Consider the following 72,089-nt stretch of genomic DNA (forward strand, 5'->3'; position numbering starts at 1 on the left):
CGGCATTTCATTACCAATCCTATGGCTTCATGCTCTTGTGATTATCAACGCCATATGCTAACTATCAACACTATCACTACTAATTACTCAATTATTCGACCCGTTTGGCTCATCTATGGAATCCTCCATTATAATGACTACCAAACGATTCCTAGTTGATTCTTAACCTATTAATTTAAGTAGTGAACGTCGTCACCTTAATCAACAGAACTTTTATTCTAAAACATAACTGTACATGTTCAAATATCAATTTACTTAATATAACGAGTCGAGTTACATACCTTCAAATCACACCCTTCAATCTTGCGTCAACACCGGCTTGTTCGCTCGAGGCTCCGGCTTCCTTTCCTATAGAGTTCAATCACTTTACATTTAGAACTCTTTATTTCACATATAACACATAGTTTACCATCTAGTGAGATTATGCGTTTTTGTTCATATTTCAACATTTAATCTTCTATTAGGCATTTTCACAAACACTTTAAGGGCAGAATTTTATAGCTTTTATAATCAAGTTCATGGCTTGTTACTTAGCCAATGTTAACATCACATAAGCATGTTCATATCAATTTTTATCATTATCAGCATCTGAATTTACTTCCTAGAGCTCAAATTACACTAGAACAACAATCAATTTCTAATGTTCAACATGTTCTTACAAAACCCACTTATCACCTTCAACGGTGATTATGAATTCACAAGGATTGGGTATAATTTCAACAAGTAAATGACTAGGGTTTTACTCCTTGACACAATATCATTCATATCTCATCCAAACAACATTCATGCAAGATCAATTTCGAATTTCTTAGGTTTATCCAGATATTCAACAAGAGATTTTTTTATAAAATTCACATACCTTATGACCCCCTTGCAATGCAGATCACTAATTTTAGCTTGGATTTTTGGAACTGATTTTGACCTTTAATTTGTTGGATTTGTCAAGAACTAGGGTTTGTGGGGTTTCTCCTGATCGCCCCTGTGCTTCAATCGACCCAGACCCACACACTTGTGTGTGTGTGGGGGTTTTTAATTTTTGTTTATATATTTTATGTTTCAATTTTAACAAGTTTGGCCTCTCTACTAACATTAGTTTGTATTTTTAGTGTTTTTAACACACTTATAAGTCAATACTGGACTTTTGTCTAACTAGGTTATTTTTAATCCTAGTTAGTTCACTTATTTATTTACCGACCTTTTATTTAAAATAAAGGATTTACATTTTCGGGGTGTTACATAACGGGGCGGGTGTAATGTGATAAAAGCATGGTGGATACGCCGCTGGTACTTCCTATATATAAGTGCTTTTAACACATTACATGTCGTTGCGTTATCTAGATCACTTGGACGAATTGTTTTCAAAACGAAGTTACACTACAAGGTTTTCTTAACGATATAAACCATACAATGTTTACCTTCAACGACGATTTACTACTTTGTTTACAAAGACAAATGTTTTCAGTTAAGATTCATGGCTACAATGGTTTTGGTTTACACATATATATCAACTTGTAAAAGTTGATAGAAACATATTACAATATCAAACTCTTTTGTTTTCAAGGTATACACTCGTCAACTTTCGTAGTTGGACGAGGTATTGCAATATGAACTCAAGGCCATGAATCTGACACACTCACAAAACCTATGTACTCGTCGACATTTTTATGCTGACGTATTTTCACATATGTTTCAGGTACCATAGTTGATGATATTTGATGATGATTATGATGCATGCTCACATAGGGATGGACGAGGCCTTAGTGACTTAATAACAATGAAGGACAATATGTTCATGTTTTGTTTTTAATATTCGAGACAATGTAATAAACTTAATTCAATAAAACGAAACTTCAATCCATGTGTTGTGAAACAATGATTCTATTACGACACTCCCCGCCGTTTCCGCCGCGATTTGTTGTTTTAACGCAGTCGGGGTGTGACACATACCCTATGTACCCGGGTTCGGATAAGGTTTTATAATACCCGGGTATTATAATACCCTATTTCCGGGTTCGGGTAGGGTTCAGGTATGGCTCGGGTAGGGTTTGGGTATGGGTTGGGTATTGAAAAACCCGCATTGGGTATTTATAAAACCCGACTAGGTGTTTGAAACCCTGGTTAGCGAAATAAGCAACAGAATGTGTGTAACGAATTTTGTGGGCATTTTTTTCCAACCTTTTGTTATTTTTTTGTTAAATATGAACGTATTTGAGTGTGTAAACGTAAGGAAATAAGTAAAAAGCTTCCAATATCATTAAAAAACCCCGGTATTTTAAAACCTGATCCGGGTATTTTAAAACCCGGTTCCGGGTATTCTATTAACTCAGGTATACTTAAAAACCGGGTACGAAAAAAACCCGGTTACGGGTTCAGGTTTTGATGACATTATGCATACCCGGTCCCTACCCTACGGGTAGGGTCGGGTCCGGGTTTTAAAAACCCGATTATTACAATACCCGGGTTCCGGGTTATTTTTTAGGGTTTGGGTCCGAGTTTGGGTTTTTTGTGCACCACTAAAGGGGAGATCAAAATGATCAACTGGGTAGATTGACTGAATTTTGACATTATTCCTATATTGTAAGTTTTGTTTCTTTGTTGTATTCTCTTCTTTTGTTACTTTATCCAACCCCTGGCTAGGCTTTATTCATAATAAAGGGGAAAATTACCAAAATGGTCAAGGACCAAAATGATTTGCGAAAATAGTCAGCTCATGCCCCTTTAGAACGGGGCATCATGTGTGGGATGAGTCTTTCAAGCAAGGCATCATGCATGGGATGCGTCCAGAGAATTTCTGAAGCCTCCGACGAGTTTTCCGGCGAGTTGCAGGTTTCCGGAAATGAAATCTGAAGACACTGTTAAACAAGAAAACGAACTAGAATAATGGAAGAGAATTACCATTACTACAAGATGATCGTCTTCAACCGGAAGTTCAAGATCACCGAACGTAAGCCACCGCTAGATGTCACCGAAGCCTTCAGTTCCTTCATCGATGGAGACTCCCAGATGTCGCTGGATCACTTTCGACGGTTTTTAATCGAGTTTCAGCGACAAGAACATACCACAATCAACGACTCTAAGCGGTTAATGAAGCTAGTTCTTCACCGATTCCGACCTAACTTTACTCTCTACTCTTCACCCTTGATGATTTCTTCAAATAGTTCTTCATTGATGACCTTAACGGCCCCATCCCATTCACCAAGAAACCTGCACAATCTTTCCGTCGGCCCGACTTCAGATTTCATCGCCGGAAACCTGCAACTTGCCGAAAAAATTGTCGGACGCTTCAGAAATTCTCCGGATGCATCCCGTGCATGATGCCTCGCTCCAAGGACGCATCCCGTGGCCATGTGTCCATTTTTTATTGGGTTTCGCTTGAAAGACTTATCCCACACATGATGCCCTATTTCAAGGGGGCATGAGCTCGCTATTTTTGCAAGTCATTATTGGTCTTTGGCCATTTTGGTAATTTTCCCACAATATTCCTTGTTTGTTTAACTAAAATAAAATGTGCTTTAGTTGCTTATTACTTGTTTAATACTAATCCCAAGTCCAATATATTCCATTCAATTCCAAAATAACCTATCTAATTTGGATTACTAAATTAAAAAGGCACTTATAAGACAAGTGGTTTTTCAAGTCTTACTAATACTATGAAGGTAGCTTGGTGGCTAGTTAATTAAAGCCACAAAATATTAAATTGAATTCATCAATCGTTGCCTTTATAAATTATAACAATGGTTATTATCTTTTTACTAGTGGGGAGCCCGCGCGTTGCGGCGGGTCGACAATTTACAATGGTATACATTTGGGTGTAAAGACAAATACTTAAAACATCAAGTAAACATATGATTTTTGTGATTTTCTATTTAAAAGTAGTTATAGTGGTTAATCTAACATGACATTTTCTTTAACTTATGCTTTAAAAAAGTTCCTTCATCCAGATTATAACTGTCAATCTTATAAAAACATAATATTTTAGCTTGTTATTAAATTACTGGTATTGTATGGATAAAAGGGCCCAGTTAAGTGATTCTTTTCAACCATTAAACAAATTATGATAATCATTGAGAAATACAAAGAAAGCGACTATAACAAGAGGCTTGATTTCACAATCTTATTCAGGAAATTAAAGCATTAATTCCATCATTCTGGATCACATCAAAATGTGAAGAATTATTATGCTCCTACAACACGAGTCACGCGGTTACAAAAAGAAGCAACAGATGATCAGAGCTGGTGTAACAAATCAAAAACCATGTGATGTGTTACGATTGATGCTTTTGAAATTAACAAATATAAATAAAAATGTAAAAGTAGTGTTTGGGTTCATAAGTATATAACTATATATAGTTGTATTATAGCTAAAAAAATATAAAATAACACAATATAAAAAGAAAAATATTGGCATTATTAGGATTTTGTTAAACAGTAATAAATTAATTGAAACAAGGCAATTAGAAGCCACCATAAACATAAGAAAAAAGAAAAACACAGGTTCAAGTTCCTTTGAAATTTAGTAGAATCCATTGACAGGCAACACTAAAAGAAATCAATCTCTAAGTAGTTACCGGAAGGTTTCACATCTACCACCACCATTTCCGACGCCGGTTTCGGTACATCCGGCGGAGTAGCGCAGCGGATCAGCGCCCAGTTCACACTCTGAAAAAACGGGTGCTGTTTGATCTTAGTTGCCCCTCGTTTATACGCCAGTCGATGTTGCGGCTCTTTCAAAAGTAACCCCGTGATCAAATCCCTCGCCGCAAAACTAACCGAAGGCGATCGGGAAATCTCAACGGTTGCCCGACAACGTTAAACAAAGTGGCCCGGTTACCGTTCCCCTTGAACGGAGTTTTCCCGAACAAAAGCTCGTAAAGAAATATCCCGAACGTCCACCAGTCAACCGCGCTGCCATGACCTTCGCCTTTGATCATCTCCGGAGCTAAATACTCGTGGGTCCTGACAAACGATATTGACCTGGCACTCGTGGGCTCCGCAATGAGCTCAGGCAGAGGTGAGACTTGATTCCGTATTTCGGTTTTCGGTTTTGGTTTTGGTTTCGGTTTCGGTTTCTTTTCTTTTTTCGGTTTGCTCATGAACCGACGGTTGGTTTCAGAAAACTTTGACCATATAAAACCATAAATAATTATAAATACCAATTATTCAACTACAAACTGAGTGGTTCATGATGTCAAAGTCAAGAGTCGAAACTCACCAGAATGTAAAAATCGCCTTGCCGTCCCTTGTAGTGAACCCGCGGAACCCCATAACAACCATTCAATGAGCCAGTGGCGGAGCTTGACCAAAAGTTTCGAGGGGGCGTAAAGTGATGGGACCCAAAATTTTTTTCCCTATCGTTATGTTTTGGGTCGGGTCGGGTTGGCTATTCGATTCAAGTCGGGTTAAATAATAATAGTTCCAAATAAAACAAAGTGTATATTTACCAAACTACCCATCATTTATATACAAAGTTTATAAATATTTAGGATATACAATTTAGGAAAAATAATCGAGGGGGCGATCCTATATAATTTTAAAATTTTCGGACGAAAAATCAGAACTTATACACTTCTAACCGAAACATTGGGGTGGGCGGGTGCACCCCCGGGCACCCATAATACTCCGCCACTGCAATGAGCTGTGGTAACGGAAATCTATAATTAGATCATAATGTCGAAACTTGAGGTTCATAACCTCATTCAATGAGCTGTGGTAACGGAATCCCATAACAACCATTCAATGAACCTGTGACTAAATAACTGTTGACCCATTCCAAACTATCCACAGCTGACCCGTGACCCATGAACAACCCGATTAGACCTACACCCTTAATATATTATGCAAATATAAAGCTTAGGAAAAAAAATATTATACCTTGTTATGAACTTCAGCGACCAGGTCATCATACGTGCCGTTATAGGGAATAAAGACATAAGTCCATCAAACCCACATGCTCTTCGAAGCTTATGGTCTGGTCACAATCCAGCTCCTGTAAATCTATAACAAAAACAAAAGCTATATACAGCTAAAAGCTTTGCATGTCCATGAAACCCACATCCTCCTTTTTATAACTTCTCATAGGACCACTATTCCACCCTCAATATGCTCATCTTTTACACCATTCTCTGAACATGACCGAGTCGATTCGACCCAAAACATAGTTTGTCCAAAAGTTCTTGATTTTTTACAACTTTATAGTGTATGAGACACGAATAATAAAGTTATATCCCCCATCTTTTACACCATTCTTTGAACTTGGGTCGGACGGGTCGAACCATTACGCTGTTTGTACAAATCTTTTGGATTTATTTAGTGACTTAATAATGTGTGAGACATGATTAAGAAGTTATATTTCATCTTCAGTATGCTCATCTATTACACAATTCTTTGAACATGGGTCGGTTGGACAGGGCCAAAAACGATACAGATTATAAACCCAGCCAAATTTGATAATAAAAAAATCAAACTATAAAACTGAAACTATACCATCTTTATTTTTATTTGACCAGTTTGAGATAAAACACAACCCATTCACAAGTACCCAATGTTTTTTAGATTTAAAAAGTCATGACTTTTAGTCACCTGTAAAAAAAATCCCTAAAATCCACAACCATTCCATACATCTGAACACAATCCAAACATAACATAACAAACCTCCTGAAACAAAAAAGCGGTTGCGTCTGAGGGCACGCCACGAACCAGGATGATCATGTTCATCAAACCCCCATCCGGTAATCCCATAGCTGAATCACACCACTGTGAAGACTCGCCAAGATCCACAACCTCTTGCTGTCGAAACTCAAACCTTTCACTCGATCACTCTTCGTCTCAAGCTTCGTCAACATCTTGTTCAACCGTTTTTTAACCTAATTAATCAATCAAACAATTAAACAGATCATGTAACTCACAATTCAAATGTATAATCGTGTGATCCGTAAACCTAGAGTGATTGTTACCTTTAAATCTGAGATTTGAATGCCCTAATTTGGAGAATTGACTGATTGATTTGGGATTTATATGCAGTAGGGTTGGGTTGTGATCAGACGGCATTTGTGTGTGTAAACTGACTATAATGATTGCCGAGAAGTCAAACCGGTGAAGCATTAAACACCATAACCTTTTGATTCCATATTCAACTAGTTTTTTACCCGCGCCGCGCGTTGCGGCGACGACATCAAGTCACACGCGTGACGATGATGACATTCATGTGTGGCACGCCACGCGTGACGTGTGAATTCACCTTTGAATGAAATAAACCAAAAAATACCTTGAAGTGACACCTGCGATCCCATCCTAGCTTTGCAAGCTGATTCAATACACAATAATACAAACTAAAGTTAATTTGAAAAGCCCAAAAAAATAACAAACAAAGGAATAAAAACAACTAATCGACTACTAATTTCAAATTATGTTGGCATGATTTAGCAACTAATAACCAAGTCAGTAATAGATTGGTATAATCAGTTTACATCTATCAATTCTACAAATCTGAAACATAATTAAATAACTTACATTTGGTGGAGTTTTGTGGTTCCTTTAGAGCATTTCACCTAGAGGAAAACAAACCCAAAACAGATTACAAACCTACTGGTTGCCATGTGATATTAGGCGACCATCTCCTAGCATCATAGCATGAGTATATTGCCCAATCACTTTGTCAAAGCAAAGTAAATCACACGAAGAGGCATTCAATGTAACATAAAAAATGTGGATATCATATTTCTCACTAAAATGTAACATAAAAATTTTAATCAAAGTGTCAAAGATCACATGGCACAAATATTTCAAGAATCAAATGCATTCGCTAAAGGATCCAGCATTAGAACAAAAAAAAAATGTCTAAAATTAGGATTACATTTTTATTTATCTTTTGAATGTCTACCAAAGCACTTTATTGTAAACCAAAAAGACATACTACACCTCTATCGGCAAGAAGCTAAAAGGAGGGACACAGTACAACAAAAACTACCAGTGAAACATATTACAAATCAAAAAGGAATACCAGTAAATGAACACCCCTTTTGCAAAGTGATTCCCTTGAAGCCTTGACCACTTCGTCACCCACCAAAACGTTATTTCTTTTATGTCCTCCACTACCTTGAACACCGATGTTTTTGTTCTGTTGATGACTTTTTCGTTCCGATGAATCCATAACCTTCATACCGTCTTTAGGATTTTGAGAGTCCGGCCCCCACCGCGTTTTCGTTCATGCTCCGCTTCTGATCGTCATCACGTACAACTAACTGTAATTAATACTGTTGTGGTTGCTCGAGAGCCGAGGACAAATCATGAAGCCTACAAAATGCAAGATGATACCTTATAAACTTCCATTATATAAAAACACCAAAGAGATCCAAAAACACCAAGAACAGCATAAATATAAACCTCTAGTAGCATGAATATATTGGCTGCAGACTGAGGTCCAGCTGGTTAGTCCTCTTGAGTGTTTGACCGAGTCAACCAAAACCCAAAAATTCAGAGCTTGACCCAAACATCTCTAGATCCGACCCGAACCCACTGACTTTGATCCAAAGCTGACCATCCAAGGCTTGACCAGATCTGACCCGAACAAACCCATGGGTGAACCGAAACTCCTGAACCGCGGCTGACCTTGATCCTTAACCTGACCCGAGCTCGAAACAACCACACAAATCAACGCACCATCAGTCCCTTTCAACCTCTCATCTTCAAAATAATACCACTATCATCATCATCGGACAACAAAACCGACAGGAAGCGAAAAGATATAAAAAAAGGAAACGGGGTTTACCGTGAAGCTGTCAGGAGAAACAAAACCGCCGCCACCATCATCTTCTCTGGCGGGTCGCCAGAAAATCATTCCGAACCGCCGCCGGCCACCGACGTATACGGCGGTGCTGCCGCCACCCTTCTTTCTCTCTCGTCCATATGCCTCTCTCTCTCTCTTCTCAGCCTTGTCGCCGCTCGAACAACGTCGGCTCTCCTCTTTCTCTCTGATCTCTCTCACTTCTGGGTCCAAACGTCACTCACCACCACCCGATGGTGGCGGTCGGCTCTGCAACTGACAGGGGGGTGGTGTTCGGCTGGTGGGTGTCGTCGGGAATCCAAGAGCCGGAGATGTGGGAGTGAGGGAGTGGAGCGGCTGTGTTGGCAGGAGATCAGGTAGGCTTTGTTTGAGATGTAGTGAAAGGGGTAACATTGTACTTTGTTTGAAAGGGGTAAGATTGTACTTTCACCTGTGCACCGACATTGTTCTTTCATATTATATAAATGTGCAGGCGCTTGATGTTCAACAACGTGATGAGTTGTGGTTGAAAGAGAACGATTCAGGTGAAGAGGAGGATAAAATGAGAAGAAAAATATAAGAATATAGGTTTTATTTAAGACTATTAGTCTGCCATCTTAAAAAAATCTTAAAAAAGATATGTTAAATTACCTTTGTGTCCATTGGAAATGTATTATATAGATATATAGATATACATAGATTTTTACAAAGCGCATGTATTAGAAAAAATAAAAAAAAAGGTTCATCTTTTTAAAGTTTTTTAGCCTCAAAATTTATACGGTTAGGATATAATAGGACGTTTATTTGGAGAGGAAACCTAGAAAGTAATCTTGATCATTTATTTATTTAATCAACGGCTAAAATTAAATAAATGAAATTGGAGGAAAAAATTGGAGGCGTGTGAGTTTGTTAGGGGCATTCTAGTCAATCCAGGCAATAGTTTCTCTCTTCCAATTCCCCCTCATTTTTTAAACGTTAATAACTCTTTCATACGACATTATTTTTTTATAAAAATTGCACCAAAAAAACGAGCGTTTTTTTATCTTTAAAACGAGTATACTATTGCTATATTTTTGAATTTTTTTTGAAAACCCAGTTGCGTAAAACGCAATGGAAAAAACCCAGTTGCGTAAAACGCAATGGAAAATAAAACCTAAAAAATGACATTTTTCTAAAATGCAATGCACTAAAAACACAAAGAAATGTCTTTTTTGTAAAACGCAATGGCCAGAAAACACAAAAAATGTCTTATTCTAAAACGCAATAGCCTAAAAACACAAAAGAATGTGTACTTTGTAAAACGCAATGGACTGAAAACACATAAAAATGTGTTTTACCTAAAATGCAAAGCACCAAAAACACAAAGAAATGTCTTATTTCTAAAACGAAATGGTCAGAAAACACTTAAAAATGTCTTTTTCTAAAACGCAATGGACTGAAAACACCTAAAAATGTGTTTTACCTAAAACGCAATAACTAAAAACACTTCAAAAATGTGTTTTTCTAAAACGCAATAGCCAAAAAAACACATAAAAATGTCTTATTTCTAAAACGCAATCGCCTAAAAACACAAAAAAGAGTGTATTTTCTAAAACGCAATGGACTGAAAACACATAAAAATGTGTTTAACTAAAACACAATGAACTAAAACACTTCAAAAATGTGTGTTTTTTTTTTCTAAAACGCAATGGCCAGAAAACACATAAAACTCTCTTATTTATAAAACGCAATGGACACATAAAACTCTCTTATTTCTAAAATGCAATGGATACATAAAATTGTCTGTGAATTGTCTGAACCAGAGAGTAGCAAATCAAAAACTGTCTACGAATTACTTTCTTCGAAATGAGGCAATTTCTGGAAAATTAAATTTTCTGATGCATTTTTATTAAAGCAATTTAATCGAAAAAAACCCAGATCGTAAAAATGCAATTCAAAAAAATCTTACATAGATCGAAGCCGATTTCTTCAGATTTCTTCATCGATTGACGAAATTTGAATGTTAGAAACACTTATCAGCGATCGAATCGAACGAATCGAGTTATTTGCTTCAAAATCACATGAAAAAAATGAGATATTTTATGAAATTAAATTGCGTTTCTTTAAAAAAGTTAAAGAACACGTTGATCGGGTGTTTGAATCATTGATTGGTGATGAAAATCGCACTATAATGTTGTGATTATTAAGATAGAAAGTGAAGAAATGGTTGAAGATGGTGAGTTTTGAAGTTATTGGGGAGAAGAAGGAAGAAGAAAGGATATGATTGACGAAAAATACTATTACTCTTTATTTTAAATTTTGACACATGTCATAATCCTATTGCTTGCTATTCTTTCTAGCCAAAATAAACTTTTTGATCCTCACCCTTCATTTATAATTTATTTGTGACTTAATTGCCAACTTTGAAAGGTTAATATATACATTTATAAAGAGAGGTAGTTTGAGTTGATGTTATGACGTGTTCTACCAAATTTATAAACTTTTGAAAAGGTCAATTATTCGTTTTATTAGATTTTAAAATGATTGAACAAGTGTGATAATAATAAATCATTTCACTCAATAGAATATGACTAGACTATATATATGGTTCGGATTCTTGTATCCATACCATAAAGATTCCGAGATTCTTCTTTCGTTTCAAACTTTGTGTCAATATTTTACATGAAAAATAGAAGTTATGATACCTTATAAGTGGTTGATCATTACAATTAATTACTATTATAGGATTTTATAGTTAGGACTATATTATTACAAAACTATATTATATGTGGGTTATTAGTTTATTACTTATTATAATCCAATTTACATGTTTAACATAACTCTAATATTCACCTAACCTTATTACATGGAGTCAGTATAACCCGGTTGTGAAACTATGGTTGATATATTAATGGAAGTATGGAACTCGCTTCCTTATAAAAAAACCAGACAATATATATCATGTAATAAAACCTGGCCTGCAGTCCAATAACCACGACTTTAACTAGTAACTAGAACCCGATTATATATGGAACCACACTTATCATTGTTATTACTTTTATATTTAACATATATGGATCAATTTATACTTTAGCATTTTTATATTTTTTCTTTTTTCAACGGGAAAAGCAAAAAAAATATATTATCAAGTATTAACAGAGTAAAAGACAATATAATTTTATCTATATATATTAAACATGTAAACAAGGTAGTCATTTCCTAAAATAGAAATGATTCGTTTATCCAATCAGGTAAGGCTATAGGGTGTGGTCATGACCCTCATGACCACCATGACCATCCATGTTAGTACCATGTAACTTATCTTTAATCCACCATTCAAAACCACTACCCTAAGGGTATAGTTATGACCCAAACAATTAGCCTCTTATTTATTATCTTTGTCTAAACAAAAAGGAAATGATTTGTTGAAAAATGGAAAGGAGGACCATGGTTGCCATGGTTTAATTCATGCACACCATGGTGGATCAATCAAGGGGGTGGTGTAGCCTTCCATTCATGTTCCTAGGTGGCAAATCATGTCCCAACCATGATCCCCACACCCTATAGCCTAATAGGCTGGCTCAAATAGAAATGGCACTACAAAGAATCCGTGTTTTAGTGGCGAAGAAGCTCGCCACTAGTGATCCATAAAATTGCCGCTAATGATTTTAGTATGATAAAACACACGCCCTTGGATCTATCATTATATGAATCGTCAGATTACGCCCTTGGACGCACGATCTGGATTCACATTATTAGCAACGACATTAGCTATGCTGTCGCTATTGATGTCGCCGCTTATGCGGCTGTTTCTTGTAATGTGGTTCATTATTTCTAACCAGTTTTTATTAGTTTTTCCATAAATAAAAGAGTAAATTTCAAAGTTCGTCCTTTATGTATGTCTAATATATCAAAGTATGTCCTTTATCTTTAATAAGCTCAGAAAACATCCTTAATGTTTGAAAAACCAATCAGGTTATGTCCTTTACCCTAAACCTAGTTTGTTTTCCCAGTTAAATCAGGTCACGTGAGAAGCACATGAGGGTATATTGGTCTTTACCTTAATACTAGAAAAATAAAATTATAAAAAATTCAAATCTTCATAATCTGCACATTATATCTTCAAAACTGCACATTATATCTTCAAAACTTCAAACAAAACCCAGATCTTCAAAACACAAAGAAAAAAAATATTCAAAACTTATCCTAAATCCAATCTCACAAAACAAAAATGCAGATGTAAGATCCTGATACCTCATTTTCTTCACATACAAACACACATACATATGATACACCCCTCTGCCTTACCCTCTACCTCTCAATTTCCTTTGGCAGACGACAAGAGGTGAGGAGTTCCGACCGGCTCCCCTCTCCGACAACACCCACCAGCAGACGAACCACCCTCTTCCCTCTGCTCCGTCAATTTCAGACAAGAGGTGAGGAGTTCCGACGGCGCCGCTGCTCATGGCGGCGGCTGTGGGTTGCGACGCTAATCAGGAGGCGGAGCCGCTTTCCCGACAAGAACACCGGTAAGATTTTGACTCCTAAGTTCATCATCTCAGATCCTTTAGATCCCCAAATCTTTTTGTTTTTCTTTTTTTTGGCTGTTTCGTGTTGTTCAGGAGGGGTCGGTGAAGGTGGATGATGTTGATGTTGAAGACAGATGATGATGATGGTGGTGGTAAAACACCGTTTCCGGCGGCTTCAGTCCGGCCGGCAAGTGAAGGCAGTGGTGTGGTCAGTTTCGGGTTAACAACAGTCGTCCTTAAGTTCGGATTCATACAACTCAGAATTCGGGTTTGGTATAACTCGGTTTGACAGGTGGGTTGTGGTGGGGGGAGGTGGCGGCAGGTAGGTTGTGGTGGTGGTAGGATTGTTAGATAGAGAGAAGAAGGGGGTATGTTGATGTGCAGGTGATTGAAAGATGGAGAAGATGATGGTGGGGTTTAGGGTCACTGTAATTGATAGGTATAATGACATTAATGCCCTCATGTGCTTCTCACGTGACCTGACTTAACTGGGAAAACAAACTAGGTTTAGGGTAAAGGACATAACTTGATTGGTTTTTCAAACATTAAGGATGTTTTCTGAGCTTATTAAAGATAAAGGACATACTTTGTAATATATGACATACATAAAGGACGAACTTTGAAATTTACTCTAAATAAAAAGTCACCAGAAACAACTGTTTATTTTTTCTTTTGAAAGAAATCTGCCTGATAAATTTATATGTCCTTATAGTAGTAAGAAGCTATATATTGGAGTTTTCTAGAGGCACCAACAAGATTCCATTATTCAAAAGTTTTGAATTAAAAGGCACACAACAAGAAAGCTATATTCACAAGACTACAGAAAACACATACAAAGATTTATTTGAAACAACAACACTTAAGTAGAGGTGAAACAAACACAATATATTTTCTTTTTTCACATGCATTAAGGCTATTATTAGCACCTCATAACAACTCTTAAAACAAGCAAATGCAAGTAGAAAGAGGTCAGAGACAACCTTAACACACAAAGCCAAGGATGAGTTGCCAAAAACAGCCAAACGATCATTTCATTTGGCTGCCAGGATGTCAGGTCCAGTATGTCAGTGGCACAACACACTGGACCCAATCAACATTACACTGCAAAGTTGAAACGGCTACCACCAACACCAACACCAACACCAGCATTACCTGCGGTTTCAACCCATTTTCCGTGCATGCTAAAACCATGTCCAGTATTGTTTCCAGACATCATATCTGACAAAGAGACCATCGAAAGGTTCCCGATTGGGAAGTGCTTACAATCTCCTATTGAGAACATACTAGTCACCTCCGATCGAGGAATGTGGGACCCGTTACTATTTGATTCTTGTGGAGAGTTCAAGTTGTTATGACCCGACAACAAAATAGTGAAATTTGGAGAATCCGGTGAAGGGTTGTGTTTTTTCAGATCCGTGTTTTCATCTTTGCAGTTTCCAATCTTTTTGCTGTTCAGGAACCGGCCACCGTTCCCTCTTGGTCGGCGCATTGCATGGAGATGACGTGAAAGGTGCAAATATGGCTGCATACAAAAACCAATAGCACATGTTTACATGAGATATTTGCTCTAGAAAGTAAATTAAGGAAAGCTCTATTAACATTAACTATATCCAGAAAAAACTATATGAAATGACTAACATACCTAAGAATTTTAAGTACATTGAATTGGGTGCATATGAGTTTATGGGGATTTTACTATCAAACAAACACTAATTTTAAGAAGAAAAAAAAGGGAAATTGAATTTTAATAATCCATTAATATCCATGATAAATCTAATGCATTTAATTATAACACATGATAAATCTAAAGGAGAAAAAAAATGTTTTTCTAAAAAGTTCAGTTCCTTCAAATCCTCATTTTTTAAAATCTGATTCATTAGATAAAATTTTAATTACACAAAAATATATGTGTACGAAACACCCCACTTGTGTCACTTTAGTGGATTAGACAATGACGGATAAAGTCTAGTCTCCTTGCAGAGGTGTCAGGTTCTATTTTGAGCCCACTCGGGTTTTCGGCCCACCGTGTGTTACGTTAGAGAGTGTTAAGCTCTTGTGGTGGCACAACGTCTGTCAAGTGGCAGTCGGCGGTATGGTTTCCCGGGGGAACACCCAAGCCAAACTCTGAAGCCAACATAAGCCCGGTTAAGACAACATAGTCTGGCTGGAGTGGGGCAACGGGACAGTCCAATTTGGGAGTGCGGTAGCTTAACACAAGAAATTCGCCATTCAAAAAAAATTGTTACCATATATAATTAGTGTTGTTGCTTAATCTCTAATTATTCTAAAAGCATGTTTGACAGGCACCATATTGATTTTGGTAATAACAGACATTCCAACAACACCTATAATAATGAACTGAAATCAATTGCTCATATTAATAAGGGTGAGTAAGATCTGGGTTGGGCCAAGAAACTGACCTAGACCAACCCGATAAACCGAAATAAGGCTGTGTACGGTTTGGTCCTTGGTCCTGAAGATAAAGAAACCGCTACATATAAACATACCTTTCGGCTTTTTAGAGCTTTATTTGCCATTTCCGCCTTAGCACGCGATCTTCTACGCCTTATAATTCCATGATATTGCTTCGCATTCACATATAGCGGTCCATCATCACTGCCCAAGTTAAACGGCAACATGATCCGACCCTGAATCATTGTGAAACAGACCATCTTCAAAAGATTGCAGGTGTCAACATATCAGAAGTACTAAAACATGAATCAGATTCCCAACTAAGCTTGTTCATCCAAATAGAATAAACATAAATTAGTCAAAGTGCCGGCGAATTAATTACTTTACAAAAGATATCTTTTTTTTTTTTTTTTCATAAGAGTATCTCAAAAATTATTCTCATACATAGGGAAACAGGTAAACAGTAAACAGATTAGTATAAAGAGATGAAACAGCACCTTGATTTGAGGTCCATAAGCTGAGAACAATCCATAACATTGATCTTCAAAAGGGTATCTGCCACATACCTTTCACCATTGATAAAAAGAGATAATATAAATCAACTTTATATAAAGATTAAAGTTCAAAATTGTCTACAAGATAATGTTTGATGACTAAAAAGTTGTACCATGGTTGGCTGACCAAATCCAAGCTCAACATAACTTTGGTCAGATTGCATTGAAAGAGCTGCCTGAATTTTAGTAGATTTTCTTTTGTTGGATAAATCTTTGCTGTCATCTGAATAAAATGAAAAATTAATCAAGTTTTCCTAACAAGTCCTGTCTCACTCTAATACAATCTTTAACTTGATAGAAGCATGCAACATGGTTTTAAAAAGCGCGCTTAAGCGATCAGAATTACGCTTCAGGTCTTGAGAGTTGAGGTGGTGCTTCTTGATGAATTAGGGTCAACGTTGGTCATAATCACGGTCTGGAGGAGGTTGATATGTAAAACCGACCAAAAGGATGAAGAGAGCACGAATTGTTTACTTGATAAAAAAAGGTTGATATGTAAAACAAATAAAAAATTGTAGATAAAACTTATTTGGTTGTACATAGAACAAAGCTTCACGTCTCGGCTTTTGGGCTTAAACGCCTCGGGATGACTCGCGCTTTTTAAAACCAAGACATGCACAACATTTCACACTAAATATGTGAATGCCAAATTACTATCTTAACAACTTAAACTTGGAGATACATATTAAACTAGAAAAATTGGTAAACTTAAAGAAATTAGAACATTACCACCAATAATATTGAACTGAGTTATATCCCTCTTATCAAAAACTTGGTCTGAATCATGATTTGGTAGTTTAGCTGTAACATCATCCTTTGTTGAAGATTTCACCAGGATTGATTCTTCAGGAGCTGACCGAGTCACAAGCTCACTACTCCACCACGGACCCGAACCCATCTGATTCCAATCCTTGTCATCATCATGTTCTTTGTAATAAACAGAATTCATAGTCATAACTATAACCCAGATCAGATTCTACTTCTTTCTCCACCAAAATGACCGATTTCCGCAAACTTAAACCTGTTAGATCATCAAGAACATTATTCCAAGCAGAACAAGATCAAACACTAATATTAGAAAAACCATCAAAGTTAAATAGTTATCAACTTATCTTAAATAGCAAATATTCACTACAAGAAAAGAAAACTGGGGTTTTACCAACAACAACGTTACCGTTGGAAAACTATCACCAACGGGAACCCATCGGTGAAGCTCTGTCGGTACGGTTGGATATTTCTAACAGATCACCAACCGACGACAAATTAAATTTAGAAAAAAAAAATACAAAGTAGGTTTTGACCGTACCGTCTATGATCGATGGGTAATTTTCTAACGGAATAATTTCCGTCAGTGAAAGTCTAGTTTTCTTGTAGTGAGTTGATTCTGAGGGGAATCTTTAGAATTATAAAAATTAAACATAGTGAATATTCCAAGAAAGTAACAGATCAAGAGAGTGAGTTAAATGAATAGTACCAGTTAACAGTCTGATATATAAATCAAAATCCAATTGCAAGTGCCGTATGGATACAGTTGGAGATTCTTGAAGGTGAAGGGAAGATTGAAGAAAGCAATTGGTTGGGTGACTGCCAAATAACATTGTTTATATGGATTTTGTTTTTTTTTTTTTTTCCATTTTCAAGTTGTTTACATAATTTAATATATTAATCTTAATTAATGTTAATTTATTATTTATTAATTAAAGATATTAGGTAATCAACAACTACTTTATTTTTTTATTTTTTATAACAATGACGTTTGATGTGAGCTTATTGTCACTACGCGAAAATGTACATAGGCTATGATCCAATGACATTGGTGAATTCCTTTCAAAATGGTAAGAGTTGAAACCCTATTATAGGTAATTAAGTAAATTTTAGGTGATGTAAATTAGTGAGTGTGCGACATTCTATAAAAAAACGATTACCGCAACCAGTGGCGAAGCTTGACAATGAAGACGGGGGGTCGAAAACGTATATACCAAAAAATTTCTGTAGAGCCAGGGGGTCGAAAACGTATATACCCAAAAATTTCTATACGAAAACTACATATATAACACTACTGAGCGAAAAGTTCGGGGGGTCAAGCGCCCCCCGGCCCCTCTTAAGTTGTGCCCCTGACCGCAACAATGTTACTAAGATAATTCCAAATCTGGTGTTTGGTATCTCAAAAACTTAATCTAGATATGGATAAGAAAAAATAAGTTATTTTGGTAGCCTTACAAAATCGTTATGGTTTGGATTATATCAACTTTATTATACCTACAATTCTCCTAAAACACAATTGGTGTTTAATCATTGAAGTTAGTTAAAAAGGAAAGGTTCTTTTAATCAATCATATTATAAAGTTAGTGTACTATAAACTGTTTCTATTTGTGGTAACTTAACCGCTTGTGGTTTTTCTCAAGTGGATATAGCTAGGCCAGTTGCCAATTGGTCAAGCCCAACCTCCAATGGAAGATTATAGTATTTTTAACAATTGATTGCATCAAATAATTGATGAGAAGTACAAAACATGAAAAAAGTAACTGGAGAATGGAGATTATTTCCATCGACTCATGTCAATTTTCAATAATATTTTAATATAAATTATCTTTGGACAAATTAGATAAAAATCCAAAATTGTATTATATATAATTCTACATCATTTCTCTATATGTTTTTGAAAAAAAGTAGGCTTACATTATTTCTAAGTTTGCAAACAATGTATTCTAACGCGCGAATTATAACGGTGCGTAATATTGTGATACCAGTTGATACAAACTTATAAGATATTTGGTCAAAGTTATAAGTTTGCATCAAACAATGAATCAATGCAAGTTGGTAAAAGTTGGTCTATAGGCTACAAGTTGGTAAAACAATGAATCAATGCAAAAATTCATTTTCTTTCAGCAAACACAACTTAAATAACTAGAATGCAAACATGTAAAACTCATCAATTTAAGAATGTTGAAGACTTGTCTTACCCAAAAATCAAACATAATCATTTCCATAAAATATTAGTATTAACGAATTTACGATTTTCTTTAAATTTTTAGGGTTTACTAGTTTACAAAGAAAACTTGGTTAATATAGGTACTTTGTCATCTACACATGCAACAAAAACGTATGACAAGACACACATCTACCATACTCAACTACTACAATATTTTGCTGTTGTCTTTGTTCTAAGAACTAAGAAGATCCTAATCAGAGCCACACACTTAGGGGGCGTTTGGTTCGCAGGAATTCAATGAAATTTAAGGAAATTGGAATTTAAATTCCATCTCTTAAGATGTTTGGTTCACAGAATTTGATGGAATTGGAATCTCAATTCTAATATGCATGTGTTTGGTTGACAATGGAATTGGAATTGGAATTAGACATGAATTCCTTCAAATTCCTTTAACTAAAGGAATTCAAAATCCTTCCTATATGTGAAGGATTTAAAGTAAATCCATTGGAATCTTCGACCATTTCGACCCGCATTGTTTCAACCCGTACCATTTCAACCCATATTGGTTTCGACCCGTACCGTTTTGACACAAACCGTTTCGAATCGAACCGTTTTGACCCGTACCTTTTCGACCCAAACCTTTTCGAATCGAATCGTTCTGACGCGAACCGTTTCCACCCGTACCGTTTCGAATCGAACCGTTTCGACGTGAACCGTTTCGACACATACCGTTTCGACCAATACCGTTTAGAATCGAACCGCTTTGACCTGAACCGTTTCGACGCGAACTGTTTTAACCCGTACCATTTCGACCCGAACTGGTGGTTGTGGGTGCCGGGGTGATGGATTCCAATTCATTTGACAATCTAACTCAACAAAAATGGAATTGAGATTCCAATTCCAACAATTTCCAATTCCAATTCGAATGTTTAAATTCCAAATTCAATTCCTTCAAATTCTAATTCCTATACAAATTCCAATTCCAATTTCAAATCATTCCGTGAGCCAAACGCACCCTTAGCAAAGCGAAATTATTCAAGGGAAGAAGTGATAGGTCGGATTAAAATATATCATGGAGGGTTAATGTAAAAAGATGATTTTCTGTAGAAAAAAAGTTTAAAAATTTATTCTTGCATCATCTTTTTGTGTGTGTTGAATAATGATATAAAAGTCTTGCATAACTTATGTATCGATATATTCATGAACTATTATTGGACAATTGCACATTACTTTTTGTAGCACTTAATATGAAAAATGAGAAGAGACCCACCCAAAAAGTTTGTGCTTCATTTACGACTTTTTTTAAACCAAAATTATAATATTTACTCATTAATTACAATATTCCCATTTCTTTACTTTCAATTGTAGTGATGCTAGTATTCATATCCAATCCATCAAACTATACATACATTCTACTAAAAAACAACTCCTATATCAATATACTTCCACTAAAAACAAATACTTTTTCTCTCTCCTTTCAATTAAATAATATTATCATTACATTTTTCTCTAACTTCCACTCACAACCACTTTCAAAATATATTAAAAAATTATAACGGGTGAACAGTGTCCCCCCCAAATATACAGATGAACAGTAACATTTTCTCTCTCCTCTACTCACAACCACTTTTTATACCCTTTATAATATAAAAACCCCTCCTCACATAATTTGATGGTTAGGATGTGAATGCTCTGATAGTGTTTTTAAAAATTAAATATTAAATATCAAATAGTTTTTATATATTTTAGAAAGATCATATTAGTTCATTAAATATTTACTAAAAAGTTATTCATATTGTTTTTATATTTAACTAATTTTATGGTTATAATTTTAAGGATAACACAGTTGCTAATTGTATTTATATAGAAAACTAAGAGTAAATTACAAAAATCGTCCTTTATGTATGTTACTTATTGCAAACTGTGTCCTTTGTCTTCAATAATTACAGAAAACGTACTCGATGTTTGCAAAACCTTGCAAGTTATGTCCTTTAGCCCTAACTCGGATAATTTTTGTGGTCAAACCTGACCAAATTGACCACACATGAGGGTATTTTTGTGGTTAAATCTGACTAAATGAACCCCACATGAGAGTAAAATGACCAAAATACCCTTATGTGGGGTCCATTTGGTCAAATTTAACCACAAAAAATTAACTGAGTTAGGGTTAAGGACATAACTTGCAAGGGTTTGCAAACATCGAGTACGTTTTCTGTAATTATTGAAGATAAAGAACACAGTTTGCAATAAGTGACATACATAAAGGACGATTTTTGTAATTTACTCGAAAACTAAATATGTTTATTTATAAGTTATTTTAGTATGCTTTGGCAAGATTTTATATTTCTTTTTAAAAAATATAAAATCACGAATGCACTTTAACTCTTAATTAGTCAAAAATGAAATAAGCGAAAATTATGTGAACATAAATTTTATACGCCTCATTACATAATATAACATTTAGTCAACTTGGACATATGTCGTTAGTGTTCATGAAGAACGTTTTTTACATATCATGAAGCAGGTAGTACGAGTTGTGTTAATGCGTGTTATGGCTTATTTTGGGATTTCGATCGAAATCTTTTTAGGCATATTAAGATTCTGTTATCCAGTTTTCTCCTTTTATTCTTATACCAAGTGTAGATATTGTATCAAGAACCTCCAACTGCAGCAATCTACCATGCATCTCCGGCAGTGTACCTGTCACAACTCCCGACGATACTGTGGACGGGAGCCGTGAACAATCAAGTGGTACCGGTGGTTATTTTGAAAATATTGCAGCGGAAATTTTATCAGGGTCGTGAGTTAGAAAAAAATCAAGAGTTTAGAGACATCGGAATTTTATTTATAACAAATGGGAATAAAACCCATGTTTTACAAAGTTAGCTTTAGCAGTGGATAAACCCGAATACATAAAACAACGTTTTTTAATTTCATTTATAAAATAAGCCACAAGCCTTTTGGTGTTGATACGCGCAAAATGCAACATATAAATTATATCAATTGTGGCATAAAACTAACCCTTTTTCAGTACTAATGTTGGAAAAAGTGTGTTTTTGTCTTCTTTTTGTATTTTCAGGATTAAATGAGCTCAAATTAACAAAAGAAGCAAAAAGACAGCAAAATCTAACATAAATACAAGAAAAGGGACAAAAGTGGATTGCCCGACCCCTCGACAGCATCCTCCCAAGAAAAACAGAGAAGGCAGAAGACTGAACACGCCCCGTGCTCAGCGAGCACGGGGCCGTGCCCAAGAAGCAGCAGAAAAGACAAACTAATAGAAGCTTCTATTGCCCACCACGGGGCCGTGCCCAGTGAACACGGGGGCGTGGCCAAAGTACTGCAGGCGCATTTATTGTAATTGCGAATTACAATTAATGAAGAGAGAGAATGTCAGACGGGCACGGGGCCGTGCCCAGGCTTCTGTTCAACCTATAAATAGGAGTGCTTGGAGCCATTGCAACTCATCCCTTGGCACACCACCTCTCTCACACTTCACCCACCACCCACCACCACCATAACACCATCATCCACCACCATCATCCATTGTCCATCATAGAGTGTGTGAGTCGTCTCGGGATCCAAGATTGATCGTAAGAGTTCTTGACAATCAAGGCCATGTTTGCCTAAGTCTCTTACATCACTTGGTGAAGACAAGTGTTTAGTATAATACTTTTTATTTTTAATCTTTTGCACTTCTTAATTGGTTTTGTATTAATGACTTTAATAACTAGCTTCTTATGTTGAAGGTGATTCTTCCTTATCGTTTGCCCGTGGTGTCTTGGCATTATTTTACTGTCTATATAAAATAAAAGATTTTCACCATTCGTATCTACACGGTCTATATGGAGGTATGTTGGCTACCTGGTCAGAGGTTAAGGGAACGGTTTGGTAAGAGTCTTGCCCTTGTTCAACGTTTAGAGGTCCTGCAAGGGACCTGGGTCAAATTTAGTAGGACCTCCTTCAATACCCAAAGGTATTGGATGGCGGGGGTCCAAACTCTTTGATCCCCTCATAAGTTAACTACTATTAATACTATAACCCGGCTATTTAGGACTGTATCCCTGCTGACTCAGACTACTTAGTCGAGGGTAACGTCACCTCCAAGCATGTTCTAACATGCTTAGCTCGTCACTTTTAGTTTAGTGCTTATATCGGGTCGTAAGGTAAGCGATCTAAACCATCGCTTATACTTTCGAACCCGACCCATTTGGTCGATCATTAGGATCCGACCAAACACATTAGGTGACCATGGCTATAACCTTCCGAGGTTATACCTTGTGGTCGCTATGTTAGGCGTTCCGAACGCGTTCTACGCGAGCGACGCGTTAGGGTAGCATAAGCTACCTAAACGGGTCGTGATGGACCGTAAGCACTTAGGTTAAGTTTCATTTTAGTATGTAGGCTTTGTTAAACCATATTACATGAGTCTCCATACTCGTTTGGTTTACGAACCCGCGTACTATCCGATCCTTCCGATTTGGTCCGGTATATTAACATAGCTACCTATTAGGTGCCGTTTGATATCCCGTGATCTTTAGCATTATCTGGTTATTATACAAGAACTCCAAAGCAATCTCAGGTGAGTACATTGAACCTCTCTTTTACTGTTTTCCAAACTGTTTTGGGGTGAAACACATGTGCCTATCTGTTACTTTCATGCTTTCCATGTTTTCACATCATATACCTGCTATGTTGTTAGTACATTATAGTACACGATTTCATTACATTTCATGCTATGTATGCCCATTGGGTGCGTACTTAGTACAATGATTTACATTACATTTCTGTTGCATATGTTTACTCAGCATATGGACACATTGATTTACATGAACATTTCTGTTGCATATGTTTACTCAGCATATGGACACATTGATTTACATTACATTTCTGTTGCATATGTTTACTTAGCATATGGACACATTGATTTACATGAACATTTCTGTTGCATATGTTTACTCAGCATATGGACACATTGATTTACATGAACATTTCTGCTGCATATGTTTACTCAGCATATGGGCACATGCCTTCATTTTGTTATGACATTTGGTTTGTTTAACATGGGACAATACATTCATTAACATTAGCTACGCCGTTCGTTAGTAGGTAGTGGTACCATAGGAATTGACAACTCCCATTCCTGAAGTCTTGGGTTTAATAGGACTGGAAGGAATGACCGAATTCGATATACATAACTTAGATAAACCTTTAATTTGTTTAAGGGTTTATCGCCGCAGTCTCAAGGCTTGGATGTATGCATAGTTTACAATACCACATAAATGTTAATATCAATAGAGCATGCATTTTTCCACAGAACATAACGTTGATTTAAACCACGTGTTACTTCAACGACTTGTTTTGTGCATTTTACAAATGGTTTAAGTTGATACATTTCGCTTACCATACATGATACATTTTGGGATGCACATTACATGATTTACATTGAACATAAATACGTCGACATTGACATACACATTTGGTGGTTTACATTTGAATATAATCATTTGACATGGTTTACACAATAACACTTGACATTTGGTTTACACATGAACAATTTACATGGTGGATTGGTTTGGGTAAATGATTTAAGTAACGTGGCGTATGTAATATGATACAAACATGGTGGATACGCCGCTGGTACTTCCTATATATAAATGTTTGTATAATATTACATATCGTGGCGTTATCTAAGTCATTTCAGTTTAGACACATTACATTTTACATAAATAACATATTCTTCACAAGACATTATTTTCACAAACAACTTATCTTATTCAACTCATTTTACTTGGTTATTCGTTTAACCTTGCACTTATCTATACATATCATTTGATGTTATCGTTTTTTTCAAATGGTTTACAAAGCAAGACAAATTACAAGGTTCATGACTGACTGTTATTAAACATTCTTTAAACTCAAGTCATGAATCCCATTTTCACAAAACCTATGTATCTCACAGGCATTTTTATGCTGACGTACCTACTTTCACATGTGTTTTCAGGAGCTGTTCCATAGGATGATGAACACGACACTAGGGCGGACCTGTGCCTTAGAGACTAAAAACTGAAGATAGAACAAGAATAACTGTGTTTTGGATTCTGTACTTCCTTTTAAGACAATGTAACACCCTTGTTTAATAAATAAAATGTAACTTTAATTTCCATGGTTGTATAACAATTAATTCTGTCCACAACACTCCCCGGCGTTTCCGCCGCGGTTGCATGTTATACGCGGCTGGGGTGTGACAGAAGAGTTGGTATCAGAGCCATTGGTTATAGGGAATTAGGTTATTAGTAATGCTTTGACCTAGACTATAACTTTCTAGGACCCTAACACAAGTTATCTTGTGTTTAGAGTTTAAAACATGCACATCACCTATCCTTAGGTGATAACCACAACGGGAACTTCGGTTCCGAATCCGCTTTGAAAATTAATCATCTGTTCTAGGATGATTGATTACTAGGTTTTGAACCCTCTGTTATAAGGTTTTGAACCCTCTGTTATAAGATTTTGAACCCTCTGTTATATGGTTTTGAACCTCTTTGGATTTCAAAAATCCCGTCAAAGTTTTGGGTTAATAGTGTGAACACGTGCGAACTGGAAGAGTGAATGCCTGTACCCTGGGTTTTCTGTCTAAGGCTAGAGTGTTCGTACAAATCCACATAATCGGACCAGTCACTCTTACCTGGGAACTCTTGGGGTGAGTGTTCACTTATAGGCGAGCATGTCTTCGCGATACACTAATCCTGACCCATTTACTTTGACTAGACATTTCATGTCGCTTATTTGCTTTGCGATGCATAACCGCCATCTTTGCTTTTGTTGATTCTGCTTCATCTCATTCTCTTCATCTAATCATCTCACTCGTTTCATTTCATGTTTTTCTCTTCTAGAATGCTTCCTCGACGCGACAACCAGATAGCTACTGCCGAGCTGGCGGAGATTATTGCACAGCAGATGGCTGCTCAATTTCCGAATCTCTTTGCTCAATGGAACCAGGCCAACAACAACAACAATGGTACATGCAAATACAAGGATTTTAGCTCGGCTAAGCCACTCAAGTTTAGTGGTTCTGAGGGAGCAACTGGGCTTCTTCAGTGGTTCGAGAGCATCGAGAACACTTTCCGACATGTGCAGTGTCCTGACAATCGCAAAGTCGAGTTTTCTTCAAGCGTGTTTCAGAAGAGGGCTCTTACATGGTGGAATGGGGTTATGAGAGATCAAGGTGCAGAAGTTGCTCTAGCTCAGACATGGGCTGAACTGAGAGCTCTTATGATGAGGGAGTTTTGTCCTCGACATGAACAACGAGCGTTGGAGAAAGAATTTGATGTTTTGAAGCAAGATAGTGGCGAGCACAGGGCTTATACGGATAGGTTTGAGGAGTTGAGTCTTCTTTGCGCAACTATGGTTACCCCACTCGATAAGGCCATCGAAAGGTACATCGACGACCTACCTGACTCAGTACAAGACATTCTCACTGGTAGCAACCCTACCACACTCCGTCAGGAAATCGAGTTATCAGCGACACTGACTGAGTCGCAGATTCGGAAGAATAAGCTACACAGGAAGGGTGACAAGGGCAAGAAACAGTCGGCTGACAAGGAAGATAGCAAGAAAGGTCAAAACAAGAAGGGGAAGGATTCTGGTTCCTCAAGGGGGTCAAGGAAGCGTAAGGCTTCCCAAAACTATGCTGTCACTGCCCAAGCCAACCAGGCAGCTCCCAACCAGCCTCCAGCAAAGAAGCCCTACTCAGGAAGTGCACCTTTGTGCAATCAATGCAACAGTCACCATCAGCCACAACATCAGTGCCGTTTCTGTACAAACTGTGGGAAGTCAGGTCATCTTGCCGATGTTTGTCGGTTTGCTCAGAACCGCGCAGTTCAGAACCCTGCTCAACAAGTTGCTCAGCAACAGGGTCAGGCTGCACGACCAAACTACCCACCAGGTGCTTGTTATAACTGTGGGGATCTGACCCACTACAGAAATCGGTGTCCAAGACTTGTCAACCAGAACCAGAATGCAAACCAGAATCAGGCACAGGCTCGAGGTCGAGTCTTCAACATGAATGCACAAGAAGCACAAGCAGACAACGAGGTGGTGAACGGTACGTTCTTTATTAATAATCAGCCAGCATCTGTTCTTTTTGATTCGGGTGCCGACAAGAGTTTTGTGTCATTGTCTTTTGAGACAATGCTTCGCGTGTCTAGAACGAAACTAGGTAAACCTTTGACAGTAGAGGTTGCCAGTGGTGAACCCATCGTTCTTAATTCTGTTCTACGCAACTGCCAGATGAACCTTAACGACCGTATTTTTCCTATTGACCTCATGCCAATGCAACTTGGAAGCTTCGACGTTATAGTGGGAATGGATTGGTTATCCAAGCATCGCGCAGAGATAGTTTGTTCTGAGAAGATTGTTCGTGTACCGCTGTCGACAGGCGAGATCCTACAGGTTCGTGGTGAGAAGCCTGCCGGTGGTCTCAAACTCATCTCTTGTTTTAAAGCTCGGAAATATCTGCGAAAGCACTATGTGGCTTTCTTAGCACATGTCACAGCAGATAAAGGCAAGGGTAAGACTATTTCAGATATTTCTGTCGTTCGGGATTATTCTGAAGTTTTTCCTGAAGAGTTACCTGGTCTACCTCCAGCACGCCAAGTCGAGTTCCGTATTGATCTCGTACCTGGTGCCAATCCCATTGCCAGAGCTCCATACCGTCTTGCACCATCAGAGATGCAAGAATTATCTAAGCAGCTTCAGGAGCTCTCCGACAAAGGTTTTATCCGTCCTAGCTTTTCACCTTGCGGTGCTCCCGTTCTTTTTGTAAAGAAGAAGGATGGATCTTTTAGGATGTGTATCGATTATCGTGAGCTTAACAAGCTTACCATCAAGAATCGATATCCCCTACCTCGCATTGATGATCTCTTTGATCAATTGCAAGGCGCTTCTTACTTTTCAAAGATTGATCTGCGATCTGGATATCATCAACTTCGTGTGCATGAAGAAGACATTCCCAAGACAGCATTCCGTACTCGTTATGGACATTATGAGTTCACAGTCATGCCATTCGGTTTGACTAATGCTCCTGCTGTTTTCATGGACTTGATGAATAGGGTCTGCAAACCTTACATGGATAAGTTCATCATCGTTTTCATTGATGACATCTTGATTTATTCTAAGACGCAAGCTGATCATGAGCAACATCTACGTCTTACATTGGAACTCCTAAAGAAAGAGCAACTTTTCGCCAAATTCTCCAAGTGTGAATTTTGGCTTAAAGAAGTTCAATTCTTAGGACATATTGTAAACGAACAAGGTATTCATGTGGATCCCTCCAAGATCAGTGCCATTAAGGATTGGGATACGCCTACTACTCCTACTGAAGTTCGTTCTATCCTTGGTCTGGCGGGTTATTACCGCCGCTTCATAGAGAATTTCTCAAAGATTGCAGTTCCTCTAACTGCTCTAACTCAGAAAAACAAGCCATTTGATTGGGGAGTCAAACAAGAGGAAGCGTTTCTGACTTTGAAACAAAAGCTTTGCGACGCGCCTGTCCTAACATTGCCTGAGGGCAATGATGATTTCGTCGTTTATTGCGATGCATCTAAATTGGGTCTTGGCTGCGTCCTGATGCAAAGAAACAAAGTCATAGCATACGCATCAAGGCAGTTGAAGATACATGAGAAAAACTACACCACTCATGATCTTGAGTTAGGTGCAGTTGTCTTCGCTCTTAAGATCTGGAGACACTATTTGTACGGTACAAAATGTGTGGTTTTCACTGACCACAAAAGTCTTCAACATATCTTCAATCAAAAGGAACTCAACATGAGGCAAAGACGTTGGGTTGAACTTCTAAATGACTATGACTGCGAGATCCGCTACCATCCTGGTAAGGCGAATGTCGTAGCCGATGCATTGAGTCGCAAGGAACGTACTAAGCTTCATTGTGTACGTGTCCAATATGTTATTCAAACTGATATCCAAGCCCGTATTTCTCAGGCTCAACAAGCTTGTGTTTCACAAGGGTTGATGGATAAGGAATTTCCTTATCACATAACTCCTGCCTTAGAACTGAAGGACAATGGATCATATTATTTCATGGACCGCTTGTGGGTCCCAAGCCAAGATAATCTTCGTACTTTGCTTATGGATGAAGCCCATAAGTCTCGTTATTCTATTCATCCTGGCTCAGATGAGATATATAAGGATCTTCGTATTCAGTATTGGTGGCCTGGTATGAAGAAAGACATTGCCTTATATGTATCAAAATGCCTTACTTGTCTTAAAGTTAAGGCTGAGCACCAGCGTCCTTCTGGTTTATTGGAGCAACCAGAGATCCCAGTTTGGAAATGGGAAAACATTACTATGGATCTCATTACCAAACTCCCGCGCACAAAGAAAGGTCACGATGCCATCTGGGTAGTCATTGATCGTCTTACAAAGTCAGCGCATTTCTTGCCAATCCGTGAGGATTTTTCGGCTGACAAACTTGCTCAAATCTACGTGGATGAAATTGTAGCACGACATGGTGTTCCTTTGAACATCATTTCTGACAGGGATGCTCGTTTCACTTCTCATTTTTGGAGAACCATGCAATCTGCTATGGGGTCTCAACTTAATCTGAGCACAGCTTATCATCCGCAAACGGATGGTCAATCTGAAAGAACAATCCAGACACTGGAGGATATGCTTAGAGCTTGTGTGATAGATTTTGGTGGTAGTTGGGATTCACATCTTCCATTGATTGAATTCTCCTACAACAACAGTTATCACTCCAGCATCAACATGGCTCCTTTCGAGGCTCTCTATGGTCGAAAATGTCGTTCACCAGTCTGCTGGAATGAGATTGGCGAGGCTCAACTTACTAGACCTGCCCTCATTTTAGAGACAACAGAAAAGGTAAAGAAAGTTCGTGATAACCTTCAGACAGCTAGAAGCCGTCAAAAGAGTTACGCGGACCTAAAACGCAAACCCTTGGATTTTCAAGTCGGTGATCGTGTATTACTTAAGGTCGCACCTTGGAAAGGTGTGATCAGATTTGGAAAGAAAGGAAAACTTGCACCTAGATACGTTGGATCATTCAAGATCGTCGAAAGAATCGGTAAGGTAGCCTACAGACTTGAGTTACCTCCTGAACTTGGAAATGTTCATCCAACTTTTCATGTGTCCAATCTCAAGAGGTGTTTAGCTGATGAGAACCTCCACATACCGCTTGACGAGATTCGTCTTGATAAAACACTGAAATTTTGTGAGAAACCGGTGGAAATCATGGAACGTGAAGTCAAATGGCTTAAACGCAAGCGCATTCCTTTGGTCAAGGTTCGTTGGGAATCTAAGCGTGGACCCAAGTTTACTTGGGAACGAGAAGATCAAATGAAGGCAAAATATCCGCATCTTTTTCCACGAGTTTCCTCTAGATAAATTTCAGGACGAAATTTCCACAAGTAGGGGAGACTGTAACATTTGTGCTTGTAATCATTATGAACAATTCAATTTTCAATAAAACAATGTTATTTTATCCCAATGATTGTTTGATTTTGTTTTACATTTTTCGTATTTTAACTTTTGTTCAATTTCAAACTCTACATCGCCTTCTGGAGAATTATACGCAAACTAGTACGTAAACGTACTCAGTTTAATGCGACAAATACTCTGGAACATCAACATATACTCAACATACCTTAAATAACCTTTACATAACTTAGAAATAAGTTTTGAAGGCTTTGGTATGGCAAAAACAAGTTAATTCGCTTACAGGGACTAAACTTGACAAACTGCGAAAGTATGCCAATTTAAACTGTAACGAACATTCCGGAACATGTCCATAAGTTAAACATACCATAAATATCCTTTACATAGCTTAGAAATAGGCTTTGAGGGGTTTGGTATGCTAAAACAAACTTTTGGATCATTTAGGGGCTAAAAGTGTCAAAAAGTGCACAAGTTTGCACTTTCGCGCATAACTTACGTTCTGAATACATCCGGTCATCCAAAAATTTATGTAAGCATCCTAGTATTATGCCTTAGTGTTTGGAATGAGAAAAATCCATTCGTCGCGCAATTTGAATCGTCTTTCGCGCTTATGCGCATTCCGTCGTAATTAACCGAACATCGCGACCGTACGGCCAAACGAACCGACATCCGACATATTTTTGAGCACATTTTCAGTTCCCTATACTTTAACTTCATTTTAGAGCTTTGAAATGGGGTTAACGGGGCTTAAAAGTACCAAAAACGCATCAAAAACCAAGTTTTGGTGCTGCAGGGACTAAAATGGTAAATCTGCCAAACTAGGGGCTTACGGACCGTAAGCCAAAACCCATACGGTCCGTAAGGGGTCCCCAGTACAGCAAAACCCACATTTAATGCTGATTGGCTCTTCAGATCGCGAAAGGTCCGATTGCCTTTTCACCCAATGAAAGGCCAAGGGCCATATTCAGTGAATCTAGTTAGGTAACACATGTACGCACAAGATCGTGGCACGATATTCGATAAAACGATCCTAACGGTTCCACTTTTCCTATAAATACCCCCCCCCCCCTTTGTTCCAAAAACCCACAAAATCAGATCTTAAGGCTCTAAGTTGGAACCATTGTTTCATACCTGAGCTATTTGATCTAGATTAGCACTCGGGGACCCTCCGTAAGTCTTCTTTCGTTCTTTTGTTCGCTTTTCGAGTCCGAAAGTCGACGTTTTGTTGACTTTCTGCATTGACCAGTTTATGGTCGATGCGAAGTTCATTAGAACTTCATAACGTGAGCGTGATCACGATGGTTATAGTCCGTAGTGACTATACCTACTGATCACCACGTTATCTAGGCTCAGTGACGAGTCGTAGTTTCGGCCAAAATGTGCATTTCTTGCATATTTTGTAACCAAGCTACTCGTGGGCATCAAACCCGTTTGTTTTGATGTCAAACCTGTTTTCAAACTTAGTTAAGCATGTTCTAACATGCTTAGCTCGTCACTTTTAGTTTAGTGCTTATATCGGGTCGTAAGGTAAGCGATCTAAACCATCGCTTATACTTTCGAACCCGACCCATTTGGTCGATCATTAGGATCCGACCAAACACATTAGGTGACCATGGCTATAACCTTCCGAGGTTATACCTTGTGGTCACTATGTTAGGCGTTCCGAACGCGTTCTACGCGAGCGACGCGTTAGGGTAGCATAAGCTACCTAAACGGGTCGTGATGGACCGTAAGCACTTAGGTTAAGTTTCATTTTAGTATGTAGGCTTTGTCAAACCATATTACATGAGTCTCCATACTCGTTTGGTTTACAAACCCGCGTACTATCCGATCCTTCCGATTTGGTCCGGTATATTAACATAGCTACCTATTAGGTGCCGTTTGATATCCCGTGATCTTTAGCATTATCTGGTTATTATACAAGAACTCCAAAGCAATCTCAGGTGAGTACATTTAACCTCTCTTTTACTGTTTTCCAAACTGTTTTGGGGTGAAACACATGTGCCTATCTGTTACTTTCATGCTTTCCATGTTTTCACATCATATACCTGCTATGTTGTTAGTACATTATAGTACACGATTTCATTACATTTCATGCTATGTATGCCCATTGGGTGCGTACTTAGTACAATGATTTACATTACATTTCTGTTGCATATGTTTACTCAGCATATGGACACATTGATTTACATGAACATTTCTGTTGCATATGTTTACTCAGCATATGGACACATTGATTTACATTACATTTCTGTTGCATATGTTTACTCAGCATATGGACACATTGATTTACATGAACATTTCTGTTGCATATGTTTACTCAACATATGGACACATTGATTTACATGAACATTTCTGCTGCATATGTTTACTCAGCATATGGGCACATGCCTTCATTTTGTTATGACATTTGGTTTGTTTAACATGGGACAATACATTCATTAACATTAGCTACGTCGTTCGTTAGTAGGTAGTGGTAACATAGGAATTGACAACTCCCATTCCTGAAGTCCTGGGTTTGATAGGACTGGAAGGAATGACCGAATTCGATATACATAACTTAGATAAACCTTTAATTTGTTTAAGGGTTTATCGCCGCAGTCTCAAGGCTTGGATGTATGCATAGTTTACAATACCACATAAATGTTAATATCAATAGAGCATGCATTTTTCCACAGAACATAACGTTGATTTAAACCACGTGTTACTTCAACGACTTGTTTTGTGCATTTTACAAATGGTTTAAGTTGATACATTTCGCTTACCATACATGATACATTTTGGGATGCACCTTACATGATTTACATTGAACATAAACACGTCGACATTGACATACACATTTGGTGGTTTACATTTGAATATAATCATTTGACATGGTTTACACAATAACACTTGACATTTGGTTTACACATGAACAATTTACATGGTGGATTGGTTTGGGTAAATGATTTAAGTAACGTGGCGTATGTAATATGATACAAACATGGTGGATACGCCGCTGGTACTTCCTATATATAAATGTTTGTATAATATTACATATCGTGGCGTTATCTAAGTCATTTCAGTTTAGACACATTACATTTTACATAAATAACATATTCTTCACAAGACATTATTTTCACAAACAACTTATCTTATTCAACTCATTTTACTTGGTTATTCGTTTAACCTTGCACTTATCTATACATATCATTTGATGTTATCGTTTTTTTCAAATGGTTTACAAAGCAAGACAAATTACAAGGTTCATGACTGACTGTTATTAAACATTCTTTAAACTCAAGTCATGAATCCCATTTTCACAAAACCTATGTATCTCACAGGCATTTTTATGCTGACGTGCCTACTTTCACATGTGTTTTCAGGAGCTGTTCCATAGGACGATGTACACGACACTAGGGCGGACCTGTGCCTTAGAGACTAAAAACTGAAGATAGAACTAGAATAACTGTGTTTTGGATTCTGTACTTCCTTTTAAGACAATGTAACACCCTTGTTTAATAAATAAAATGTAACTTTAATTTCCATGGTTGTATAACAATTAATTCTGTCCACAACACTCCCCGGCGTTTAAGCCGCGGTTGCATGTTATACGCGGCCGGGGTGTGACACTCGGTATCTTACCAACACTATACTACGTCCACGATGGGTGCACTTGCCCATATGTGTGTGTACTGTTTGTAAATATCGTGTTTTATAAATTTAAAACTTGGCTAAAAAGTGTAAAAAGGGCTTAAATTATATACCTAAAACATATACACACTAGCACGCATCAGTGTCATATCACAACTCTTATTTAGATCTATTGTAATCATCTGAAACATGTTTAAAAACATTTTATCAGCAGCGAATACTGGTGAGATCAATCATTTTCATAAAATGACACATGCTAATATTTACAGCATTAACGGTTTTTACAGTTGTTTATATCTTTCAATTACTTAAATCAGTACTTGTCACACGCCCATTTCGGTGACTGTGGTCATATCACTATTGGCCCTCAATTGTCCAATAGCAAAGCTTATCAAGTAGTGTATACAAAACCCCACATACTGACAGTAATGTAAGGATACAAAAACTTAATCCCCTGGAATTATAAATAATAACTGGAAAACACTTAGGTTTTCAAAAGCATTTGATAAAAGAGAATGACTCACAATATTGTGAGAAAAAGAGAACGACTCGCCTTGTATATCTGTAATTCTGATTTAACAGACCTCCTGATTCTAAACCTTCTTGGCACACCCCAACCAATGGCGGAAACATCAGGATGAGACGAAGTGTGAAGATTGCTCGAGACATCATAACGCTATTTGTGACAATAATTTAATAATCCAAATTTCATTTCCAAACTTCAAGTAGTCATCAATACAAGATCCCAACTAACAACAAGTTTAATCAAAATAACAAACCAACATAACCAAAATTCGATACAACATATTAAACCTAACGTCTAAAGTGTGTATCTAGGCATCGTGCTACCTCTTTCATTTCATCATCATCAACCTGTAACATGTTTAAAATACAATTCAATGCAAAAGCAAAGGCGAGTATACAAGTTTGGTACATACATAGCATAAGATAAAAGTGTGAACAATCCCTCATAGCAAGCATGCGATTCAAGATAAACATTAAATATGGCATGTGTCTAACATATCAAACCAAGAAAACGCAACTTGCTCATGACATAACCAAAGTTTCAGTAGAGGCGGGTCGTTAATCCTATAGCGCTACATATGTCACGGTTTGGCTCGTACGAAGTTAATGATAAGTTCAACACATAAGAATCACCCAATTTAAAGTATCAAGCCATCACGTATACAAGCATGTTATAGGAATGTTCATGTGTTTAGACAAAAGTTCATGTGTAAGTTTCAATAGGTAAACATGTTACACCCCAAAAGTGGTAAAAGTAAAAAGGGGAAAAATACGAGTATACTCACGGTTTACAAGTCGTGACTTGAAGTTCCGAGAGCAAGTTGGTGGATGGATTAGTTTGGAGCACCTTGTCCTTCTACACGGGAAAGCAAAGGTGTGTGAGTTTGGGGGAAATCGGAAGATTATAGATTCGGAGTTTAATATGTATAAAAATAACATAAGTGAAAATAATCATCTTGTACACATAACTCTTGTTCTTGATACTATTAAACTCAAAAGAGTTGGTATGATTTCATGGATTCAAGGATCCATTAGAGTCGTAACAAGGGCATGGTCATAGATGATGTAACGTCCACTTAACAAATAACTATTAAGTCATCATCAAGTCTTAGTTACTTAGATGTATACATATAGAATAACTTAGATATTATATAGTTTACAAGTCTTATGATTCAAGCATGAGGTAGGAGATTAATGTCTCCATTTAGGTACCTCTTTGTGTCATAGAATACATACATGAGGTAGGAAGAACAAGCTTCCATTTAGGCACCTCTATTGTTCACCACTACACTTGTTGTTATAAACAACAAGGAGGGTCATGAACATACAAGTATTAAGGTAGTAACAACAACTAATCTATAGAAAAACATCAAGTAATGAGTGGATTCTTATGAAGGATAGCCTAGGCTAAACCAACCATCACACATACATCAAGTTTCACACTTGAACACTACTTGTGGGTAAAACCCTAATTAAAAACAGAAAGTTTGTGAGGTTTTAACCTCTGATTTAAGTTTCTCAACCATGTTTTTAAGCTTAACCAACCATAAGAGAGGTTGTAAGCATTAGGACATTGGTGTGAGATGTGTTAAACACAAGTTGGATAAGAAATAACATGTTGTTGATTAGTAGTAAACAAAACAGAAAGTTTTAGTCCATTTTAGGGCAAATCCAAGCATGATTCTTCCAAGGAAAAACCAAGGATTCAAACCCAAGGACATAACAAAGCAATAGGAAGAAGAACCAAGTGATTTGGTTAAGAAATAAGCAAGTTACACTCACTTTAGTGAAGTTACAAGGATCTGTCCAAAAACTCAGATTTACTGCAGATTGAGAGTGAATTAGTGAAGATTAGAGAGTTGTGAAAGTGTCAAATGGGTTGGAGAAGGTGGGTATTTATAATGGAGGAGTTAGAAGGTGATTGGAGGTGATTAGAGGTGGATTAAAGGTGATTGGGTGGGTTGGATTATTGGGATTTCGTGCATGCAGCTCAAGGAAACACACATTCTGCCGAAACAAGGGGCTCGCGTGACGTCTAGGACCCTCGCGTCACGCGGCGCCCTAGTGCCGGCAAGTTCCATAATTTTGCATTTTACCCCCCCTGAAGTTTATGCTTGAGTCTATTAGGTGCATTTTTGATAGTTTAGGGACTTGTTTTGATATAAAAGCATAGTATAAGGTGTAGTTAAGCATAATGATCATAACCAAAGTATGTTTAAGCATATAAATGTCATAACCAAGTATCGTTCTCGTTCAAAAGACGTTCAATGCATAAGTTTAGATTAATTACAAGTTTCGCACATAGTTTCCAAGAATAACAATTAGACATTGATTGATTCACGAAGTCGAACATACGAGCATTCATAGAGTGTGTATGACATAAATGTAACAAAATACAAGCTTCATTAATGATCCGAGTCTCGGTTTGACAATGATTACAAAGAAAGGAATGATTACAAGAACACAAAGTTTCCAAAAATAGAAATACGAACAAAACTTTCTATAAATAGAAAGTACCAAAGAGCAGGGCGTTACACTTCTGATACTAAGCCTCTTGATTAATAGTAAGTTTATAGTTCCGAGTCTTCTGATAATTAAGCATCTACTTTATCATTGAATCTATAATATTAAGCTTTCTGATTCTAACCCCTAATTTCACAGAATGTAATCTGTATTAATGTATAAACCCAACACAAACTTTAACGATAATCACGAGAATAAAACCTCAACGTAGTTAACAAATGATAGCCTTATTCAGGAAGCACTTTGGCATCCGTTGACTGGTTTTGTAATTGATCAGACATGGTATCGTTTCAGTGATTAGGGTTTAATACACACAAATACAGAGAAACAAAGTTACGAGAGATCTGAGGATCGATTTTAGAAATAAAAAATGTGCAACTGATTTGGTCCCAGATGTGGCCTTGATATAGCCCAGGTTGGATTATCATGCGCGTCGCAGGAAGAGACAGGGTGTCCCCCGCGTGGCGCCTAGGAGGTCGCCCTCCAGCATAGGTTTGACACGTGTCACCTCGTTGTGATGCCTGTCCTCCACCGTTTTTTCGTCCAATCGCATGTTTTTCTCGATTTTTGTGCCAGTTCTTATCACGTATGCTCGGGTCTTGATCCTAAATGGTTCGGTTTTTAATTATGAGTTTACTAAGGGTATTTTTGTGTGGGTTGGTTCATAACCGCCAAGTTCTCTTAAATTGATTATTACAAATTTCATCGCGTGAACTTGGGGTTTTGATTACGTGTTTATTCGGGATATTTTTTTAGGGTTGTTACATCCTCGCCACCTTGTTTTTAAATCTCGTCCTCGAGATTCACTGAAACAAGTATGGGTATTTCCATCTTATCTTCGATTCCAATTCTCAAGTATATTTGGGTCCATGTTTTGAAATCCCGCTACACTTTGACCAGAACTAATCTCCTATGCTTTGGGATTCTTAATTTCTTTTTATCTTGGACATATAACGGTTTTTTAATGAACTTTACCTCTACATCTTGAAGAGGTATGACTAATGATTCATCAACTTTTACAATTTCATTCCCGGATAGTCCTTAACGTGGATAACAGTTAGTTTTTGGTGTTAAGTGGATGTCAAATGACTAAAATACCCTCAATATTAAACAATATAAATCAAAACAGAAATATAACTTTTATTAATAAATAATCTAAGTGGACCCCACATTTTTATTTAAATACAATAAAACTTAAACCACACCCATCCCTTTCTTCTCCGGCGTGAAAACCACCGCCACTCGTTATTCCGGCGACCATTGCACCCTGTTCTTCTCCAGTCAAAACCTTCGCCGCATCGTTATTTCGGCCCACCTTTTACCTACCAACCCACTACACCCCCACTCATCTTCCCTTTTGTCTGTTTCTTCTCCTTGTTTGCACCATTAATTTCCTAACCCCCACCACCATAACAAATCTTTCAAACCATAAACACCTTTGCAAGCTGCCATATGCTTCTACCTTCTAAACGAAAACAATTGCTGCTCGGAGGTTCGTGATTAGTGGTGTATGGTGATGAGCGAAGGTTGGTGGTGGGTTGCCGGAGTTGCTCGAAGGTGGGTGTTCGGAAAACGTGGCTGTGGTTATGGTGGGTTGGTGAAGGTGCTCGGAAGTGGGTGCTCATGACGTCAAATTGAAGGTTCAGTGAAAGATTTAGAAACATTCATGGGAGTACAAAAGGGCTAAAGAGTTATGGAAATCCATAGCCACAACTAGTGGAATACATGAATGTTGAGTTCACAATTATTCAAACAAAATTCATTGCCAACTTTAATTAATTGGCCAATCAATGAAAGTGAGCTTCAAGCATATGAGAAAGGGCATTGACTGAGTGCTAACGTGACATTGGCCGGAAAACGAAGTGATAGAGGAGCTCACCGGAGTGAGTTAGAGGTTTGTCGGAAAACGTCTTTTGTTGCTGAAGTTCCGGTGAAACATGATGGTCATGGAGAAGATGAAGTGGTGCAGGTGGTTGTGGTTATGGTTGATTGACTTTGACCTGATTTATTAATTGAAATAAAAAATGTGGGCCCACCTTAATTATGTGTATTATCTATTTTTGATTTAATGTTTTAATTCTTGTTTTTAATAATAAGGGTATTTTAGTCGTTTCACACCCAAGTAACACTAAAAACTAACCCCCATTCGTACTAGATACTATCTGGGAACGAAATTGCAAAAGTTAGAGACTATAGCTGTATTTTTATAAAGTTATGGACTAAAGGTGAAAAATGGGCTAACCGCATGGACTATCTGGGCATTTTTCTCTTATATTTTTTTATATCTCATATTTTTTCCATCTTTATAATTTCCCTAACCTTTTGCCTAAATACAACATGGGATTTGGATTCAATATAGCTGCAGTTATACACTCGAACCAGACTTAGGCTGTACGGGGCACCCTTCGGGGACCCCTTCGGGGACACCATATCCCGATCGGCAAGGCTCCGCCAACCCTTCGGGGACCAAGAGAGAAGGATGGAAGCCGGTGGCGGCTCACCGAAGAGAGAGGGAGGAGAGAGAGAGGGAGTGACCAATCACATCTTTTCTTTTTTTTTTTTTTTTTTTTTTTTTTAAAAAACCCAATTCACCTAAGAGGGGAGTGGCGCCATCAAATTGGGGTGTTAGGGGAGTTTAAGAGGGGAGTTGACGTGGCACACGGGGATTGGTTTGGCGTAAGAAAGGGGACTCACCTATTAGGTGAGCACCCCCTTCACCCTTATATATGAAGTTTTGTGTTTGAACAACCATATTTAATAAACATATATAAAATAAAGATAAATTCTGTAATTTACTCGTAAATCCATATATTTAGTTAATATAATGATCGCAACAGCTGAAGTTAATGAATAGGGTACCTCCAATGATCATACCTCTATACATTTTCGGAGATATGAGAACAACCGATCATTAAATAACATCTTATTTCCTTCACAAATTAACTTTGTGGTAATCACTCATCTAGGTTAACTACCATTATAAGAAGTCACTAACAACATTGCACATTGAACAAATAGTTGAGTGTGTTCCCTTATGTTAAGTTAAGAGTGTTTGCTTTAATACTTAGTAACCGACTTTAACAAAATAATGCGACCTTAGTAGCACAAAATGACTTCAATGTATTGCATTTTTACCAAACTAAAAATGAGTCGAATGGGAGACCTAAAGTAAGAACTTTACTAGGTAGCAAACATGGCTTGAATATATTGCATTATTATCAATCTATCCACCAATGCATCTCTCTATGGGGAAAGCTTGTATTACAAACATTGTAAGCTATGAACATGACATTATATTATTGACATCGATCACTAAATTACTAATGGAGTAATGGGTGAACACCAACATGTTCAACATGACGGTGAAAAGGTACGAGCTGTTCTATGTTAGCTGGCTGGATTTAGGTGTCGTTCTCAAGGCGATGAAGTGCAATTTGATGGTAAATTTAGCTTTTCTATGTATGATGAAGTTCTTAGGGAGATATAACAAGGGTTAAACGAACACAACCATTTACAAAGGTATGCTGAAAATATTTGTAATAGCTTGTATTTTTCAAGTCATGAAGGTTGTAATAAGTAGATGGTTTGTTTCTTAAAAAATAATTAAGAGAGTAATATAGACAAACTCTCACAAAAGGAGCACTAAACTGAGCGTATACGTATACCCTCTTTGCTGCTAGGTTATATAAATACCACAAGCCATGAAGCGTTAATCGTCGTGCTTTAATTTTTTGAAAGTGAGAACGTTGAACAACATTACTATAATGATTGATCATATGAACCAACCACGTACAAATGATTTATCTTGTGATCCTACATGTCTTTGTATGTTTGGAACTCTTTCACTAATATAAGAACCTCTATTACGTAACAATCTATTTGTGTATATGTTTAAACTGAGTAATGAATTAGTGATACTCATTGTATAAAAATTATGCATTAAAATAGCAAACCCAAATAAATGTTCTCATTTCCATCAGATACGTGAAACAAATAATATGAGAGTCCATTCTGCATTTGTATTTTATTTTCTTTTTTAGCTAACTACACTAAAGGTACATTTGCTGATGACACGCAACGCAAGTGAAATTTTGATATTTGAGTGCTCCTTCGCATACAACATTTTATAATACCACATTTATTTGCGATCAAAAGCATATACATAACTGATTCACTCATCTCATGACTATGCCTTTCAAAAAAAAAAAAAAAAAAACTTATCTCATGACCATATATAATTATTTATTAATGTTTAACTAGTGTTTTTCAATGACGCGCGTTGCGCGAAAGACATTGGTGTTTTCGACCGACATCATCCTGCAACTCTTCTTTTAACTGTTTCACTTCTTGCAAAGACTCAACGTAGACCCTAACTCTTGTTTCACCATTTAATCACTGTAAAAATTACAGGATTCATGTTTGGGGCATGGGTTGACACGTGGACTTCAAGCCTCCCCGCTGGTGAGTGACGTGTTGGGTCGGTTAATAAAAAAAAAGCCTAAAGCGTTAGGTAGATTTCGAACAGGGCGAGCTTGTCAAACGGCTTCCGTCCTTGCCCCGGAACTCGATGTCGGCCACCGCCACCCGGTTTTCGTGACTTATATCACCACCCGGGCTGCTATCGTAGTAGGCTTTAAAACGGTAGAGCTTCGGCCGTAGCTCGCGCCACTTGTGTTGGCACGAGTTTAAATTGTGCTGGTCGTTCCCCACGTTGTGCCGGTAGCTAGCGAAAGCTTCTGGCCAGCAACGGGTCTCACCGGGTTGGCGGCCCTTCATCGCGTTGTGTCGGTATCAGGTGTGGGTAGCGGGTTCGGGTAGGTGGAGTGAAGGGTTGGGGTAGCGATATGGACAGGCGGTGGGATTGGGGGGTTTTATAGTGACTTGCAAAACGGTTATTTTTTAAAATTTAAACCTAGCCGCTAAGGCCTAGCCAACCCAGCCAATGAGAGCCGGCCACGGAGAACCGCTAGGCATGCCCAACGCCCGGGCTGAAACTCCCGTTCAAGGGGTCACGCCGAAACCTAAACCCAGCCGGGGTGGTGACTTGGGCATTTGTACCCAAACCACGCCCCAACCCTCACCCCATACCTTATAGTCTAATAAATGAATATAAGGCATTGCTCAATATAAAAATAAATCACATAATAAATAATATAATCTTAAAATGAAATGTCGGTGACCCTACCAAATTACAATATTGCCCATTCTGTCGTTTTCTTCTTTTCTCTTTTAGGGTTAGAGAACAACCAGGACCGCATCTGTCACACCCCCAAAATCCACCTGCGGAGTACTACCGCTTGGAGGCGTGACTGACCAGGATCCAGCCACCAATCATATTGAACAAGCATATAAGTAGATATAAAATCTAACCAATACAATTGGTGTTCAAACAAAACATAATTGAAGTTGCAAGCGGAAGCATAAGATTTAAAACCAAAACATAAGTTCAATTGTTTCCAAGTTTAACATGGCACGCAGTTATCCATGTCCCACAACGATTCTCCTCCATGCAAGCTCCAGCTAAGTACCTATGGTCCTGCAAAGCATGTAGTAACGAGTCAACAACAAGTTGAGTGAGTTCACAGTTGGGTATTCGTTTTAGTTTGTTTCGAAAACAGTTTCCTTTATCTGGCATCCTGCCGTGGGGGTTACCCCATAGTTGAAAACGTGATTTGTTTAACCCAATGACTCTGGCCATCCAGCCGTGGGGGCTACCCCATGATAGTTATCTGGCATTTCGGCCGTGGGGGCTACCCCATGTATACGCTAGACTCGTTACCATATCGACTGTTGACTGTAGTCATTTTCATGTGCCCTGAACTGTCAATGTCTATCATCATTGACGTGCCCAGATCCATTAGTTCACGCCCGTCCTCTGCGGCACGGTGTGAGGCTTGTCAGACCTAAATAGCGCTATCTAACTAATGACCCGCTAGCCATTGGCCCGACGATTAAGTCGATATAAAGAAGGAGGGACTTCGTGATAGAGTTTTGGTCTAGTACGAGTTATCTGTCCATGAGGACGAGGAATTTCATTCCTGAACCAATGCTGTCCTACTCAAGGAGGACGAGGAATCCACGTTCCTTAATCCCCCTTTCCCAGCCCAGGGAATCCCATGCTTTGTGGATGGTGTGAACTCACCTTGGTTTGCTCGGCAGATACACAGAAAAGTCAATCAAGTCGTAAGTGGTCAACTATGTCCTAACATAGATACCATTCATGTCAGATTCAAACCAAGTAGTGCACGTACGTTCTACACGTATTGTACACAAGTAACGATCATGGCATACAAGTCTAGCATGACAGTTCATCAACAGTTCGCAACAAGTTCCGCGGTAACATTTATGTAATAACCGAAGTCTAAGTGTGCGGCCCAAACAGTTGGGCTCGTGATAGCATGCAGGTCCAAAACAGTGCACGACATACACAATTAATATTACACAGAGAGTCCATACATTCGGCCCACTAACTCAGGCCCGTAACTATGCAAGTCCAGTCCAGCGAGTGTGCGTACATGGTCTCGAGTCGAGACTGTGCGATCTCGGTTAAAGCCTACGAGTTCTCGAGTCATGCTGTTTTGTGTGCTGATCAAGTGTGGTCTCGAGTCGAGACTAGGGGTCCTTGACTCGCAACCTTGTGTCGAAACCGTGATCTCGAGTTGTCATCTACATGGTCTCGAGTCGAGACCAAGGGTCTCGACTGGCACACCTGTTAATAGCCGGCATTTGTACTAACCAATGGAAATCCGATTTCATGCAACAGTGTGTACTATCCATACAAACATGTTTTCTTGTCTAGCAATTAGCCAAAATGGATCAAACATATCAATTTTCAAATATCCAAATCATATTCAACAAGTTCTTCACATATTCATCATGTTCTTCATTATAGTTTTCATCTTACACACTTGGATAATCAAAATAAGCATAAACCACGATAGTTATACAACCTAGTCATCCATATCCGATTAATACATGCATCTATAGGATTTATCATCAACATTCAACCATTTTTATGTTATCTAAAACACATCCTACACATCAAACATGAACATGTGTACTCCAAATCAAACAAGCACCTTTATCAAACACCAACAATAGTCATAATGCATTCCTCATGGATAACAACAATCTTAACATCGGCATTTCAAGAAGGATGTGTAAAACTTAACAAGCAAATGCATATTATCATACAAACTCATCACACATCATCAACCGAAATAAAAGCACTTAGCATGAATCACTAACCGGTTGTGAAAAGGCACCGAGGTAGTAAGGAAGACGAATAAAATGGAGTTTCCGAGTGATGATCCCAAGCTCGATTCGAGAGTCCTAGTGTTGTCGGTTTGAATCCGAGGATGAGGGAAGAAGGTTTGTGCTTCAAGGGTTTTAGTAAGAGAGAGAGAGAGAAGATAGGAGTGTGTGGATTGCCCAAAGAATGGCAAGGTTAGCTCTCACTAAGGATTATATACTTGTTCCACATTGGTGCACCCTAATGGGTTTCGGATGGGGTGCACGGCCCAACCGGCCCATATGTTGCACTGTTCACTCGAGACCACATGGTCTCGAGTCGGGTTCTTGTGTCTCGGGTCGCATACATACAAGCATACATATAAACATAACATATAATCACATAGGATGTTCACATATATCATTACACCAACACGTCAACTAATCACATAACGATTCAAGTAGGTTACATCGAGATACAATGAAAGGTTCTAAATTTCGAGTTGTCACATCATCTCCAAGTTGAAAGAAATTTCGTCCCGAAATTTGATAGGCACTCACTGAGGAAGCTAGTTAAGTTGTGTGGTTTTCCCGGTTTTCCTGGGGTGTCACATCCTCCCCCCGTTGATCTGGAATTTCGTCCCGAAATTCCATAGCTTCAGCCTCAGTAGTGGTTGTACTGTTTGCGAACAGTTGGGGATACTTTTGTTTCATCTGATCTTCGCGCTCCCAGGTGAACTCTGGGCCGCGACGTGAGTTCCAACGAACCCGAACGAGAGGTATTCTAGTGCTCTTGAGGACCTTAACATCCCGGTCCGTGATTTCAACTGATTCCTCGACGAATCGTAACTGCTCGTCGATAGTGAGTTCCTTCAGAGGAACTATGTGGGTCTCATCTGACAGACACTTCTTCAGATTCGACACATGGAAAACGTTGTGAACTGCACTGAGTTCTGCTGGTAAGTTCAGTCTGTACGCCACCTTGCCTATTTTCTCGATGATTTCAAAAGGTCCGACGTATCGTGGGTTAAGTTTGCCTCGTTTGCCAAAACGAACCACACCCTTACAGGGTGAAACTTTGAGTAGTACCTGCTCCCCAACCTGGAGCTCAAGTGGTTTCCTGCCCTTATCGGCGTAGGCTTTCTGACGGTCTCGAGCTGCCGCCATGCGTTGTCGTATTTGAGCAATCCGTTCAGTAGTGTCCACCACATGTTCCGGACCAGTGATTTGACTATCCCCCACCTCTGCCCAACAAAGAGGTGACCGGCATTTACGCCCGTACAATGCCTCAAACGGAGCAACCTTATTGCTGGTATGGTAGCTATTATTGTACGAGAACTCCACAAGTGGCAGATGCTTTTCCCAGCTGTTGCCAAAGTCGATTTCGCATGCACGAAGCATGTCTTCTAATTTTGAATAGTGCGCTCGGACTGCCCGTCCGTCTGAGGGTGATACGCCGTGCTCATGTCTAATCATGAGCCAAAAGATTTGTGCATCGCTTGCCACAACTCTAAAGTAAAACGTGCATCTCGATCCGAGATGATAGAGGTGGGCACCCCGTGCCGCGAGACAACTTCCTTGAGATATACTTCTGCTAGAGTGGAGAATTTATCCGTCTCCTTGATAGCCAGGAAATGTGCAGACTTTGTGAGTCGATCCACGATCACCCAAATAGTATCGTTTCCGCGCTGGGATCTAGGCAAGCCAGTAACGAAATCCATGGAAATTTGCTCCCATTTCCATTGAGGTATCTCTGGCTGTTGAAGTAAACCTGAGGGCTTCTAGTATTCTGTCTTGACTTTCGCACAAGTCAAACACTTGCTGACGTAAGTTGCTATGTGGGCCTTCATGCTAGGCCACCAATACGTAGTTTTAATATCGTGGTACATCTTATCCGAACCAGGGTGTACCGAGTAGCGGGACTTGTGTGCCTCATCCATCACAAGCTCTCGTAGGCTGCCATAGAGTGGAACCCAAATGCGTCCTGTTACGTAGTAAGCACCGTCTTCCTTTTGTTCTAAACGTTGCCTTGAGCCACGTAGGGCTTCAGCCCTGACGTTTTCTGGTTTCAATGCTTCTATCTGAGCAGTTCGTATTTGAGAAGGGAGAGTAGAATGTATAGTGAGTTGTAAAGCTCTCACGCGCTTAGGTGCGGTGTCCTTTCGACTGAGGGCGTCCGCCACGACATTGGCCTTCCCCGGGTGATACCTGATCGAGCACTCGTAATCATTCAGTAGCTCGACCCATCGTCGTTGCCGCATATTCAGTTCCTTCTGCTTGAAGATGTGCTTGAGGCTCCTGTGGTCGGTGTAGATGGCGCGCTTGGTACCGTACAGGTAATGTCGCCATATCTTAAGTGCAAAAACAACAGCTCCCAGCTCCAAATCATGCGTAGTGTAGTTCCTTTCGTGAACTTTGAGTTGTCGTGAGGCGTAGGCTATGACTTTATCTCGTTGCATCAATACACAACCAAGACCTTGAATTGATGCGTCGCAGTAAACCACAAAATCGTCTGTGCCCTCTGGCAGTGAAAGGATAGGTGCACTACAAAGTCTATCCTTTAGGTGCTGAAAGGCTAGCTCCTGTGCACTTCCCCATCGCTAAACAACACCTTTCTGTGTTAATGAGGTGAGGGGCTGTGCAATCTTAGAAAAATCCTTTATGAATCTTCTGTAGTAACCTGCCAAACCCAAAAATTGACGAATTTCCGTTGGTGTACGAGGTGCAGGCCAGTTCTTAATCGAGTCCACCTTGGATGGATCAACATGAATCCCATCCTTGTTTACCACATGGCCTAGGAAATGGACCTCACGAAGCCAGAAGTCGCATTTCGAGAACTTTGCGTAAAGCTGTTCTGTTCGAAGGAGTTCCAAAATAAGTCGTAGATGCTGCTCGTGTTCCTCTTGGCTCTTAGAATAGATTAGGATGTCGTCGATGAAAACTATAACGAACTTGTCCAGATAAGGCTTGCACACCCGATTCATCAGATCCATGAAAACCGCAGGTGCGTTGCGTTTGTCAGCCCAAACGGCATGACCAAAAACTCATAGTGCCCATAATGAGTTCTAAAGGCTGTCTTAGAGACATCCTCTTCTCGAACTTTCAGCTGGTGATATCCCGATCTCAGATCGATCTTTGAATAGTAGCTCGACCCCTGCAACTGGTCGAACAAGTCATCAATACGTGGTAAAGGATAACGATTCTTCACAGTCACCTTGTTGAGCTCACGGTAGTCGATACACATTCTGAAGGTGCCGTCTTTCTTCTTCACAAATAGCACGGGAGCTCCCCAGGGTGATGAGCTAGGACGAATAAAACCCTTATCCAAGAGTTCTTGTAGTTGCGTAGAGAGTTCCTCCAACTCCGATGGGGCTAAACGATAAGGCGCACGAGCTATAGGCGCAGCTCCAGGAGCTAGTTCAATCTGAAACTCGACTTGGCGATGGGGTGGAAGACCAGGTAATTCCTCAGGGAATACCTCAGGATAGTCACGTACAATTGGAAAATTTTCTAGTTTCTTCTCTTTTTCCGAGGTGTCCGTAACGAGAGCCAAAATGGCAGTGTGACCCTTTCGCAAGCACTTCTGGGCCTTAAGGAAAGAGATGACGTTTTCAACAGCACTCCTCTTGTCGCCACGAATTAGGAGGGGTTCATTGCCTGAACCAAGAATACGGACAATCTTCTCGTTGCAAAGGATCTCTGCTTGGTGTTGGGATAACCAATCCATCCCAATAACAACATCGAAACTACCCAAGACGATAGGAATAAGGTCAATAGAGAAGGTCTGGTTAGCGAGAATAAGTTTGCAACCTTTGACTACGTGTGAGGCCTCCAAACTCTTACCATTTGCTAGCTCTACAGTGTGCTTGTTGTTCAAGGGTGTTGGAATACGCTTAAGCATTTGACTAACTTCTAGGGACACATAGCTAGTATCAGCACCCGAATCAAATAAAACTGTAACATAAAAGTCGTCGAGAAGGAACTTACCCGTCACCACGTTGGGGTCATTCCTTGCTTCACCTTGGCCAATCAAGAACACCCGCCCCCTGGCACCATTGTTGTTGTTGTGGTTCCCATTGTTACCGTTCCCCTGATTACTGTTGTTGTTGTTGTTCTGGTTCTGGTTCAGTTGGGGACAATCTTTCTTGAAGTGGCCTTCAGCTCCACACTGAAAGCACCCTTTATTGTTACCCTGCTGCTGCCGCTGGTTCGGTGGGGCCTGTTGTTGACGATTCTGGCTTGCGGGGTACAAGCTTCTGCAATCCTTGGCAGCGTGACCTGGCTTGTTGCACCGATGACAGTTGCTCCTGGTGCATGGTCCACTGTGGTGTAGGTTGCAGCGATTGCATTTGGGGTGATTCCCCTTGTACCCACCATGACTTTGACCACCAGACGATTGCTGACTGGGGCTCTTGTAGTCATCAGTCTTTCTCTGCTGAGACTGAGATTGCACAGAAGTTGAACCCCTTGCTTGAAGCTCCATCCCATTTTCTCTTGTTGTCACTAGGAGCACCCGAAGTAGCTGTAGCACTTATACGCTTTGGTAGCCTGTTTTGTTCCACCGCCTGATCAGTAAGACGGTGAGCCAACTGAACAACCTGCTGGATAGTGGCCAGGTTTGCTGAAGTCACATGACTTTGGATTTCTGGCACCAAGCCCTTGAGAAAGAGTTCAATTCGCTTAAATGGAGGGTCCACCATAGTAGGACACAATAAGGCAAGCTCATGCGATCTCTTAGTATACGCCTCGATTTCTGACCCCGTCATCTTGAGGTTGTAGAACTCGTCTTCCAGCTTATGAATGTCATCACGACTGCAGTATTCCTCCCTGATCATTTCCTTGAAAGTTTCCCATGGGGTGGCGTTGGCTGCAACCAACCCTAGCATTTGAACCTGAGCGTTCCACCATGTGAGGGCTAAACCCTCGAGAGTTCCGGTAGCATACTTCACCCTGCGCGCTTCGGGGCATTCACACATTTCGAACACAGATTCTAGTTTCTCAAACCAGTGGAGGAGACCTACTGCTCCTTCAGTTCCGCTAAAAGTAGTGGGTCGGCAGTCCATAAAGGTTTTAAAGGTGCACACCGGTGGCTGAGCATGTTGACCTAAGGTAGGTGAAAGAAAGACAGAGTTTAATACAAAAGTTGGTTCACGGGAGTAGGACCTAAAGATCCTAGAAGGAGTTCGGACTGCAGGGTATACCTCCTGCGTATGCAGCTGCAAGTGCCGCAGCAACTCGTTCGTTAATCAGAGCCGTTAACTGGGCTTGAGTCATGTTAACGCGTCCACTCATGATCTTCATATAAGAGGGAAACATGAGTGAGAGAGGTTCGTGAAAGTACGATGGCAGAAGGGAGTAAGCACACATGTGTTCAAGCAACAGTAGTTATACTAATCAAGCATACCATGGGCAATGTACTATGTAACTAACAAGTAGGCAATATACACAGATCATATCACCTAGAATGTCGAGTTTTGCATGTGGAGTGAAGCGTCGTTGTGGACCGTAGAGCACTGCACAGGTTATAGTCTGATTTTAATAAAACCCTTTTCCTTATTAAAACCAAGTTCACTATAACCAATGGCTCTGATACCAATCTGTCACACCCCCAAAATCCACCTGCGGAGTACTACTGCTTGGAGGCGTGACTGACCAGGATCCAGCCACCAATCATATTGAACAAGCATATAAGTAGATATAAAATCTAACCAATACAATTGGTGTTCAAACAAAACATAGTTGAAGTTGCAAGCGGAAGCATAAGATTTAAAACCAAAACATAAGTTCAATTGTTTCCAAGTTTAACATGGCACGCAGTTATCCATGTCCCACAACGATTCTCCTCCATGCAAACTCCAGCTAAGTACCTATGGTCCTGCAAAGCATGTAGTAACGAGTCAACAACAAGTTGAGTGAGTTCACAGTTGGGTATTCGTTTTAGTTTGTTTCGAAAACAGTTTCCTTTATCTGGCATCCTGCCGTGGGGGTTACCCCATAGTTGAAAACGTGATTTGTTTAACCCAATGACTCTGGCCATCCAGCCGTGGGGGCTACCCCATGTATACACTAGACTCGTTACCATATCGACTGCTGACTGTAGTCATGTTCATGTGCCCTGAACTGTCAATGTCTATCATCATTGACGTGCCCAGATCCATTAGTTCACGCCCGTCCTCTGCGGCACGGTGTGAGGCTTGTCAGACCTAAATAGCGCTATCTAACTAATGACCCGCTCGCCATTGGCTCGGCGATTAAGTCGATATAAAGAAGGAGGGACTTCGTGATAGAGTTTTGGTCTAGTACGAGTTATCTGTCCATGAGGACGAGGAATTTCATTCCTGAACCAATGCTGTCCTACTCAAGGAGGACGAGGAATCCACGTTCCTTAATCCCCCTTTCCCAGCCCAGGGAATCCCATGCTTTGTGGAGGGTGTGAACTCACCTTGATTTGCTCGGCAGATACACAGAAAAGTCAATCAAGTCGTAAGTGGTCAACTATGTCGTAACATAGATACCATTCATGTCAGATTCAAACCAAGTAGTGCACGTACGTTCTACACGTATTGTACACAAGTAACGATCATGGCATACAAGTCTAGCATGGCAGTTCATCAACAGTTCGCAACAAGTTCCGCGGTAACATTTATGTAATAACCGAAGTCTAAGTATGCGGCCCAAACAGTTGGGCTCGTGATAGCATGCAGGTCCAAAACAGTGCACGACATACACAATTAATATTACACAGAGAGTCCATACATTCGGCCCACTAACTCAGGCCCGTAACTATGCAAGTCCAGTCCAGCGAGTGTGCGTACATGGTCTCGAGTCGAGACTGTGCGATCTCGGTTAAAGCCTACGAGTTCTCGAGTCATGCTGTTTTGTGTGCTGATCAAGTGTGGTCTCGAGTCGAGACTAGGGGTCCTTGACTCGCAACCTTGTGTCGAAACCGTGATCTCGAGTTGTCATCTACATGGTCTCGAGTCGAGACCAAGGGTCTCGACTGGCACACCTGTTAATAGCCGGCATTTGTACTAACCAATGGAAATCCGATTTCATGCAACAGTGTGTACTATCCATACAAATATGTTTTCTTGTCTAGCAATTAGCCAAAATGGATCAAACATATCAATTTTCAAATATCCAAATCATATTCAACAAGTTCTTCACATATTCATCATGTTCTTCATTATAGTTTTCATCTTGCACACTTGGATAATCAAAATAAGCATAAACCACGATAGTTATACAACCTAGTCATCCATATCCTATTAATACATGCATCTATAGGATTTATCATCAACATTCATCCATTTTTATGTTATCTAAAACACATCCTACACATCAAACATGAACATGTGTACTCCAAATCAAACAAGCAACTTTATCAAACACCAACAATAGTCATAATGCATTACTCATGGATAACAACAATCTTAACATCGGCATTTCAAGAAGGATGTGTAAAACTTAACAAGCAAATGCATATTATCATACAAACTCATCACACATCATCAACCGAAATAAAAGCACTTAGCATGAATCACTAACCGGTTGTGAAAAGGCACCGAGGTAGTAAGGAAGACGAATAAAATGGAGTTTCCGAGTGATGATCCCAAGCTCGATTCGAGAGTCCTAGTGTTGCCGGTTTGAATCCGAGGATGAGGGAAGAAGGTTTGTGCTTCTATGGTTTTAGTGAGAGAGAGAGAAGGTAGGAGTGTGTGGATTGCCCAAAGAATGGCAAGGTTAGCTCTCACTAAGGATTATATACTTGTTCCACATTGGTGCACCCTAATGGGTTTCGGATGGGGTGCACGGCCCAACCGGCCCATATGTTGCACTGTTCACTCGAGACCACATGGTCTCGAGTCGGGTTCTTGTGTCTCGGGTCGCATACATACAAGCATACATATAAACATAACATATAATCACATAGGATGTTCACATATATCATTACACCAACACGTCAACTAATCACATAACGATTCAAGTAGGTTACATCGAGATACAATGGAAGGTTCTAAATTTCGAGTTGTCACATCATCCCCAAGTTGAAAGAAATTTCGTCCCGAAATTTGATAGGCACTCACTGAGGAAGCTAGTTAAGTTGTGTGGTTTTCCCGGTTTTCCTGGGGTGTCACAGCATCCACATGCCACAAGCCCCTCTCACCTTCTTCTGCGCAAAATAGAGAGAGTGAAGAAATACATCTTATGGTGGAGACCGGAGAGACGAAGGGACAGAGAGAAGAGAAAGAAGCAGAGCAAAAGGAACCCAGAGGTTTCAGCCACCGGTTCCGGCGCAGGAGAGAGAGAAAGACCGATGAAAGGAAGAGGAAGCCGGCCACCCCAAGACGATGAAGGGGATGATGGCAATGGCTTAGGGCTGAGGTAGATAACCAGATTCGCAGCGATGGCAGCTAGGGTTTCGGATTAGGGGTTTTGAAACCAGATCATGGAGGTGTTGGGGACGATTTCAAGCTTTAAGCACCAAGAAACCAATCGTCGAACAAAACTTTTAAAACCCTTGCACCACTCTCTTCCCTATGAATATTGGCGATCCAACATACATATTTCTTCTTAAAAAGTTAAAGCATATCAGATTCGTACCAGGTAATTTTCATTTCATAATTAGTTCTGATACGCTCAAACTACGTTGTTGATTACAGATTCGTATCAGATTCACATGGATTTCCTTTTAATTTAGGGAATTTATTAATATGCTTTGTGGATACTGTGACATTTTAACCTGCGAGACTTTTTAACTTCCTTGGTTTATGGTGGTGTTAGTATTTGTATGATTTGTACATTGTTAACAATTAGTTTGTGTGTGTTTTAATGTTTGTGTTCCACTGTTCCTCATTGATTATTACTAGGTTACACTTTTTGGTCCAGATAAGTGTGTGGTTTGATTGAATACAGGAACATAGAAGATATGCCTTTTTGGGACTTTTAGAAAGTCAAAGCTGGTAATTCTCATACCTCAATTTGATGCAGATAGAGTAGTTTTGTAATCTTCAAATTATTTGGATTCTAATAATTGCATTATAGTGGTTCGTAACTTATTATCAAAGGGCATAGTGATTTTTCTTAATCATAAAACGGCTATTTGACTAATGTTTGTACATAAATAGTCATTTTGACGGACATCTATAAATAAACATGAATGGGTGGCGGGCCAAATTATTACATCTGAATGTGATATTTTGATTACATTATTAAACGGAGAAGCCTTTTATATATCTAAATCTATCTAAATCTTCACTCTACTCACTACCTAATTGTCTGATGTGTAGTGTATTCCCGCTGCAACGCGCGGGTTTCCCACTATGCATTATAATATAGTATAGATAGATAATCTGTATTTTATTATTGGCGTATAACTTATTGTTACTGATTTAAAACTTCTTTAGTAGATCTTGAATAGTTTGGTTGTTATCACTTTTGTAGGTGGATATCAAAGGAGGCGGTAGAGCTGGTTCTTTTATATTTAAATTGTTTGCGAAAAAGCAAACAAAAGTGGACTCTGCTATAGTGGTTTGGCGCATCAGTAATGACTAAGAGGTCAGGTGTTCGATCCTTGATATGCTCCTTTTTTAGTATTACAATTACGATCTGTAAAGGAAAAGTCATGCTTTTCTTTGCAAGTCTCATATACATTTTCGTTCAACAAAAAATTGTTATGTCATTAATAAAAATTCACACTTTTTAATTTTCTCCCAAATTTCAATATTAATATTTGCATCCCTTTTAATTGTTAAAAATTTTGTAAAATGTTATTTTAATTATCTTGAGTCTTTAACGTTTATTCCTGATACTTTCATTCTTTAACTTAAAAAAAACTATTTTCTTATGTGCTTATTTTTATGTACATGTATATTACATTACCATGCCTATTGTACCTTTTCAGTTGTTCTACGTTTTGACGTAAATTTTGTTTGAAAACGAGTCATGTCAAATATAATTCATTTTTATTTGACGGTATAAATTCGAGTTAAATTATGTTTTCACGCTGCCGCAACGCGCGGCGGGTACAATTACTAGTATAAAATGAAAAGTGAATGATACTGTTCATTCACTCTTCATTTTATCATATATTAATTAATTATATATAAAAGTATTACTTTCTTGATATTAAATTGAAGGGAAATGATCAAATAGGAAGTTTATTTTGGCTAGGAAGTGTAGGAAGCAATAGGATTAGAACATGTTGCAACATTTAAAATAAAGAAAAAGGGTATTTTAGTCAATTCAACCCTTTCTTCTTCCTTTTCAAAACCCAGTAACTTCAAAACCCACCATCTTCAACTATTTCTTCACTTTCTATCTCAATAATCACTACATTATAGTGCGATTTTCATCACCAATCAATGATTCAAACACTCGATCAACGTGTTCTTCAGCTTTTTTGAAGAAAACCCAGTTTAATTTCATACAAAATCTCGTTTTTTTCTGGTGATTTTGAAGATAATCACTCGATTCGTTCGATTCGAGCGATGATAAGTGTTTCAATCATTCAAAATTCGTCAATTGTTGAAGAAATCACTTCAATCCATGTACGAAGTTCTTTAATTTCATTTTTACGATCTGGGTTTTTGATTTAGTCATTGCGTTTTACGATCTTGGCGGGGGTCCGGGGGCAGCGCCCCTGGTAGCGTGGTCCCAGGGGCGGCAGCCCCTGGCGGGGTCCAAGGGGCAGAGCCTCTGGCTGGGGTTGAGCTGCCAGGTCAGCTCGGATTAAATTTTCTGTAATAAAAATGCATCAGAAAAATTAATTTTTTGTAAATTGCCTCTGGAAACTGCATTCGTAAACTGCATTGGTTCAGACAGTTCACAGCACAGACAAAACTATTGTCATGGTTCAATGCGTTTTAGAGAGAACACTTTCTTTGGTGTTTTTAGGCAATTGCGTTTTACAACTAAAACATTTTTATGTGTTTTCTGGCCATTGCGTTTTAGAAAAACACATTCTTGAAGTGTTTTTGGTGCATTGCGTTTTAGGTAAAACACTTTTTTATGTGTTTTCATTCCATTGCGTTTTACAGAGAACACTTTCTTTTGTTTTTTAGGCAATTGCGTTTTAGAATGAGTCATTTTTAAGTATTATCTGGCTATTGCGTTTTACAAATAAGACATTTCTTTGTGTTTTGGTGCATTGCGTTTTAGGTAAAACACCTTTTTATGTGTTTTCAGTCCATTGCGTTTTAGAAAACAGACATTTTAAGTGTTTTCTGGCTATTGCGTTTTAGAAATAAGACATTTGTTTGTGTTTTTTGTGCATTGCGATTTAGGTAAACACATTTTTATGTGTTTTTAGTCCATTGCGTTTTAGAAAGTACATTTTCTTTTGAGTTTTTAGGCTATTGCGTTTTAGAAATAAGGCATTTCTTTGTGTTTTCTGGCCATTGCGTTTTACAAATAAGACATTTCTTTGTGTTTTTTGTGCATTGCGTTTTAGAAAAATGTCGTTTTTTAGGTTTTTTTTTTCATTGTGTTTTACGTAATTGGGGGTTTTTCTATTGCGTTTTACGCAACTGGGTTTTTAAATTTTTTTTAGAATATAGCAATAGTATACTCGTTTTAAAGATTAAAAAACGCTCGTTTTTTTGGTGAAATTTTTATAAAAAAATAATGTCGTATGAAAGAGTTATTAATGTTTAAAAAATGGGGGGGGGGAATTGGAGGAGAGAGAAACTATTGTCTTGAATTAACTAAAATGCCCCTAAACAAACTCACGCGCCTCTTTTCTTCCCTTCAATTTCCATCATTTAATCTTAGCCCTTGATTAACTAAATGGATGGTCAAGATCACTTTCTAGGCAAATAAACTTCCTATTATATCTCCACCCTTAAATTGAATTGCTACAACTAAAAGATTAAGGGTCTGTTTGGTATGAGGTAATGGAATGAACAAAGGAATGGAATGGACGAGGTAATGGAATGGACGAGGGAATGCAATGGATCATTACCATTCCATGTCTTGTTTGGTTACCATGTGTGAATGGAATCAGTTATTATTGTGTATTGTTCGATAGCCAAGAAAAACGGAGTAATAAAATCAGCGGTGAGTGGTGGTGGTCGGTGGTAGTGATTGTGGGTGGTTATATGTGGCGGTGGTGGGTGTCGGCGGCGGCGATGGGTGGTGGTGGTTGCGGTGGCGGCGAGTGGCGGTGTGGCGACGACGACGAGTGGTGGTGGTGGCAAGGTGGTCGGTGGTGGGTGGTGGGTGGCAACAGAGGTGGCGGTTGGTGGTAGCGGCGGCGGTTGGCGGTGGCGGTGGTGGTGGTGGTGGCGGTGGCGTCGACGATGGTGGTGGGCGGCGGCGGCGAGTGTCGTTAGCGATTGGTCGCAGCTGTGGGTGATAACGGTGGCGAGTGGGTGGCGGCGGTGGCGGCGGTGGCTGTCGGGGTGAGGTGGTGGCGGGTGGCGTCGGTGGTGGTGGTGGTGGGTGGTGGTGGTAGTGGGTTGTGGCGAAGGTGGTGGGTTGTGGTGTTGTTGATTAATGGTGCAAGAGGGGATGGAATGGAAAAAAACATGGGGGGTGGAAGGAATGATTTTGAGGGAATGGAATGCATTTTGGAATGAGTGATTCCATTCCTTTGACCAACCAAACACCATTTCCTTCATTCCGTCGTAATCATCCATTCCATTCCACCTCTCATTCTTGCATACCAAACACTACCTAAGTGATATGTATTTTTAGTTTAAACTATAATAAATAAAAATATATTTACTTTTAATCTCTTTGGGGCTGTTTGTTTACCTCTAATAAGGCCCTTTATAGTTCAGAGCTCTTACTGGTTCAACACTTAATAGTTCAGACTGTTTATTTCATGAGCAGATGTCTGAATGGTTCAGACATTTGCCTCTGAATAGTTAAGCATTATACTGAGTCTGAATGGTTAAGACCTCTAATCTGAATTGGTCAAACATTTGGCTCTAAACGGTTAAGCATTATATTGGCTCTTAATGATTCAGACATCTTACTGATTCAGCACTTAATAGTTCAGACCTCTTACTGGTTCAACACTTAACCATTCAGAAGTTGTCAAACGGCCCCTTATACTATTTACGATGTTACAATACCCGAACAAACTAAGAAGATCCGTTATTAACATAAAAAGTTTGACACCCATTTTTACAGCTAGCCGACTACTTTTTTTTAACGAAAAGGAACGACATGTTAATTACCGTGAGACCGGGCGTTGTGGCCAAGGTCGACTACTCAACCGTTGTCAGCCCCTTGGCTCTCCCAGATGCGCGGAAACCCGACATCCACCTGCCTGAAGGCACGACAGTGGAATAATCGGTAAAACCTCGCCTCTCATCCAAGACGAACCGACATCTTTAGTATTCACCCTTCATCTGAATGCCATAAAAAATAATGAAGAGAGTGGGAGTCAAACCTGAATAGTTCTAATATATATACACACACTCCACTTTTACTTTTTATATTTTATCTTTTTACTTTTTTCTTGGTTTGTAATAGTGGTTTTACACATCATCAAAAGGTGTTTTTTTTCTTTTCATTTCTTAGATTTTAGCACCCACACCGATACATAATGGATCCCACATTCCCACTTTCTATGTTCATACAATTTTTTTTAGCTGCATATACAAAGCAAAATCGGTCTCATGCATATCTTGGATCGTACATGCACAAAGCTATTTATTATTTGACATAATAATTCGATAACATCATGAATCATGAAAGCGGTCAAGGAGCTTAAAAGATACCACTGAATCTGAGTTTTGATCATGCAACTAGTATTAAACTTTATTAGATACGTTTGTGCCTGTGGTTCGAAGTTTATTTAGTACACGGGTCACAATTTAACAAAAAATTATATAAATGTGTTTGAGAAGTCTAAAACTAGGTTTCATTTTTTTTATTTGCTTCACAGGATAATTAAACCCATCAATCAAGTTTTAGGCCATGATTGGCAAAAGTATACAAACAAGATAAGAGTACACAGGACATTTTTATGTCACTGAGAAGAGCTGATGTTAAATTATTGATGCATTGAATTTTAATTAATATGTATTTTTTCCCTTACGTTAATATTTAATTTCAATTACTTAAACTTTTAAATTTTATATATTTATTTGTTACATCCGTGTATCACAAGGACACATATATACTAATAAATAAAAATCTTTTATGGACACATGTCACTTTCTAGTGTTTTTTCATCTTATTTTCCTATTTATCTTTTATATTAAATAATAATAATAATAATAATAATAATAATAATAATAATAATAATTTTAGACATAAATATTTTACTATTTGAAAATACTATTTTACGGATATGTGATCACAAGTTTGAAAATCTTCCAAATAAATAAAAATCTTTTATGGAGACATGTCACTTTCTGGTGTTTTCTCATCTTATTTTCCTATTTATCTCTTATATTAAATAATAATAATTTTAGACATAAATATTTTACTATTTGAAAATACTATTTTACGGATATGTGATCACAAGTTTGAAAATAAGAAATTCAAAAAATTAATTGGTTTTACTTTTTTAAGAGTAAACTATATTTTAATGGGTTCAAGATAAGTAACAATCTTTATATTATATGTTGAGTTAAATGCCATTTTAAATCTTGTGGTTTGAGTTATTTTATCAGTTTAGTCCAAAAATTTCATTTTTTATCCGTGGATCCAAAAAGGTTTCACCGTTGCTATTTTAATTCACTGGGTTAACTACATCCATTTTTTCTATTAACAAGAAGACATTTATACAGCCCGTGTAATACACGTGATTCAAACCTAGTATATTATATATACAAATTGGGGTTACTACCCTTTTGTAGTACTGTAGTAGTGAGATTTTTATTACTAAATAATCATTTGAAATCATAACAATTTATTACAAATTCTTTAGCGACGGAGTAACATGATTTATAAAATATAGATGGTTTATTCCAGCTGTAATTGCATTAGAATCTTTAGCGATGAGTAATATTGCATATTATTATATAAATAAAAGTTGTTTTCTAGTGTCTTGACAAGAGACCAAACAAGGGACGGCAATCAGGCCTCTTGCGAAATTTAGTTTTGAGCCTTTTTCATAAAAAAATAAATAAATACAATTTATTCAAATTAAATTTATATATTGTCATCATATCCCGGATGACTAAAAATATAAACATCAAAGAATTAAGAGAAAAAAAAGGCAAATTGGAAAATAATAATCTCATCTTTCTGAAATTAGCCGATAATAATCCCAAGTCAGTTATTAGCCAATAATAATCCGACCTCGTCGAATTTTTTGTAAAATAGTATGCCGTTAAAATAAGCGTAACGGAGTTAAGTGTTTTTCCGAATTACAAACCGATGTTTTAGGGCTTTTGATCGGAACGAGGATACGAGTCGATTGATGTAAAACTTACCTCGAAATTGTGTTCGAAATGGCTTGAATTTTGTTAACTGGAAGTTAAACACCCGAATTGAAGCACCGTTTTCGTGGGTTGCGGGCAGTATTTTGAGGTAAGTTTTACATCAATCGACTCGTATCCTCGTTCCGATCAAAAGCACTAAAACATCGGTTTGGAATTCGGAAAAACAATTAACTCCGTTAAGCTTATTTTAACTGCAGACTATTTTACAAAAAAAATTGGATGAGGTCGGATTATTAATGGTTAATAACTGATTGGAATTATTATCGGCCAATTTCAGAAAGATGGGATTATTATTTTCCAATTTGCCAAAAAAAAAAAAAAATCCTGGATCGCATCGAAAGAAAATATCTGGAAAAATGATTTATCTTCATAGTCAAAAGACCAATATTTTTTTCTTAAACAGTATAGGGTCGGCCCTGTTGACAGTGTGTTTGTTAGCTGTTGGATTGGAACATTCTTTTAAATAGTAGGTTGAAGACTCTTAGACCTACCATCTAACATGAGGATCAGTGACGTATCTAAAATATCTTTATATGGGCAAAGTTTCAAAAAAAAAAAGGTAACAAAATTAAAAAAAAAACATCAAATTTTTCTAAAATTTGAAAAACTTTACACTATCATCGGAGTGTTAAGGGGTAGCGGGGGCTACCCCTATTAACAAGCTAGGTCCACCAGTGATGAGGATATCATATATCCTCTTTGGTTACAATGTAGCTTCAAATAAATGGATGTTGTAAGAAATCTATATATATGTTGCCTCCTTAGCATTATGGAAACTAGATTCAAGACACATAGTTTTAAACTATGACTAATGGAGATCGTTATTAGAGATTAATACTTTGATAATTGGATATCTTGTTGGATCAGTTCTGTTTAATCATAATGGAAAACAATATAAACATACCTGTTACAGCAGACAGTGCAGTGGAAAATCCAGTCAGAGATAATCTCATTGTGTTCGACATAATTGTCAGTGTGATCTGGTTCCTCCTTAGGATGCTAATTGATGATGGGGACTTAGAAAACCGACAAGGGAATCGGTTATAGGAGAGATGAGGTCGATGATGATGATGATGATGTTATGATTAGGTTTTCTGATTGAGTGTGTAACCTTATGACCTCTACATAATTCTCCTTATATAAGCACCCAGGAGGAAACCCTAATTAGTTAATAAGGGTAATATGGTCCATCAACAATTACCAACTAATTATTTAATAGGTTATTATATATTTTGATCTATATTATGTAAATGATTATAATGGCTACAGATTAAATATTAAATCATAATATATTTAATCTTACATTCTCCCACTTAGCCGAGTAATCATTTACCATGAGTATTAGATAAGCCTGATCAGGAGTTAACACTCATTTTAGCCTTAAACAAGTACTATAGCAGAGAAATACAGCCGTTGAATCATTATGCGACTCAGGACCCCCATTAATCATACTATAGCCTTAATTTAAAACCTAATCGTCATGATCAAAATACGCATAAGCCCTTTGTTTGATTTGTAACTTTATTTGTCCATATGCCATTATACCGGTTGAATATATTCTAAGAGACATACAAAATCAAACTGAGGAAATTTCATTAAACATAAAACATAAGCTAGTACAATATGCTTAAATAAGGTCTTTACTAAATCCCATATTCCGAACATGTTCTTCGTAAACCTTAGGAGGGAGACCTTTAGTCATCGGATCCGCAAGCATATCTTTAGTACTAATATACTCGATACAAAGATTATTTTCCTCAACTCGTTCACGTACGAACAGATATTTTGTATCAAGATATAAACCAGCTCCAGTCGAACTGTTACTGTTCGAGAAACTAACGGCAGCTGAATTATCACAGTAAAGCTTCAATGGTCTAGAAATGGAATTAACGATTTTGAGTCCAGTGATCAGATTTCTAAGCAACATTCCATGACAGGTTGCGTTATAAACAACAATATACTTTGCCATCATTGTGGAAGTTGTGGTCAACTGTTGTTTATGACTCTTCCATGAGATTGGGCCGCCTGCTAACATAAAGATATAGCCCGAAGTGGATTTCTTGTCATCTTTGCATTTCGCAAAGTCAGAATCAGAATAGCCCACCACTTCTAAATGATCACTTCTTCTATAAGTCAGTTTATAGTCTTTCGTCCCTTGCAGATATCGAAGTACCTTCTTAGCTGCTTTCCAGTGATCTAGACCAGGATTAGTCTGATAACGGCCTAGCATTCCAGCAATATAAGCGATATCTGGGCGAGTACAGACTTGAGCATACATCAAGCTCCCGACTACTGACGCGTAAGGTATCTGGCTCATTTGCTCCTTCTCAACCTCTGTTGTCGGACACTGGAATGAACCGAAAACATCTCCCTTAACTACTGGAGCGACGGAGGGTTTGCACTGTTGCATGTTATACCGTGTAAGGACACGATCTATATAAGCCTTCTGGGAAAATCCTAAGATCCCCTTGTGTCTATCCCGGTGAATTTCGATGCCAATGACGTAAGAAGCATCTCCGAGATCCTTCATGTCGAAGTTATGCGAGAGTAAACGCTTCGACTCATGCAACATGTCTAAACTATTACTTGCCAATAGAATATCATCTACGTAAAGGACAAGTATAGTAAAGTTGCTCCCACTCATCTTGAGGTAGGTGCATTGATCCACTTGATTCTTCATAAAACCTTGTTTCTTCATGACTTCATCAAACTTGAGGTACCACTGACGTGATGCTTGTTTTAACCCGTAAATGGATTTCTTCAACTTACAGACTAGATGCTCCTAACCTTCAGGTTAAAGCCTTCAGGTTGTTTCATGTAAACATCTTCGTCCAAATCTCCGTTAAGGAAAGCGGTTTTAACGTCCATCTGATGTAACTCTAAATCGAAATGAGCTACTAGTGTCACACCCTGGCCGCGTATAACATGCAACCGCGGCGGAAACGCCGGGGAGTGTCATGGACAGAATTAAATTGTGTCATAACCATGGCATACAAGTTGTATTTTATTTATAAACAAAGGTGTTACATTGTCTTAGAAGGAGAGTACGGAAATCAAAACATAATTAAGCTAGTTCAAACTTCATTTTTAGGCTCTAAGGCACAGGTCCGCCCTAGAATCATGATAATCGTCCTATGGAATAGCTCCTGAAAACACATGAGAAAGTAGGTACGTCAGCATAAAAATGCATGTGAGATACATAGGTTTTGTGAAAATGGGGTTCATGACTTGAGTTTTGAAGAATGTTTAATAACAGTCAGTCATGAACCTTGTAATTTGTTTTGCTTTGTAAATCATTTGAAAAACGATAACATCAAACGATATGTATAGATAAGTGCAAGGTTAAACGAATAACCAAGTAAAATGAGTTGAATAAGATAAGTTGTTTGTGAAAATAATGTCTTGTGAAGAAAATGTTATTTATGTAAAATGTGATGTGTCTAAACTGAAATGACTTAGATAACGCCACGATATGTAATATCATACAAATATTTATATATAGGAAGTACCAGCGGCGTATCCACCATGTTTGTATCATATTACATATGCCATGTTACTTAAATCATTTACCCAAACCAATCCACCATGTAAATTGTTCATGTGTAAACCAAATGTCAAGTGTTATTGTAAACCATGTCAAATGTTTATGTTCAAATGTAAACCACCAAATGTGTATGTCAATGTCGACGTGTTTATGTTCAATGTAAATCATGTAATGTGTAATCCCAAAATGTATCATGTATGGTAAGCGAAATGTATCAACTTAAACCATATGCACAAAACAAGTCGTTGAAGTAAAACGTGGTTTAAATCAGCGTTATGTTCTGCGGGAAATGCATGCTCTATTGATATTAACATTTATGTGGTATTGTAAACTATGCATACATCCAAGCCTTGAGACTGCGGCGATAAACCCTTAAACAAATTAAAGGTTTATCTAAGTTATGTATATCGAATTCGGTCATTCCTTCCAGTCCTATCAAACCCAGGACTTCAGGAATGGGAGTTGTCAATTCCTATGGTACCACTACCTACTAACGAACGGCGTAGCTAATGTTAATGAATGTATTGTCCCATGTTAAACAAACCAAATGTCATAACAAAATGAAGGCATGTGATGTAAACAATTGTACTAAGTATGCTGAGTAAACATACGAAGCAGAAATGTTCATGTAAATCAATGTGCCCATATGCTGAGTAAACATATGCAGCAGAAATGTTCATATAAAGCAATGTGCCCATATGCTGAGTAAACATATGCAGCAGAAATGTTTATGTAAATCAATGTGTCCATATGCTGAGTAAACATATGCAACAGAAATGTTCATGTAAATCAATGTGCCCATATGCTGAGTAAACATATGCAGCAGAAATGTTCATATAAAGCAATGTGCCCATATGCTGAGTAAACATATGCAGCAGAAATGTTTATGTAAATCAAATGTACTAAGTACGCACACAATGGGCATACATAGCATGAAATGTAATGAAATCGTGTACTATAATGTACTAACAACATAGCAGATATACGATGTGAAAACATGGAAAGCATGAAAGTAACAGATAGGCACATGTGTTTCACCCCAAAACAGTTTAGAAAACAGTAAAAGATGGGGTTCTATGTACTCACCTGAGGTTGCTTTGTTGTTCTTGTGAAATAATCAGGAAATGCGAGAGATCACGGAATATCAACGGCACCTATTAGGTAGCTTATGTTAATATACCGGACCTAAATCGGAGGATCGGATAGTACGCGGGTTTGTAAACCAAACGAGTATGGAGACTCGTGTATTATGGTTTAAACAAGCCTAAATACTAAAATGAAACTTAACCTAAGTGCTTACGGTCCATCACGACCCGTTTAGGTAGCTTATGCTACCCTAACGCGTCGTTCGCGTAGAACGCGTTCGGAACGCCTAACATCGTGACTACAAGGTATAACCTCGAAAGGTTATAGCTATGGTCACCTAATGTGTTTGGTCGGGTCCTAATGACCGACCAAATGGGTCGGGTTCGAAAGTATAAGCGATGGTTTAGATCGCTTACCTTACGACCCTATATAAGCACTAAACTAAAAGTGACGAGCTAAGCATGTTAGAACATGCTTAACTACGTTTGAAAACAGGTTTGACATCAAAACAAACGGCTTTGATGCCTACGAGTAGTTTGGTTGCAAAATATGCAAGAATGCACATTTTGGCCGAAACTACGACTCGTCACTGAGCCTAGATAACGTGGTGATCAGTAGGTATGGTCACTACGGACCATAACCATCGTGATCACGCTCACGTTATGAAGTTCCATGAACTTCGCATTGACCATAAGCTGGTCAATGCAGAAAGTCAACTAAACGTCGACTTCCGGACTCGAAAAGCGAATAAAAGAGCGAAAGAAGACTTACGGAGGGTCCCCGAGTGCTAATCAAGATCAAATAGCTCAGGTATGAAACAATGGTTTCAACTTAGAGCTTTAGATCTGATTCTTGTGGGTTTTTACACAAATGGGGGGGGTATTTATAGGAAAAGTGGAACCGTTAGGATCGTTTTATCGAATATCGTGCCTTGATCTCGTGCGTACATGTGTCCAGGGGTTAAATACACTGAATTTGGCCCTTGGCCTTTCATTGGGTGAAAAGGCATTCGAACCTTTCGCAATCTGAAGAGCCAATCAGCATTAAATGTTGATTCTGCTGATCTGGGGACCCTTTACGGACCGTATGGGTTTTGCCTTACGGTCCGTAAGGCCCTAGTTTGGCAGAATTACAACTTTAGTCCCTGCAGCGCCAAAACTTGGTATTTGATGCGTTTTTGGCACGTTTAAGCTCCGTTAACCTCATTTCAAAGCTCTAAAATGATGTTAAAGTATAGGGAACTGAAAATGTGCTAAAAAATATGTCGGATGTCGGTTCGTTTAGCCGTACGGTCGCGATGTTCGGTAAATTACGACGGAGTGCGCATAAGCGCGAAAGACGATCCAAATGACGCGACGAATGGATTTTTCTTATGCCAAACACTTAGGCATAATATAAGGATGCTTACATAAAATTTTGGATGTCCGGATGTATTCAGAACGTCAGTTATGCGCGAAAGTGCAAACTTGTGCACTTTTTGACATTTTTGGCCCCTGAATGATCCAAAAGTTTGTTTTAGCATACCAAACCCCTCAAAGCCTATTTCTAAGCCATGTAAAGGATATTTATGGTATGTTTAACTTATGGACATGTTCCGGAATGTTCGTTACAGTTCAAATTGGCATACTTTCGCAGTTTGTCAAGTTTAGTCCCTGTAAGCGAATTAACTTGTTTTTGCCATACCAAAGCCTTCAAAACTTATTTCTAAGTTATGTAAAGGTTATTTAAGGTATGTTGATGTTCCGGAGTATTTGTCGCATTAAACTGAGTACGTTTTCGCACCAGTTTGCGTATAATTCTCTAGAAAGCGATGTAGAGTTTGAAATTGAACAAAAGTCAAAACACGAGAAATGTAAAGCACAACGAAACAAACATTGGGATCAAATAACATTATTTTATTGATAATTGAACTGTTCACAATGATTACAGGCACAGATGTTACAGTCTCCCCTACTTGTGGAAATTTCGTCCCGAAATTTATTTAGAGGAAACTCGTGGAAAAAGATGAGGATACTTTGCCTTCATTTGATCTTCACGTTCCCAAGTAAACTCGGGTCCACGTTTAGATTCCCAACGAACCTTGACCAAAGGAATGCGCTTGCGCTTGAGCCACTTGACTTCACGTTCCATGATTTCTACCGGTTTCTCAACAAATTTCAATGTTTCGTCAACACGAATTTCATCAAGCGGTATGTGGAGGTTCTCATCGGCTAAACACCTCTTGAGATTGGACACGTGAAAGGTTGGATGAACATTTCCAAGTTCAGGAAGTAACTCAAGTCTGTAGGCTACCTTACCGATTCTTTCGACGATCCTGAATGGTCCAACGTATCTAGGTGCAAGTTTTCCTTTCTTTCCAAATCTGATCACACCTTTCCAAGGTGAGACCTTAAGTAATACACGATCACCGACTTGAAAATCCAAGGGTTTGCGTTTTAGGTCCGCGTAACTCTTCTGACGGTTTCTAGCTGTCTGAAGGTTATCACGAACTTTCTTTACCTTTTCTGTTGTCTCTAGAATGATGGCAGGTCCAGTAAGCTGAGCCTCACCAATCTCATTCCAGCAGACTGGTGAACGACATTTTCGACCATAGAGAGCCTCGAAAGGAGCCATGTTGATGCTGGAGTGATAACTGTTGTTGTAGGAGAATTCAATCAATGGAAGATGTGAATCCCAACTACCACCAAAGTCGATCACACAAGCTCTGAGCATATCCTCCAGTGTCTGGATTGTTCTTTCAGATTGACCATCCGTTTGCGGATGATAAGCTGTGCTCAAATTAAGTTGGGACCCCATAGCAGATTGCATGGTTCTCCAAAAATGAGAAGTGAAACGAGCATCCCTGTCAGAAATGATGTTCAAAGGAACACCATGTCGAGCTACGATTTCATCCACGTAGATTTGAGCAAGTCTGTCAGCTGAATAATCCTCACGGATTGGTAAGAAATGTGCTGACTTGGTAAGGCGATCAACGACTACCCAGATGGCATCGTGACCTTTCTTTGTGCGTGGGAGTTTAGTAATGAGATCCATCGTAATGTTTTCCCATTTCCAAACTGGGATCTCTGGTTGCTCCAATAATCCGGAAGGACGCTGATGTTCAGCCTTAACCTTAAGGCAAGTAAGGCATTTTGATACGTATAAGGCAATGTCTTTCTTCATACCAGGCCACCAATACTGAATACGAAGATCCTTATACATCTTATCTGAGCCAGGATGAATAGAATAACGAGACTTATGGGCTTCATCCATAAGCAAGGTACGAAGATCATCTTGGCTTGGGACCCACAAACGGTCCATGAAATAGTACGATCCATTGTCCTTCAGTTCAAGAGCAGGGGTTATGTGATAAGGAAACTCCTTATCCATCAAACTGTCACACCCCGAATTTCCACGTGTCACCGGTGGGCCCGGTGTGGGGTACAGTGACGTAGTTGGCATCGTCATAGACAATCAACACAATATAATAATGCACAGCGGAAGCAAAATAGAAACATTTCAACTTTAATTAAAGTGCAATAATAATTATCACAGTCGTTGAAATGGATCCACAGGCGGATCAAATAAAAATAGAAATAAATAGTTCAACAGATAAATGTCGTCCAAGTTTGCGAGACTATTGTGGACGCTCTCTAGGAAACAGCCAGCCTATTTCCGTATAGTACCTGCACTTAATCTTTTGGGAAAAATACGTCAGTTTACACTGGTAAATACAAATCGACTGACTCATTTTGAAAATGATTTAAAATTTATTTAAATGCACAAGGCATAAATATTTTATTAACTTGGGATAATTATATAATATAAACTTGTGAACGATTTACATGCACTTGTATCTCTGGTGGCCCGGGATCTACTGTCCGGGCTAGAGATTTAATTGACACACCACATTAAAGAGTTATACACGACGAGTGTACGCCTACACCCCGTGCTCTGGTCGTGGCCATCTCGTAAGATAATGCCAAGGATATCCGGGACATGGTCAATAACCCCCCAAAGCCTTTAAGTAAGACAAGACTGTTTAAACGAAAATCACACAAGCTATTCAAGACTGTACACCCATAGGGCGCAGGACTTGTGCGCCCGATCAAGCGGTATTTTAAATACCGTACCCCAAGCCCGTATAGGGAAAATAAGTCAAAAATGTATTTACCTGAGCAAGTATAAGTCACAAACGATAAGTGGTGGTAGCTTTTACCGGGCTTCCTAATCTGGAACAAAGGTTTATAATTAACCTATTAGATTCCTAACGGCCTTTTATTTAAGCTTAAGCTTTGACCGGTTAGTTTTAGGAATGATACGGTTTACGCACGATTAAGCGAAAGACCGGATAGAATGTGATTTAGACCCGACAAGTTCGAATACTTGTATAATATGGGTATACTAAATACATTCTGGATTTTGAAGCAAAAACGATATCGTTTGACCCGTTTCGGTCAATTTACGCAAACTAGTTACGTAAACCGAACCGAACGCGAAAAGGGCGATACGGGTAGCCAAAGGATTCAAATGCAAGTTCCCTGAATTAATATGCTTAGAATATGATATTATATCAGTAAGTTATGTTCTATATTGCCCGGGATAATTTTAAACTCAATTTATGCCTTAAAAGGGCATTTTGGTCATTTAAAAGATAATAAAAGGATAAGAATTGAAATCTGAGTTGGGGTCTGGTTCATACAGTAAATATACTTAATATAACATATTATATCAGTAGGGTATGACCCATATACCAAATATATCATTTAAAACCAAACTATGCACCATAGGGGTAATTTAGTAATTTCACAAGGGCTAAAAATGCCAAAACTGGAAACCTGAGTTTAAAATATCATACTTACTGTTATTATATGAAAATATGTGATTTACATCAGTAGGTATAAGTTTTATAGGTTTAAAACAAGTACAACGCTTACTATGCGCTTAAAACGCTAAAAATACGATTTAAGGGCGTTTTCGGGTTTTCAAATAAAATCTGAGATTTTTATATTTCCAGAAGTCTTATAATAATTTATTCATCATACAAAATCAGTAGAAAAAGGTTTCGGGTCAAAAGGATGTGTAAAACTCCTTTTATGGCTAAAACGGTCAAAACCGACATAAGCCGAAATGACTAGGTGATCTAGGATCCGTTCAGCCAAAAATTACTTAAAAATCATCAAAATTCCCAGAATATTATATATAATCAGTTGGTAAAAAGTTTTGTACCAAAACGTGGCCAGAAACGGGTTCTACGCAAAAAGGGCCGTTTATGTAAATTTATAACATAGTTTACGCTAATGGCCATAACTCACAATCTGGACCACCAACTGATCCGAAACTTTCGGTGCAAGTTTATATAATAAAAATACAGATCTCTACTCTTTTACTTTTCCAAAAATCCCGTTTTAAATCAAAAAGGGCAAGATAGTCAACTTTATGCATAAACCGGAAACAAGCATTCGAATAGGCTAAGCATAGACTCGATCAAAGAAAATTCCAGGAAGTTTAACTAAAATAAAAAAATAGTCAAAAATACATTCCAATGCAGATCTCGAACATGCATGTACGAATCCGAATCGATAGTCTACGAAATAATCGTTTTACAAGACTTTCGGTTCCGATTCGTGTCTACACTATAGATTGTCGAGTTGATGATGATTAAAACACATTCTTATATGTGTTACAAGTTATTTTTAATGATAAATCAGGTTGCATGTCATCTATGTCATTAATCATGTTATTTTTCACAAAGATTGCTTCTGTTGACTTTTTAGAATTTGGTTTGACTCGACATTAAGCATGCATGTAGTGGGAATCAGTTAGTACCCTTTAGAGGGTTTGTTTCCCACATAGATACCAATCTATAACAAGTTTCAATTCGAGAAATTACTGAAAGAAATCCGTTTAATCAGAAAGTCAAAGGTTATGAACACCCAGTTTGACTTTTAGCAATAATCAAAGCAAAAACGGATTAAAGAACGAATTGAATGCTTACAAGAGTCCTATAGATGTTAAATGATCACTAGGAGTCGGCCTTGATCTTCAGAAATGCTCCAGAAAGCTTGCTTGAAGTTCTTGAATGTTGAGAGCTTATGTTCTTCAATTGCAAATGACCAAAAGTGATCAATAATCTGATTTAAACACAAATTTTCGAGGCCACTGTAGATGTAGGCATGCATGAAAGGTTATTGGTGCAATTGGAGGCCACGTGTATTCGGGACCTCTACGGGCATCCCATTTGACCTTAACAATAGGCACTTGCTTCCTTCGAAGCTTCTTTACCTGTCGATCCTCGATCGACAAAGGTTTTTCGACAAACTTTAGACTTTCGTCTATGTGTATATCTGTATGCGGTATAACCAGTGAATCGTCAGCGAAACACTTCTTCAAATTACAGATATGGAACACATTATGAATGGCACTAAGCTCTTCAGGCAAGTTTAACTTGTAAGCGACTGCCCCGACACGTTCGATTATCTCGAAAGGTCCTATATATCTCGGGCTTAGCTTGCCTTTCTTTCCAAATCGCATGACACCTTTCCAAGGTGATACTTTAAGCAACACTTTTTCACCCACATCAAAGTGAAAATCTTTGCGCTTAGGATCCGCATAACTTTTCTGCCTATCCCTGGCAGCTTTCAAACGATCACGGATCTGAACGATCTTGTCTGTCGTCTCAAAGACGATATCTGGTCCAGACAACTGGACATCTCCAACTTCTGCCCAACAAATGGGCGATCTACACTTCCTACCGTATAGGGCCTCAAAAGGCGCAGCCTTTATGCTGGAATGGTAGCTATTGTTGTAGGAGAATTCAATCAGTGGTAGGTGCTTATCCCAACTACCACCTAAGTCGATCGCACATGCTCGAAGCATGTCTTCCAGAGTTTGAATCGTACGCTCACTCTGACCATCGGTCTGAGGATGGTAAGCCGTACTAAAATTCAAACGAGTGCCCAACGACTGTTGGAAACTTTTCCAAAAATGTGACGTATATCTAGTATCTCTATCGGAGATAATAGATATAGGTATACCATGTAGTGCTACTATCTTATCGACGTATAATTGAGCTAACATATCTGAGCTATACGTCTCTTTGATGGGTAGAAAATGAGCTGACTTAGTCAGTCTGTCAACTATGACCCATATGGTATCATTTCCCTTTTTCGTCTTTGGCAACTTGGTGATGAAATCCATTGTCACCATTTCCCACTTCCATTTGGGAATTTCAGGCTGCTGAAGCAAACCTGACGGTTTCTGATGCTCAGCCTTGACTTGCGCACAAGTCAAACATTTGGCCACATATTCGGCCACGGACTTTTTCAAACCAATCCACCAGTAGTTTGACTTCAAATCCTGGTACATCTTATCTGCTCCAGGATGAACTGAATATTTAGAGCTGTGGGCCTCCTGGAGGATAACATCCCGAAGTCCTCCATATACTGGAACCCATATTCGTCCGTTTAGGCGTAGCATTCCATCTTTGTCGTGGGATAACTGCTCCTCAGTTACTCCCAACT

The 72,089-nt window shown here is 38.6% G+C and overlaps 3 protein-coding genes across 11 annotated transcripts in view; all 3 read right to left on the reverse strand.

Moving 5' to 3' along the window:
- Positions 1 to 4,275: 4,275 nt before the first annotated feature.
- LOC110939856 lies at positions 4,276 to 9,241 on the reverse strand. Of its 8 annotated transcripts, none has more exons than XR_004878194.1 (7): positions 8,768 to 9,241; positions 8,383 to 8,682; positions 8,000 to 8,292; positions 7,510 to 7,547; positions 6,954 to 7,303; positions 5,213 to 6,863; positions 4,276 to 5,117 (listed from the first exon to the last, which is right to left on the reverse strand). XR_004878194.1 is itself a non-coding variant. In XM_022181433.2 (5 exons), exons 3-5 carry the CDS (start codon positions 8,156 to 8,158, stop codon positions 6,714 to 6,716), a joined length of 348 nt encoding a protein of 115 aa, XP_022037125.1. In that variant the 5' UTR covers positions 8,159 to 8,292; positions 8,383 to 8,682; positions 8,768 to 9,232; the 3' UTR covers positions 6,467 to 6,713. The 8 variants fall into 8 exon arrangements, 1 of the variants encoding a protein (XP_022037125.1); XR_004878196.1 differs by having other exon boundaries at positions 4,276 to 6,863; positions 6,954 to 7,064; positions 7,265 to 7,303; positions 8,768 to 9,232; XR_004878197.1 differs by having other exon boundaries at positions 4,276 to 6,863; positions 8,383 to 8,620; positions 8,768 to 9,233.
- A 4,772-nt stretch (positions 9,242 to 14,013) lies between these two features.
- LOC110939855 (nuclear transcription factor Y subunit A-10) lies at positions 14,014 to 17,838 on the reverse strand. Of its 2 annotated transcripts, none has more exons than XM_022181431.2 (6): positions 17,710 to 17,838; positions 16,965 to 17,256; positions 16,349 to 16,458; positions 16,179 to 16,247; positions 15,777 to 15,917; positions 14,014 to 14,791 (listed from the first exon to the last, which is right to left on the reverse strand). In XM_022181431.2, the coding sequence occupies exons 2-6, from the start codon at positions 17,188 to 17,190 to the stop codon at positions 14,366 to 14,368; spliced, it is 972 nt and encodes a 323-aa protein (XP_022037123.1). In that variant the 5' UTR covers positions 17,191 to 17,256; positions 17,710 to 17,838; the 3' UTR covers positions 14,014 to 14,365. The 2 variants fall into 2 exon arrangements, with proteins under 2 accessions (XP_022037123.1, XP_022037124.1); XM_022181432.2 differs by lacking the exon at positions 17,710 to 17,838 and adding an exon at positions 17,542 to 17,691.
- A 48,738-nt stretch (positions 17,839 to 66,576) lies between these two features.
- The window catches only part of LOC110942599, a gene marked incomplete at both ends in the record, with an annotated part of 6,975 nt that continues 1,462 nt past the window's right edge, over positions 66,577 to 72,089 (reverse strand). Inside the window, one exon of the mRNA XM_022184375.1 lies at positions 66,577 to 67,839. Within this exon, the coding sequence (XP_022040067.1) occupies positions 66,577 to 67,839 (1,263 nt within the window). The remainder of the gene's footprint in view (positions 67,840 to 72,089) is intronic.

The sequence above is a fragment of the Helianthus annuus genome, chromosome 14 (assembly GCF_002127325.2).
Source record: "Helianthus annuus cultivar XRQ/B chromosome 14, HanXRQr2.0-SUNRISE, whole genome shotgun sequence".
Taxonomy (NCBI): domain Eukaryota; kingdom Viridiplantae; phylum Streptophyta; class Magnoliopsida; order Asterales; family Asteraceae; genus Helianthus; species Helianthus annuus.

Excerpts from the sequence above, each read along its gene's own strand:
- LOC110939856 (XM_022181433.2), bottom strand. The coding sequence starts at position 8,158 with ATGAAGGTTATGGATTCATCGGAACGAAAAAGTCATCAACAGAACAAA. Across the intron at positions 7,304-7,999 it reads AAAGGGGTGTTCATTTACTG|CTTGCAAAGCTAGGATGGGA; the intron begins GTATTCCTTTTT and ends GTATTGAATCAG. Across the intron at positions 6,864-7,264 it reads ATCGCAGGTGTCACTTCAAG|GTTAAAAAACGGTTGAACAA; the intron begins GTATTTTTTGGT and ends TTGATTAATTAG.
- LOC110939855 (XM_022181431.2), bottom strand. The coding sequence starts at position 17,190 with ATGACTATGAATTCTGTTTATTACAAAGAACATGATGATGACAAGGAT. Across the intron at positions 16,248-16,348 it reads GATTTGGTCAGCCAACCATG|GTATGTGGCAGATACCCTTT; the intron begins GTACAACTTTTT and ends CAATGGTGAAAG. Across the intron at positions 15,918-16,178 it reads CTTATGGACCTCAAATCAAG|GGTCGGATCATGTTGCCGTT; the intron begins GTGCTGTTTCAT and ends ACAATGATTCAG.